The sequence below is a fragment of the Rhinopithecus roxellana genome, chromosome 7 (assembly GCF_007565055.1).
Source record: "Rhinopithecus roxellana isolate Shanxi Qingling chromosome 7, ASM756505v1, whole genome shotgun sequence".
NCBI classification, from domain to species: domain Eukaryota; kingdom Metazoa; phylum Chordata; class Mammalia; order Primates; family Cercopithecidae; genus Rhinopithecus; species Rhinopithecus roxellana.
Window position 1 is genome coordinate 90079341 of NC_044555.1, and position 69711 is coordinate 90149051.

The 69711-nt window shown below is 43.4% G+C and overlaps 1 protein-coding gene and 1 pseudogene across 2 annotated transcripts; one reads left to right on the plus strand and one right to left on the minus strand.

Moving 5' to 3' along the window:
• The first annotated feature begins 15986 nt into the window (after positions 1-15986).
• EIF2S3 (eukaryotic translation initiation factor 2 subunit gamma) lies at positions 15987-42925 on the plus strand. The gene is made up of 12 exons (XM_010383315.2): positions 15987-16375; positions 16948-17011; positions 18655-18782; positions 18867-18988; positions 21221-21315; positions 24346-24504; positions 27442-27576; positions 29246-29340; positions 32121-32265; positions 35644-35813; positions 37191-37363; positions 40827-42925. The coding sequence occupies exons 1-12, from the start codon at positions 16307-16309 to the stop codon at positions 40888-40890; spliced, it is 1419 nt and encodes a 472-aa protein (XP_010381617.1). The 5' UTR covers positions 15987-16306; the 3' UTR covers positions 40891-42925.
• Positions 42926-67274: 24349 nt separating this feature from the next.
• Positions 67275-68730, minus strand: LOC104678114 (annotated as a pseudogene). The gene has a single exon (XR_004058448.1). The product of XR_004058448.1 is annotated as a 3-hydroxyisobutyrate dehydrogenase, mitochondrial pseudogene (transcript).
• Positions 68731-69711: the final 981 nt, after the last annotated feature.

The following is a 69711-nucleotide window of genomic DNA, read 5'->3' on the forward strand; positions in this document are numbered from 1 at the left end:
GGACCAGCCCGGGCAATATAGTGAGACCCTGACTCTATTTCAAAAAAATTTTTAAATTTTTCAAAAAAAAAATGGGCACCCAGCTGGGTGCAGTAGCTCACACCTGTAATCCCAGCACTTTGGGAGCCTGAGGCAGGTGGATCACTTGAGCCCAGGAGTTTGAGACCAGCCTGGGCAACATACTGAGACCTTGTCTCTACAAAAAAACTTAAAAATTAGCCAGGCATTGCGGCACACACCTGTGATCCCAGTTATTTGAGAGGCTGAGGTAGGAGGATCACTTGAGCCTAGGTGGTTGAGGCTGCAGTGAGCCGTGATTATGCCACTGCACTCCAGCCTGGGTGACAGAGCGAGACTCTGTCTCCAGAAAACGAAAAAGAAAAGGGCACTAGCCTGGGCAATACAGCAAGATCCCATCTCTACAAAAAAATCAAAAAATTGCCTGGGCATAGTGGCATGCCTCTGTACTCTCAGCTACTTGTGAGGCTGAAGCGGGAGGATCATTTGAGCCCAGCAGTTCAAGCTGCAGTGAGCTATGATTGCACCACTGCACTCCAGCCTGGATGACAGAACTCCCAGCTACTTGTGAGGCTGAAGTAGGAGGATCATTTGAGCCCAAGAGTTCAAGGCTGCCATGAACTATGATTGCTGCATTCCAGCCTGGATGACAGAGCAAGGCCCTTTCTCTAAAAATAATAAACAAATAAAAATAAAAGTAGGCAAAATGTTTGAATAGCCATTTTACCAAAGAAGAGATATGAATGGCTTAATGAGTACATGAAAAGATGCTGAACATGCATTAGTCATTAAAGAAATGCAAATTGAAACCACACTGAACTGGCATGGTGGCTCATGCCTATAATCTCAGCACTGTGGGAGGCCAAGGCAGGAGGATTGCTTAAGGCCAGGATTTTGAGACCAGCCGAGGCAACACTGCAAGACCCCATCTTTCCTTTAAAAAAGAAAACAAGCCGGGCACGGTGGTGGCTCACGCCTGTAATCCCAACACTTTGGGAGGCTGAGGTGGGTGGATCATGAGGTCAGGAGATCGAGACCATCCTGGCTAACACAGTGAAACCCCGTCTCTACTAAAAAATAAAAAAATTTGCCAGGTGTGGTGGTGGGTGCCTGTAATCCAAGCTACTTGGGAGGCTGAGGCAAGAGAATGGCGTGAACCCAGGAGGTGGAGCTTGCAATGAGCCGAGATCGTGCCACTGCACTCCAGCCTGGGCGACAGACTGAAGATTCCGTCTCAAAAAATAATAATAATAATAAAGAAAAAAAATAGCCACTCGAACGACTATAGTAAACGAAGAGACAATTACAAATGTTGGTGAGGGGCTAGGCGCAGTGACTCATGCCTGTAATCCCAACACTTTGGGAGGCCAAAGCAGGCGGATCACCTGAAGTCAGGAGTTCAAGACCAACCCGGCCAACATAGTGAAACCCCGTCTGTACTAAAAATATATATTAAAAAAAAAAAAAAAAAAGCCAGGCATGTTGGTGCACACCTGTAATCTCAGCTACTGGGGAGGCAGGAGAATCACTTGAACCTGGGAGGCTGAGGTTGCAGTATGCCGAGATTGCACCACTGCACTGCAGCCTGGGCAACAGAGCAAGGCTGTGTCTCAAAAACAAAACAAAACAAAAAACAAGTGTGAATGAGGATGTGGAGAAACTGAGTCTTCTTCATATACTGCTGGTGGGGATGTAAAACGATACAGCCATTTTGGGAAACAATTGAAATGTTTCTCAAACTTTTTTTTTTTTTTTTGAGATGGAGTCTCACTCTGTCTCCTAGGCAGGAGTACAATGGCGCGATCTTGGCTCACTGCAACCTCCGCTTCCAGGGTTCAAGCAATTCTTCTGCCTCAGCCTCCGGAGTAGCTGGGACTACAGATGCCCACCGCCACACCTGGCTAATTTTTGCATTTTTAGTAGAGACAGGGTTTCACCATGTTGGCCAGGCTGGTCTTGAACTCCTGATCTCCGGTAATCCACCTGTCTCAGCCTCCCAAAGTGCTGGGATTACATGGGTGAACCATTGCTCCCGGCCTGTTTCTCTAACTATTAAACCTAGATTTAACACAGGACTCAGCAACTGTACAACTAGATATTTACCAAGAAAAATGACAATATGTTGTCATAAAAACTTGCACACAAATGTTCATTCGCAGAATTATTCACAGTAGCCAAAAACTGAAAACAATCCAAATATCTATTCAACTGTTGAATGCATCAATAAAATGTGATATGAAATTTTATTCAACATCATGTTCATACATGCTACAACATGGATGAACCTCAAAATCATTACGCTAAATGAAAGAAGTCAGACAGGCCGGGCGCGGTGGCTCAAGCCTGTAATCCCAGCACTTTGGGAGGCCGAGACGGGCGGATCACGAGGTCAGGAGATCGAGACCATCCTGGCTAACAAGGTGAAACCCCGTCTCTACTAAAAAATACAAAAAAACTAGCCGGGCGAGGTGGCGGGCGCCTGTAGTCCCAGCTACTGGGGAGGCTGAGGCAGGAGAATGGCGTGAACCCGGGAGGCGGAGCTTGCAGTGAGCCAAGATCCGACCACTGCACTCCAGCCTGGGCGACAGAGCGAGACTCCGTCTCAAAAAAAAAAAAAAAAAAAAAAAAGAAAGAAGTCAGACACAAAAGACCACATATTATATGATTCCATTTAAACCAAATGTCTAGAAAAGGCAAATCTTTAGAGAAAGAAAGTCCATTAGTAATTGCCTGGGACTGGAGGTGGAAACAGGAATTGAATGAACATAGATGCAAAGGATTTCTTTGGGGTGATGGAAATGTTCCAAATCTGGATTTTTGTGATGGTTGCACAACTCTGTAAACTCACTAAAAATCACAGAATTGTGTATTTAAAATTGGTGAATTTTATTTTATTTATTTTCTGAGACTCAGTCTCACTCTGTTGCCCAGGCTAGAGTGCAGTGGGGCGATCTCAGCTCACTACAACCTCCACCGCCCAGGTTCAAGCGATTCTCCTGCCTCAGCCTCCCAAGTAGCTGGGATTACACTCGCAGGACACCTTGCCTGGATAATTTTTGTATTTTTAGTAGAGACAGGGTTTCACCATGTTGGTCCAGGCTGGTCTCCAACTCCTGACCTTAAGTGATCAGCTCACCTCGGCATCCCAGAGTGCTGGGATTACAGGCGTGAGTCACTCCACCTGGCCTAAAATTGGTGAATTTTATAGTATGTAAATTTAATCTAAATAAAGCTGTTTTTAAAAAAAAAAACAAAAATGAAAAAGAGTATACTCATACTTGACTACGAATCCCACCTCTGCTACTTACTAGCTGTAGAATCTTGGGCATGTTATTCAAACTTTCTAGGACTGTTTTCTCACCTGTAAAATGGGAATAACAATATCTACCTCACTGGATTTTGTGAGAAATAAAATTAATACTTATTCGGGTGGTGCCAATAATTAACCATTTTTTAAATTAATAAACATTTTATTTCCTATGACTTTTCTACTTCCAATAAATGTTTCTGACGATGAAGCATATTATTATTCTGCCTATTGACAACGGATATTATCATTATTATTATTATTATCATCATCATCATCATCTTTGTAGAGACGGAGTCTTGCTCGCTCCCCCAGGCTGGAGTGCAGTGGCGCAATCTCGGCTAACTGCAACCTCTGCCTCCCAGGTTCAAGCAATTCTCCTGCCCTAGCCTCCCGAGTAGCTGGGACTACAAGTGCACGCCGCCACGCCTGGCTAATTTCTTTTGTATTTTAGTAGAGTCGGGGTTTCACCCTGTTGCCCAGGCTCGTCTGGAACTCCTGAGCTCAGACAGTCCGCCTGCCTCGGCCTCCCAAAGTGCTAGGATTACAGGCGTGAGCCACCGCACCCGGCTGGATTTTATTATTTATTATTCTTTTTTTTTTTTTTTGAGACGGAGTCTCGCTCTGTCGCCCAGGCTGGAGTGCAGTGGCCGGATCTCAGCTCACTGCAAGCTCCGCCTCCCGGGTTCACGCCATTCTCCTGCCTCAGCCTCCCCAGTAGCTGGGACTACAGGCGCCCGCCACCACGCCCGGCTAGTTTTTTGTGTATTTTTTAGTAGAGACGGGGTTTCACCGTGTTAGCCAGGATGGTCTCGATCTCCTGACCTCATGATCCGCCCGTCTCGGCCTCCCAAAGTGCTGGGATTACAGGCTTGAGCCACCGCGCCCGGCCTATTCATTTTTATTTTTGAGACAGGGTCTCCTCTGTTGCCCAGGATGGAGTGCAGTGGCTCGACCACGGCTCACTGCAGCCTCAACCACCTGGGCTCAAGCAATCCTTCCACCTCAGTCTTCCTAGTAGCTGGAACTACAGGGGTGAAACACTGCGCCCAGCTAATCTTTGTATTTTTTGTAGAGATGGGGGTCTCTCTATATTGCGCAGGCTGGTCTGGAACTCCTGGGCTCAAGCGATCCTCCGGTTTTGGCTTCCCAAATTGCTAGGATTACAGGCATGAGCCACCACGCCTGGCCCAGATTTTTTTTTTTTTTTCTCTCTGAGACAGGGTCTCACTCTGTCACCCAGCCTGGAGTGCACTGGCGTGGTCTCACCGGATTTTTTTTTTTTTAATATATATAGATAAAATTCACAGGTCATAAGATTCACCCTGTTAAACTGTACAATTTGCTGGTTTTTAGCATGTTTACAAAGATGTGCAATCATTGCCACTATATAAATCCCCAGCATTTTAATCACCTCAATGGGTTTTTGTAATTGGCTGGTATATTTAGAATGGGGCTGGGCACAGTAGCTCATGCCTGTAATCCCAGCACTTTGGGAGGACGAGGCAGGCGGATCACGAGGTCAGGAGATCGAGACCATCCTGGCTAATACAGTGAAACCCATCTCTACTAAAAATACAAAAATTTAGCCAGGCGTGGTGGCACACGCCTGAGTCCCAGCTACCCGGGAGGCTGAGGCAGGAGAATCGCTTGAACCCTGGAGGTGGAGGTTGCAGTGAGCCGAGATGGCACCATTGCACTCCAGCCTGGGTAACAAAGCAAGACTCCGTTTCAAGAAAAAAATATATATATATAGAATGTAAGATTAAGGCCTGGCACGGTGGCTCACGCCTATAATCCCAGCACTTTGTGAGGCTGAAGCAGGCGGATCACTAAAGGTCAGAAATTTGAGAACAGCCTGGCCAACAATGTGAAACCTTGTCTCTACTAAAAATAAAAATAAAAAAAAATTAGCTGGGCCTAGTGGCACACCCCTGTAATTCCAGCTACTTGGGAGGCTGAGGCACGAGAATTGCTTGAACCCAGGAGGCAGAGGTTGCAGTGAGCTGAGATTGTGCCACTGCACTCCAGCCTGGGCAACAGAGCATGACTCTGTCTCAAAAAAAAAAAAAAAAAAAAAAGAATGTAAGATTCAACGGAATACCTCCAGTTTGCACCATCACTTAACTAATGCATGCATTTACTGAAACATGACTTCCTATTTTAGGTAAATTGTTGTACCTAAAATTTACGTGATATAAAACACATATTCATTTAAATTTTACTTAAGTATTCAATGAACACACAGATAACCTAAATTCTTTTTCTTTTTCTTTTTTGAGACGGAGTCTCGCTCTGTCACCCAGGCTGGAGTGCAGTGGTGCAATCTCAGCTCACTGCAACCTCTGCCTCCCAGGTTCAAGTGATTCTCCTGCTTCAGCCTCCCGAGTAGCTGGGATTACAGGCACGTGCCACCACGCCCAGGTAATTTTTGTATTTTTTAGTAGAGACGGGATTTTGCCATGTTGGCCAGCCTGGTCTCAAACTCCTGACCTCGAGTGATTGGCCAGCCTCGGCCTCCCAAAGTGCTGGGATTACAGGATGAGCCACTGTACCCGGCCCAAAAAAACCTAAATTCTTATTTATTCACTTCTCCTTATATTTTTTTCCGGTGTGAAATAGCTGTTTATAAAAAACAAACAACCCCATTAAAAAGTGGGCAAAGAACATGAACAGACACTTCTCAAAAGAAGACATACATGTGGCCAACAAACATATAGAAAAAAGCTGAACATCAATGATCATTTGAGAAATGCAAATCAAAACCCCAGTGAGATACCACCTCACACAAGTCGGAATGGTGATTATTGAAAAGTCAAAAAACAGCTAGGAGTGGTGGCTTATGCCTATAATTGCAGCACTTTGGGAGGCCAAGGTGGGCGGATCATGAGGTCAAGAGATGGAGGCCATCCTGGCCAACATGGTGAAACCCCGTCTCTACCAAAAATACAAACATTAGCTGGGCGTGGTGGCACATGCCTGTAGTCCCACCTACTTGGGAGGCTGAGGCAGGAGAATCACTTGAACCCGGGAGGTGGAGGTTGCAGTGAGCTGAGATGGTGCCACTGCACTCCAGCCTGGTGACAGAGCAAGACTCAGTCACAAAAAAAAAGAAAAAGAAAAAGTAAAAAACCCACAGATGCTGGCAAAGTTGAGGAGAAAAAGGAATGCTCTTACACTATTTGTGGGGGTGTAAATTAGTTCAACCATTGTGGAAGACAGAGTGGCAATTCCTCAAAGCCCTAGAGCAGAAATACCATTAGACCAAGTAATCTCATTACTGGGTATATAGCCTCCAAAATATAAATCATTCTATTATAAAGATCCATGCATGCATATGTTCACTGCAGCACTATTCACAATAGCAAAGACATGGAATCAACCCAAATGCCCATCAATGATAGACTGGATAAACAAGATGTGGTACATATACACCATGAAATACCATGCAGCCATAAAAATGAACAAGATCATATGCTTTGCAGGGACATGGATGGAGCCGAAAGCCATTATTCTCAGCAAACTAAGGCAGGAACAGAAAACCAAATACTGCATGTTCTCATTTATAAGTGGGAGCTGAATGGTGAGAACACATGGACGCATGCGGGGGAACAACACACACTGAGGCCTGTCCGAGGGTTGGGGGTGGGAGGAGGGAGAGCATCAGGAAGAACAGCTAATGGATGCTGGGCTTCATAGCTAGATGATGGGATGATCTGCGCAGCAAACCACCATGGCACACAGTTTACCTATGTAACAACCCTCCACATCCTGCACATGTACCCCTGAACTTAAAAGTCGGGAAAAAAAAAGAGTTAGCAGAGAAATTATCACCTTAATGAATTCCTTTCTTCACTTCTCATGTTGCACCTCACTTTCCCTAATTTTCCTCGTTTTATCGTTTATAATATTTATTTCCTAAATAATCTACCTTGATGAGTATTTATAAGTGAGTGAGCTTGGCTTCTCAGTATTCGTCATTGTGGCTTTCATACTATCCTTTCACTTCTCCTTACTATACTTTTGCATAATAGTTGTCTAGTAAGTGTTTATGGAAATAAATTTATTGCAAACAAAATAAATAGCACTTTATGATAAAATCTACAGAAATGCATGGCGATAAACAAACAAAAAAAATCACTCAACTGGTTTTTTTTTTTTTTTTTTTCTGAGACGGAGTCTCGCTCTGTCGCCCAGGCTGGAGTGCAGTGGCGCGATCTTGACTCACTACAACCTCCGCCTCCCAGATTCAAGCCATTCTCTGCCTCAGCCTCCCAAGTAGCTGGGATTACAGGCACCCGCCACCATGCCTGGCTAATTCGTGTATTTTTAGTAGAGACGGGGTTTCAACATCTTGGCCATGCTGGTCTTTAACTCCTGACCTTATGATCTACCCGCCTCGGCCTCTCAAAGTGCTGCGATTACAGGCGTGAGTCACCGAGCCCGGCCTCAACTGCTTTTTAACATGACGAAAAGTGGTTTAAGAATGTCTCAAAAATCTTTAAATTTGAAAATACTGATTCATCAGTAATCGGGGTTTTCTTGGATCTGCTGCTTCTTTTTTTTTTTTTTTTAATTATACTTTAAGTTCTAGGGTACATGTACACAATGTGCAGGTTTGTTACATATGTATACTTGTGCCATGTTGGTGTGTTGCACCCATCAACTCGTCAGCACCCATCAACTCGTCATTTACATCAAGTATGACTCCCAATGCCATCTCCCCCCCCCCCCCCATAATAGGCTCCGGTGTGTGATGTTCCCCTTCCGCTGATCTCATTGTTCAATTCCCACCTATGAGTGAGAACATGCGGTGTTTGGTTTTCTGTTCTTGCGATAGTTTGCTGAGAATGATGGTTTCCAGCTTCATCCATGTCCCTGCAAAGGACATGAACTCATCCATTTTTATGGCTGCATAGTATTCCATGATGTATATGTGCCACATTTTCTTAATCCAGTCTGTCACAGATGGACATTTGGGTTGATTCCAAGTCTTTGCTATTGTGAATAGTGCCGCAATAAACATACGTGTGCATGTATCTTTATAGCAGCATGATTTATAATCCTTTGGGTATATACCGGATCTGCTTCTTTAAAAAAAAAAAATACAGGGAACTTCGGACGCTTTATTTATTTATTTTTTGAGATGGAGTTTTGCTCTTGTTGCCCAGGCTGGAGCGTAATGGCGGGATCTCGGCTCACAGCAACCTCCGCCTCCCGAGTTCAAGTGATTCTCCTGCCTCAGCCTCCCGAGTAGCTAGGATTGCAGGCATGTGCCACCACGCTCAGCTAATTTTGTATTTTTAGTAGAGACGGGGTTTCTCCATGTTGGTCAGGCTGGTCTCTTAACTCCCAACCTTAGCTGATCCGCCCGCCTGGGCCTCCCAAAGTGTTGGGATTACAGGTGTGAGTCACCGCGTCCGGACTAAAATTGGTGAATTTTATAGTATGTAAATTTAATCTAAATAAAGCTGTTTTTTTTTTTTTTTTTTTTTTTTGAGACGGAGTCTCGCTCTGTCGCCCGGGCTGGAGTGCAGTGGCCGGATCTCAGCTCACTGCAAGCTCCGCCTCCCGGGTTTACGCCATTCTCCTGCCTCAGCCTCCCGAGTAGCTGGGACTACAGGCGCCCGCCACCTCGCCCGGCTAGTTTTTTGTATTTTTTAGTAGAGACGGGGTTTCACCGTATTAGCCAGGATGGTCTCGATCTCCTGACCTCGTGATCCGCCCGTCTCGGCCTCCCAAAGTGCTGGGATTACAGGCTTGAGCCACCGCGCCCGGCCATAAAGCTGTTTTTATTTTAATTATATATATACATATATAGAGTCTCGCTCTGTCGCCCAGGCTGGAGTGCAGTGGCATGATCTTGACTCACTGCAACCTCCGCCTTCCGGGTTCAAGCCATTCTCTGCCTCAGCCTCCCAAGTAGCTGGGATTACAGGCGCCCACCACCACGCCTGGCTAATTTGTGTATTTTTAGTAGAGACGGGGTTTCAACATCTTGGCCATGCTGGTCTTTAACTCCTGACCTCGTGATCTACCCGCCTCGCCCTCTCAAAGTGCTGCGATTACAGGCGTGAGTCACGGAGCCCGGCCTCAACTGCTTTTTAACATGACGAAAAGTGGTTTAAGAATGTCTCAAAAATTTAAAAATACCGATTGATCAGTAATCGTTTTTTTTTTTTTGTTGTTGTTTTGGTTTGGCTTCTGTTTTTATTTTGAGACGGAGTCTCGCTCTCCCCCAGGCAGGAGTGCAGTGGTGCTATCTCTGCTCATTCGAAGCTCCGCCTCTCGGGTTCACGCCATTCTCCTGCCTCAGCCTCCTGAGTAGTTCGGACTTACAGGCGCCCGCCACCACGCCGGCTAATTTTTTTTTTTTTTGAGACGGAGTCTCGCTCTGTCGCCCAAGCTGGAGTGCAGTGGCCGGATCTCAGCTCACTGCAAGCTCCGCCTCCCAGGTTTACGCCATTCTCCTGCCTCAGCCTCCCCAGTAGCTGGGACTACAGACGCCCGCCACCTCACCCGGCTAGCTTTTTTTTGTATTTTTTAGTAGAGACGAGGTTTCACCGTGTTAGCCAGGATGGTCTCGATCTCCTGACCTCGTGATCCGTCCGTCTCGGCCTCCCAAAGTGCTGGGATTACAGGCTTGAGACACCGCGCCCGGCCAATTTTTTGTATTTTTTAGTAGAGATGGGGTTTCACCGTGTTAGCCAGGATGGTCTCGATCTTCTGACCTCGTGATCCGCCCGCCTCGGTCTCCCAAAGTGCTGGGATGACAGGCGTGAGCCACCGCGCCTGCCCATCGGGGTTTTCTTGGATCTGCTTCTTTAAAAAAAAATACAGCGAACTTTGGATGCTTTTTTTTTTTTTTTTTTTTGAGACGGAGTTTTGCTCTTGTTGCCCAGGCTGGAGTGCAACGGCGGGCTCTCGGCTCATGGCAACCTCCGCCTCCCGGGTTCAAGTGATTCTCCTGCCTCAGCCTCCCGATGAGGTGGGATTACAGGCATGTGCCACCACGCCCAGTTAATTTTGTATTTTTAGTAGACAGGGGTTTCTCCATGTTGGTCAGGCTGGTCTGGAACTCCCAACCTCAGGTGATCCGCTCGCCTTGGCCTCCCAAAGTGTTGGGATTACAGGCCTGAGCCACCACACCCAGTCTTTTTATTTTTTATTTTATTTTATTTTTGTTATTTTGAGGCAGAGTCTCGCTCTGTCACCCAGGCTGGAGTGCAATGGTTCGATCTCGGCTCACTGCAGCCTCTGCCTCCTGGGTTCAAGCAATTCTCCTGCCTCAACCTCCTGAGTAGTTGGGACTACAGGCGCGCCTCACACCCGGCTAATTTCTTTAGTGTTTTAGTAGAGACGGGGTTTCAACATGTTGGTCAGGCTGGTCTCAAACTCTTGACCTCAGGTGATCCACCCTCCTCAGCCTCCCAAAGTGCTGGGATTACATGTGTGAGCCACCGCACCCAGCCTAAAATTGGTGAATTTTATAATATGTAAATTTAATCTCAAAAAGCTTTTTTTTTTTTTTAAGAGTATACTCATACTTGACTATGAATCCCAGGTCTGCTGCTTACTAGCTGTAGAATCTTGGGCGTGTTATTCAATCTTTCTTTTATTTATTTATTTTTCCTTTGAGACAGAGTCTCGCTTTGTCACCCAGGCTGGAGCGCAGTGGTGGGATCCTGGCTCACTGCAACCTCTGCCTGCCTCCTGGGTTCAAGCGATTCTCCATCTCAGCCTCCCCAGTAGCTGGGATTACCGGCGCCCACCACCACACCTGGCTAGTATTTTTTTTTTTTTTTTTTTGATATTTTTTAGTAGAAACAGGGTTTCACCATCTTGGCCAGGCTGGTATTGAACTCCTGATCTCAGGTGATCTGCCCGCCTTGGCCTTCCAAAATGCTGGGAGTACAGGCGTGAGCCACCGTGCCTAGCCGTTATTCAATCTTTCTAGGACTGTTTTCTCACCTGTAAAATGGGAATAACAGTATCTATCCCATTGGATTTTGTGCGAATTAATGTTAATACTTGTTTGGCTGGTGCCAGTAATTGTTAACTATATTATGTTTATTAATAAACGTTTTAGGCCGGGCGCGGTGGCTCAAGCCTGTAATCCCAGCACTTTGGGAGGCCGAGGCGGGCAGATCACAAGGTCAGGAGATCGAGACCATCCTGGCTAACACGGTGAAACCCCGTCTCTACTAAAAAGTACAAAAAACTAGCCGGGCGAGGTGGCGGGCGCCAGTAGTCCCAGCTACTGGGGAGGCTGAGGCAGGGGAATGGCGTGAACCCGGGAGGCGGAGCTTGCAGTGAGCTGAGATCCGGCCACTGCACTCCAGCCTGGGCGACAGAGCAAGACTCCTTCTCAAAAAAAAATAAAAAATAAATAAAAAATAATAATAATAATAAACGTTTTATTTCCTGTGACGTTTCTACTTCCAATAAATGTTTCTGACGATGAAGCATATTATTATTCTGTCTATTAACAATGGATGTTATTATTTATTATTCATTTTTATTTTTGAGACAGGGTCTCCTCTGTTGCCCAGGCTGGAGTGCAGTGGCTCGATCGCAGCTCACTGCAGCCTCAACAACCTGGGCTCAAGCGATCCTTCCACCTCAGTCTCCTTAGTAGCTGGGACTACAGGCGTGATTCACTGCGCTTAGCTAATCTTTGTATTTTTTGTAGAGATGGGGGTCTCCCTATGTTGCGCAGACTTGTCTGGAACTCCTGGGCTCAAGAGATCCTCTGGCTTTGGCTTCCCAAATTGCTAGGATTACAGGCATGAGCCACCACGCCTGGCCTGAATTTTTTTTTTTTTTTTTCTCTGAGACAGGGTCTCTGTCAGCTAGGCTAGAGCGCAGTGACACGATCTCGCTGGAGTTTTTGGGTTTTGTTTTTGGTTTTTTTTTTTTTTTTTTTTGAGATGGAGTCTCGCACTGTATCCTAGGATGGAGTGCCATGGTGCAATCTGGGCTCACTGCATCCTCTGCCTTCCAGGTTCATGAGATTCTCCTGCCTCAGCCTCCCAAGAAGCTGGGATTACAGGCGCACACTACCACGCCCGGCAAATGTTTTTTGGTATTTTTAGTAGAGACGGGTTTCACTATGTTGGCCAGGCTAGTCTCAAACTCCTAACCTCGTGATCTGCCCGCCTTGGCTTCCCAAAGTGCTGGGATTACAGGCGTGAGCCACCAAGCCTGTCCGGATTTTTTTTATTTAGATAAAGTTCACATGTCCTAAGATTCACCCCATTAAACCGTACAATTCACTGTTTTTTAGCATATTTACAAAGATGTGCAATCATCACCACTATATAACACCCCAACATTTTAATCACCTCAGTGGGTTTTCGTAATTGGCTGGTATAAATATTTAGAATGTAAGATTAAGGTGGGGCGCGGTGGCTCAGGTCTGCAATCCCAGCACTTTGGAAGGCGGAGGAAGGCAGATCATTTGAGGTCAGGAGTTTGAGACCAATCTAGCCAACAACGTGAAACCTTGTCTCTAGTAAAAATACAAAAAAATTAGCTGCGCGTGGTGGCATACACCTGTAATCCCAGTTACTCAGCAGGCTGAGGCACGGGAATTACTTGAACCCATGAGGCAGAGGTTGCAGTGAGCCGAGATTGTGCCACTGCACTCCAGCCTGGGCGACAGAGCACGACTCTGTCTCAAAAAAAAGAAAAAAAAAAAAAAGAATGTAAGATTAAAGTGAATACCTCCAGTTTTCACCATCACTTAACTAATGCATGCATTTATTGAAACATAACTTCCTATTTTAGGTAAATTGTTGTATTAAAAATTTATGTGATATAAGGCCGGGCGCGGTGGCTCAAGACTGTAATCCCAGCACTTTGGGAGGCCGAGACGGGTGGATCACAAGGTCAGGAGATCGAGACCATCCTGGCTAACACAGTGAAACCCCGTCTCTACTAAAAACACAAAAACTAGCCGGGCGAGGTGGTGGGCGCCTGTAGTCCCAGCTACTCGGGAGGCTGAGGCGGGAGAATGGCGCAAACCCGGGAGGCGGAGCTTGCAGTGAGCTGAGATCTGGCCACTGCACTCCAGTCCGGGCGACAGAGTGAGACTCCGCCTCAAAAAAAAAAAAAAAAAAAAAAAAAAAAAAAAAAATTTATGTGATATAAAACAGGTATTCATATAAATTTTACTTAAGTATTCAATGAACACATAGATAACCTAAATTCTATTTTTTTTGTTTTTTGTTTTTTTGAGATGGAGTCTGGCTCCGTTGCCCAGGCTAGAGTGCAATGTCTCAATCTCAGCTCACTGCAACCTCCTCCTCCTGGGTTCAAGGGATTCTCCTGCCTCAGCCTTCCGAGTAGCTGGGATTACAGGTACGTGCCACCATGCCCAGGTAATTTTTCTATTTTTTAGGAAAGGGTTTTCGCCAGGTCAGGATTTTGGTCAGGCTGGTCTCGAACTCCTGACCTCAACTGATCAGCAAACCTCGGCCTCCCAAAGTGCTGGGATTACAGACGTGAAGCACTGCACCTGGCCCAGAAAACCTAAATCCTTATTTATTCACCTGTCCTTACATTTTTTTTCTGGTTTGAAATAGCTGTTTATAAAAAGCAACTCCATTAAAAATTGGGGAAAGGACACGAACAGACACTTCTCAAAAGAAGGCATACATGTGGCCAACAAACACGGAAAAAAAGCTCAATATCACTGATAATTCGAGAAATGCAAATCAAAACCACATGAGATACCACCTCAGACTAGTCAGAATGGTGATCATTAAAAAGTCAAAAAACAAAAGATACTGGTGAGGTTGTGGAGAAAACGGAACGCTCTTACACTATTTGTGGGGGTGTAAATTAGTTCAGCCATTGTGGAAGACAGAGTGGCAATTCCTCAAAGCCCTAGAGGAAGAAATACCATTTGACCAAGCAGTCTCATTACTAGGTATATAGCCTCCAAAATATAAATCATTCTATTATAAAGATCCATGCACGCATATGTTCACTGCAGCACTATTCACAATAGCAAAGACATGGAATCAATCCAAATGCTCATCAATGATAGACTGGATAAACAAAATGTGGTACATATACACCATGAAATACCATGCAGCCATAAAAACGAACAAGATCATATGCTTTGCAGGGACATGGATGGAGCCGAAAGCCATTATTCTCAGCAAACTAAGGCAGGAACAGAAAACCAAATACCGCATGTTCTCATTTATAAGTGGGAGCTGAATGGTGAGAACACATGGACGCATGCGGGGAAACAACACACACTGAGGCCTGTCTGAGGGTTGGGGGTGGGAGGAGGGAGAGCATCAGGAAGAACAGCTAATGGATGCTGGGCTTCATAGCTAGATGATGGGATGATCTGCGCAGCAAACCACCATGGCACACAGTTTACCTATGTAACAACCCTCCACATCCTGCACATGTACCCCTGAACTTAAAAGTCGGGGAAAAAAAAAAAGAGAGGTAGCAGAGAAATTATCACCTTAATGAATTCCTTTCTTCACTTCTCATATTGCCCCTCATTTTCCCTAATTTCCCTTTTATTTATAATATATATATATATATATATATATTTTTTTCTGAGACGGAATCTCGCTCTGTCACCCAGGCTGGAGTGCAGTGGCGCCATCTCAGCTCACTCACTGCAAGCTCCGTCTCCCAGGTTCACGCCATTCTCCTGCCTCAGCTGCCGAGTAGCTGCGACTAAGGGCGCGCACTACCACGCCTGGCTAATTTTTGTGGTCTTTTTATGTTTTTTTTGTATTTTTAGTAGAGACAGGGTTTCATATTGGCCAGGCTGGTCTCGAACTCCTGACCTCGTGATCCGCCCGCCTCGGCCTCCCAACGTAGTGGGATTACAGGCGTGAGCCACTGTGCCCGGCCTCATTAATAATATTTATTTCCTAAAAGCTAACTTTATGACTACTTACAAGTATTGTAAAGTGAGCTTGGCTTCTCAGTATTCGTCATTGTGGCTTTCATATTATCTTTTCACTTCTCTTTACTATAATTTTGCATAATAGTTGTCTCACATGTTTTTATGTAAATGAATTTATTGCAAACAAAAAAAGAAATAGCTGTTTATGACAAAATTTGTATAGAAATGCACAGAGAAAAAAAATCATTCAAATGCTTTTCAACACGACGAAAAGTGGGTTAAGGTGTCAAGAATTTTTAAATTTTAAAACACCGATTTATCGGTAATCGAGGTTTTTTTGGATCTACTTCTTTAAGAAAAAAAACAAAACAAAACAGCGCACTTGAGACGCTCTCACGACACCTAGCTAAATTTACTGGGAACGCAGCCTAACGTCACCAAGGCCCACCTCCCGGGCCCTAGAAATCACTCTGTGGGAACAAGCTAGGGACTTTGATTTTGCTAGCCCTGCCCCTCTGAGCCCTTCGCCAAACTTCCGCGAGGGGGCGCCCGCCCCGCCATCCGCCGGGGCTCAGCACGCGGCCTTTTCCCAGCCAAGAGCCCCGTCATTGGTGGGCGCGGACCCCGAGCCGATCTCGCCTTATTAAATTACAGAAATCGGTATTAAAAAAAAAAAGGGCGGGGTGGACACTCCCTCTTTTCTGTTCTCACACCCTAGCTGATTCCCAGGTTTCGGGAAACTCCACAGGAAACGGAAATGGTCTCTCCCTGGCCAGCGCGCGCGCCGGGTTGCATCACCCGCCTCGCACGGGCCGGGCGGGGCGGGGGTTTGGTGGCTGCCCTCAGTATTGCCTGCACAAATATCTACTAGGTCTACGACGAATTGCTCCAGCAACTTTGCACCGTGTTTTCCAGTAAGCCTACCGACAGGCACTGTGCAGATTCAAGCGGAGAGAAGTCCAAGTAGTGAGGCCGCTGCTGAACCGGCCATCCTGAGCCCCTACTCGGCCTTCCCGCCTCCGCTTCCCCGCCCCGCACTAGGACCCCTGCAGACGATCAGGCGGCAGCCGGGGTGACTTCCTTCCTCTTCTGGCAACATGGCGGGCGGAGAAGCCGGAGTGACTCTGGGGCAGCCGCATCTTTCGCGTCAGGATCTCACCACGTTGGTGAGGTTTTGCTTGGGGAGGATGCAGAGTGAGCTCGGGAGTGGAGATGACCGAGCCTCCCGGTGGCATTGGTACTAGTCAGTGTCGGCAGCATGGGTCAGGAGCCTGGATCAGGAGGGAGAACTGTAGCTGGGCGCCTTAAGCCATGCTCACGCCGCCTGTACCCAGGCCAGTCCACGATCTGGGCGCAGAGGTGTACGGTCGTGGGACTTCGAGCTTCTGGAGGATTCGGCTGGAAGTCTTGATGTTGATTGTCATGGTTTCAGTCTCTTAACGTCTGGGAAGGGAGTGTCTTGTCTGCATTACTTTTAGTGCTAATGTTCCCAAGATTGGGGGAGCCTCTGATCTCCAGATATCCCATAGTTGAGTGGAGGTGTAGTCTGTTGTGTAATGATGAAGGGCTCTTACAGCTTCCCAGCCATAGGAGTACAAAGTTACTGATAGAGGAAAGGCGCTTTAGAAGTAGTAGAAAGCTGTGCAGATGGTGGCGAGATGTAGATGGCAAACGTAAAGGCAAAGGAAAAGTTCTGATTTGTTTTATGTGCGGTGTTTTAAAATATATTTCATTGCAGGATGTTACCAAGTTGACGCCACTTTCACACGAAGTTATCAGCAGGCAAGCCACAATTAATATAGGTAAGAATAACTTAAGAAACCTGATCTTACTGATCTCCAACAATTAATTTTAACCTCACTTTTTGTGTGATTACCTGGATAATATGAGGATTCACATATTCAAGAAATAGATATTGAGTCCTTGTGAATAAAGCACCTGCTAGATTTGCGGGGGAAGGGAGCACAAAGAATGCTGCCCATGTCTAGCTTACAGACTTGGTAAGAAGAAAAAATGGAGACATAAGAAAAGTTTAATAGCATGAGGCAGTATGTAGTCATACGTATCAGAAGTTTAAGGAAGAGGTGAAAATGTGGCTGTACTTGCCACACAGGATTATTTCAAGGGCCGAATTTATGAAAGTTTTATTTGATGTACAAGCTGCGATTAAGTAGAGGGTTTTTTTTTTCTTAATTGGCACCTGGAACTTTAGAGGAGAAGTTACGTTGACCGAGTGTAAATTTTGGACATTTTGAGTTTGTACAAACAGCATAGTTAAAAAGTAAGACTAGTTTTTAACCTAGTTAAAAAGTAAGACCCCACCATGAGGCTATTAAAGTTACAGTATTACAGTCTGGAGCTTTAATTTATTAATGCAAACAAAGCCCAAATAAGCCTACAGGCCTTAAACTACTGCCCCTGCATTAAAAATTTTGGTTGGGGTGACCTCGGAGCATAACTTAATCTCCGAACAACCTATGCTAAGACTGTACCAGTTAAAGTGAATTACTATGCATATATTGACCCAATAATTTGATCAGCGGAACAAATTACAATTAAACTTAGGTTGTTTCCTTGTTTGTTCACAAATCCCTTTTTGTTGTGTCAGGGCCCATCATACCTGTTTACTTTAATCTGGAAATGCTGGAAGGTTCCTTAGTATATAAAGTTCTGGCCAGGTGCAGTGGCTTATGCCTGTAATCCCAGCCCTTTAGGAGGCAGGTGGATTGCTTGAGTCCTGGGCAACATGGCCAAACCCCATCTCTACAAAAAATACAAAAAATTAGCTGTGTGTGGTGGTGCATGCCTGCAGTCCCAGCTACTAAGGAGGCCGAGGTGGGAGGATTGCTCCAGCCCAGGTGGTTGACGTTGCAGTGCGCTGTGATCAGAGCATTGCACTCCAGTCTGTCCCAGAGTATGTTTTTTAAGTAAAGCTGTTACATGGAAGTTTCTCTTCAGTCCTATATGAGAACACGTTTCTAGTAGGAAGGGGTATGGAGGAGGAAAAATGGAAATCACTGTTGGTTTTATGTTGATATTTACAGTAAGTTATGGCTTTGGCTTTATTTTATTTATTTTATTTTATTTTGTTTTGTGACAGTCTCGCTCTGTTGCCAGGCTGGCGTGCAGTGGTGTGATCTCGGCTCACTGCAGCCTCCACCTCCTGGGTTCAAACGAGTCTTCTGCTTCAGCCTCCCCGGTAGCTGGGACTACAGGCACGTGCCACCACGCCCAGCTAATTTTTGTATTTTTAGTAGAGATGGGGTTTCACCATGTTGGCCGGGATGATCTCGATCTCTTGACCTTGTGATCCAAAGTGTTGGGATTACTGGCGTGAGCCACCGTGTCCAGCCGGCTTTGGGTTTTCTACACTTAAAACTATTTGAAAAAATACTTGGTATGTAATTAAATACACATGAATTAATTTTTTGAACTTTGACCATAGGTACAATTGGTCATGTAGCTCATGGGAAATCCACAGTTGTCAAAGCTATTTCTGGAGTTCACACCGTCAGGTTCAAAAATGAACTAGAAAGAAATATTACAATCAAGCTTGGATATGCTAATGCTAAGGTAAGCTGTGTACTGTGGAACGAGAAACTAACTTTAATTGTTGTGCAGATAATAGATCAAAATCTTTTTTTATTGAAATTTTAGATTTATAAACTTGATGACCCAAGTTGCCCTCGGCCAGAATGTTATAGATCTTGTGGAAGCAGTACACCTGATGAGTTTCCTACAGACATTGCAGGGACCAAAGGGAACTTCAAATTAGTCAGGTGACTTCTTTTTTGCTAAGCACACTACACTTTATATTTTATTGTCTTCTGTTTTGTACTTTTTGAAATATTGAGATGTTAAACAATGAACCTAATTGCTAAATGGTTTTGTTGTTTTTCCATTGTTTTATGTTTTTATGGCAAATCTGAAAAGTCAAGCATCTAAACCTAAGTTAAAATACTTACCTGCAATTTCTCCAAACTAAAAGTATCACTTAAACAAAATAGAAAAACAACTCATTGGATTGAAGGGATTCTTTCTGTAGGCTTCCTGAATTTCTTTTAAACAGTGCTGTTTTTGTATATTAAATAGAGATGAACGGAGCCATTTCTAATTACTGCTGTAAAACACTTGAACTTGTTCCCCATCTATTTTCTGAATATGATTGCATACCTGGTTTTTTTATCAGGATACTGACATCTGTCTAGTGATGTTTGTGGGGATTGGAGATGCCCTACAAGGAATGTTTAGATTGGGGCAGGGCTGGGACCAGGGAGAGACAAGTGAGGCCTTCACCTCAAGCCCAAAATTTAAGTGGGCCTGGGGGTGGAGGTATGCCAGAAAACTCAGTAATTAGGATAAATATTTTAATGCAGTTTTTTTGGAATTAGTGCAAAAAATGTGATAACAGAATATCAGAATTTTAAATAAAGGCAGACTCAATATTACTGAATTTGTTTCGTCTCTTGCTTCAGTATCACTTTCTGGCTCAGCATGGCATTGTTTTTTGTTTATGATTGATTTTTTGCATTAATTTTGACTTTTTAAAAATATTGAATGCATATATTTTTCTTTCTTTTTCTTTTCTTTCTTTTTTTTTTGAGACTGTGTCTCTCTGTTGCCCAGGTTGGAGTGCAGTGGTGCGATCTCGGCTCACTGCAGCCTCCACTTTCTGGGTTCAAGCAGTTCTCATGCCTCAGCCTCCCGAGTAGCTGGGATTACAGGCATGAGCCACCACGTCCAGCTAGTTTGTATTTTTATTTATTTATTTATTTTTGAGAGGGAGTCTTGCTATGTCGCCAGGCTGGAGTACAGTGGCGTGGTCTCGGCCCACTGCAACTTCTGACTCCCTGGTTCAAGTTATTTTTCTGCCTTAGCCTCCGAGTAGCTGGGATTACAGGCACGCGCCACCACGCCCAGCTAATTTTTATATTTTTAGTAGAGACGGGGTTTTACCATGTTGGCCAGGATGGTCTCGATCTCTTGACCTTGTGATCCGCCTGCCTCGGCCTCCCAAAGTGCTGGAATTACAGGTGTGAGACACTGTGCCCAGCCTAGTTTTTATATTTTTAGTAGAGGTGGGCTTTCACCATATTGTCCAGACTCATCTCTATCTCCTGGCCTCAAGTGATCTGCCTGCCTCAGCCTCCCAAAGTGCTGGGATTACAGGCATGAGCCTCCATGCCTGGCCATTTTCCTTGATTACTGAGTTTTTTGGCATTCTCTTAAAGTTTGCGCTTGTCTCACTGTAGTCCTGGCCCTTAGTAGGGGATTAGCAAGCTTTTTCCACAAAGGGCCAGATGGTAAATATTTTCAGCTTTGCAAACCATAGAGTTTGTGTTGCTTCTGTTCTTCTATTACAGAAGCAGATGTAGGCAATATATGTATAAATAGGTATGGTGGTGGGCTAGATTTGGCCTAAGAGCTGACCTCTGTTTTAGATCATGACAATGTGAGCATATGATTAAAAAAAAAATTGTGACTCTGAATGAATACCATAGTTTTGTTTTAAAAAGGGCGGCCGTCTCTGTTTCAAATGGGCAATTCTAGTTTTTCAAGGTGCTACAGGTATTTTTGGAAATTTTTTTTTTTTTCCTTAGTAGAGGCCAGGTTTCACCAGTTGGTCAGGCTGGTCTCAAACTCCTGACCTCAGGTGATCCACCTGCCTCAGTCTCCCAAAGTGCTGGGATAAGTCATTATAAGTTTTAGCTTTCAAATCAATGACATTCTCAGTATATACTCTACACCATTATTCTATACCATTTTCACTTTCATTGGATTTGGGAGTTTCTTTATCTTCTGTTCTGCACATAACATTTAATTTGCTTTGTAATCTGCAGTGGTTTTAATCAGCTGGTGAACTTATTTCCAAGTTCTAGAAACACCGAGCCCTGTAACCATTTTATACCAATAAGATTATTTCCTAAGTTGATTTAACTTTAAAAAATCTATAACTAGCATGTTTAAGTAGTGACTGATGTTAAGGCTGATTGTTATTTCTCAATTGTTAGACATGTTTCCTTTGTTGACTGTCCTGGCCATGATATTTTGATGGCTACTATGCTGAATGGTGCAGCAGTGATGGATGCAGCTCTTCTGTTGATAGGTAAATACCTCACAATTGGTTTGGACAAATCAGTGTGGAGCAAATCCAAGATGAAGTATTTAAAGCGGAACTAAGGCCTTTAAGGATCATATCTATTACCTAAGGGTGACACGAATGGGAACTAACGTGTCATCCAGGATGACTTGCCTACCTACCAGCTATCACAAAATACTGAAAAAGATAGATTTGGGGCTGATAGCTTGTGAGAATTCTTGTGGTAGCATTTGAGAAAATGAAAAAAAGTCAGTAGTTCATTTTTCTCATTTAAATCACATGAGGTGATTTATTTAGTTTTAAATGTATGTGTAAAACTATTTGTGTTATGGTTTGTGTGTGTGTGTATGTCTGAATTGTCTACTGTGGAAGTATTTAAGATACAAATACCATTCATAATAAGTGCTGAAGTCGCCGGGCGCGGTGGCTCACGCCTGTAATCCCAGCACTTTGGGAGGCGGAGACGGGCGGATCACGAGGTCAGGAGATTGAGACCATCCTGGCTAACATGGTGAAACTCCGTCTCTACTAAAAATACAAAAAATTAGCCGGGCGTGGTGGTGCGCGCCTGTAGTCCCAGCTACTCGGAGGCTGAGGCAGGAGAATGGCATGAACCCGGGAGGCGGAGCTGGCAGTGAGCCGAGATCGTGCCACTGCCCTCCAGCCTGGGCGACAAAGCGAGACTCCGTCTCAAAAAAAAAAAAAAAAAACAGTGCTGAAGTCTAGGAATAAGTGGAGTTTTGAAGGGTAGCGTATGTATTGTTTCTTAACGTTAGCTGTCGAGAGATTTCATTACTATGGGATAAATTTTTTTAATTTTTATTTATTTATTTATTTTTGAGACGGAGTCTGGCTCTCTCGCCCAGGCTGGAGTGCAGTGGTGCCATCTCTGCTCGCTGCAAGCACCGCCTCCCAGGTTCACGCCATTCTCCTGCCTCAGCCTCCCGAGTAGCTGGGACTACAGGCACCCGCCACCACGCCTGGCTAATTTTTTGTATTTTTAGTGGAGACGGGATTTCACCATGTTAGCCAAGATGGTCTCGATCTCCTGATCTTGTGATCCACCCGCCTTGGCCTCCCAAAGTGCTAGGATTACAGGCGTGAGCCACGCCAAGCCTGGGATAAAATTTTTTAAAAGCGCCGGATGTGGTGGCTCACGCCTGTAATCCCAGCACTTTGGGAGGCTGAGGCGGGCGGATCATGAGGTCAGGAGATTGAAACCATCCTGGCTAACATGGTGAAACACCGTCTCTACTAAAAATACAAAAAATTAGCCGGGTGTGGTGGCGGGTGCCTGTAATCCCAGCTACTCGGGAGGCTGAGGCAGGAGAATGGCGTGAACCTGGGAGGCGGAGCCTGCAGTGAGCTGAGATCGCGCCACTACACTCCAGCCTGGGTGACAGAGCAAGACTCCGTCTCAAAAAAAAAACAAAAAACAAAAACATCAGCCGGGTGTGGTGGCACATGTCTGTAATCCCAGCTACTCGGGAGAATCTCTTGAACCCGGGAGGCAGAGGTTGCGGTGAGCCAGGATCGCGCCATTGCACTCTAGTCTGGTCAACAAGAGCGAAAACTACATCTCAAAAAAAAAGCGACTGGGCATGGTAGCTCATGCCTGTAATCCCAGCACTTTGGGAGGCTGAGGCAGATGGATCACTTGAAGTCAGGAGTTCAAGACCAGCCTGGCCAATAGGGTGAAACCCTGTCTCTATTAAAAGTACAAAAAATTAGCCAGGCATGGTGGTGCATGCCTATAATCCCAGCTACTTGGGAGGCGGAGGCACGAGAGTCACTTGAACCCAGGAGGCAGAGGTTGCAGTGAGCCGAGATCGAGCCATTGCACTCCAGCCTGGGTGACAGAAGGAGACTTGGTCTTGAAAAAAAAAAAAAAAGCTGGGCGCGGTGGCTTACACCTATAATCCCTGCACTTTGGGAGGCCAAGGCAGGTGGATCACTTGAGGTGTCAGGAGTTTGAGACCAGTCTGGTCAACATGGTGAAACCCTGCCTCTATTAAAAGTACGAAAATTAGCCAGGCGTGGTGGGGCACACCTGTAATCACAGCTACTCAGGAGGCTGAGGCAGGAGAATCGCTTGAACCCGGGAGGCAGAGGATGCAGTGAGCTGAGGTGACGCCACTGCACTCCAGCCTGGGTGACAGAGACAGAGTGAGACTCAGTCTCAAAAAAAAGAAAAAAAGATTTTTTTTTAAAGCATGCCATGTCGGTATAGTCAGGACACTTGAACATCACGACTTGAGGAGGTTAATCATTGGAGTCCTCAACAAAACATGCCCATTTCTTTATAATACACTGTGGGTTATCTTTGCAGTTAGCATTCTTCCCTCCCTCGGTTGAAGAATAGCCTCTGATATTAGTTAAAATTCATGGACAGTATTAGGTGCCTTTCCCTTTTAATTACTGTCTACTTCTCAGGAGCTTGACTGGGCCAGAACATTTCTAAGACTGGAGAGAGTTAGAGGGCTATACCCCATACCTGAGCAGAAACTGAGTACAGACCCTGAGAAAAGTCAAACTTAATTGATTTTAAGCTTCTTGCTCAGGACCAGGATTGGGAGCCAGACAATTGGGAGGTTCCAGTGAACGCAGGCAACAGAGGGTGAAGCAGGGCCAAACGGTGGATACCTGGCAATAATATCTAGGAATGTTGCCTTCATTAGGGTTAGAACATTGAGAATTCTCCTTTATTAGATACCAACTTCTTTTGGCGGGGGGGAGTGGGTGGCAAAAGAGACTCAAAATGTACCATTTTATGTATTTAAAGTGTACAGTTTAGTGGCATTAAGTACATTGACAATTTTGTACAACATAGTGTTTGTAGTTTCACCACTATCTAGTTCCAGAACTTTTATATCACCACAAAAGGAAGCCCCATGCCCATGAAGCATCCATTCCCATGTTTTCCTCCCCCAGCCCCTAGCAACCAATAATCTGCTTTCTCTCTTTATGGATTTGCCTGCCTGTTCTGGATATTTCCAGCTATTCTTATAGGTATCTTTTTTATTCTTCATCAACTAGCTGGTAATGAATCTTGTCCTCAGCCTCAGACGTCTGAACACCTGGCTGCTATAGAGATCATGAAACTGAAGCATATTTTGATTCTACAAAATAAAATTGATTTGGTAAAAGAGAGTCAGGCTAAAGAACAATACGAGCAGATCCTTGCATTTGTCCAAGGTAAGAAGCCATAATATGTAATAAATCTGTGAATCACTTTGAGAGGCATTTACTCTGGATACCAGATGTTAAATTAACTTTTAATATATTATCTAAAACAAGGTAAACCTATGAGTCTTAAGCTTTATCGCCCTACCTACTGCTTGTTAGCAACCTGATACAACTAATGAAATCTATGATTCTGAATTTAATATACTAAACTGGATTTTGCTGGCAGCAAGTTAGAACTGGGGTTATTTTCTGGAAACTTTATCGATCAGATTAAAAAAAAATCTCAGTGATAGTAAAATGAATAAAATAATTTTTTTTTTTTTTTTTGAGGCAGAGTCTCGCTCTGTCGCCCAGGCTGGAGTGCAGTGGCCAGATCTCAGCTCACTGCAAGCTCCGCCTCCCGGGTTCCCGCCATTCTCCTGCCTCAGCCTCCCGAGTAGCTGGGACTACAGGCGCCCGCCACCTCGCCCGGCTAGTTTTTTGTATTTTTAGTAGAGACGGGGTTTCACTGTGTTCGCCAGGATGGTCTCGATCTCCTGACCTTGTGATCCGCCCGTCTCGGCCTCCCAAAGTGCTGGGATTACAGGCTTGAGCCACCGCGCCCGGCCGAATAAAATAATTTTTAAAAACCTCATCTTACAGTATTTGTTACTGAACAGCTACTTTAAGATTTGGAAGTGATAGTGATTATTTAATCTCTAGAGTGTTGGCCAGGCACTGTGGCTCATGCCTGTAATCCCAGCACTTTGGGAGGCCGAGGCAGGTGGATCATCTGAGGTCCGGGATTCAAGACCAGCCTGACCAACGTGGATAAACCCTTTCTCTACTAAAAATACAAAATTAGCAGGATGTGGCACATGCCTGTAATCCCAGCTACTTGGGAGGCTGAGGCAAGAGAATCGCTTGAACTCAGGGGGGCGGAGGTTGCGGTGAGCCGAGATCCCGCCATTGCACTCCAGCCTGGGCAACGAGAGCGAAACTCCGTCTAAAAAATAATAATAATAATAAATAAATAAGTAAATAAATCTCTCGAGTGTCCCTTCTCTAATAGCATAATGTTTTTCATTTCAGAGGAGACATGATATATCTTACTCTTTTTTTTTTTTTTTTTTTTGAGGCGGAGTCTCGCTCTGTCGCCCGGACTGGAGTGCAGTGGCCGGATCTCAGCTCACTGCAAGCTCCGCCTCCCGGGTTTACGCCATTCTCCTGCCTCAGCCTCCCGAGTAGCTGGGACTACAGGTGCCCGCCACCTCGCCCGGCTAGTTTTTGTATTTTTAGTAGAGACGGGGTTTCACCGTGTTAGCCAGGATGGTCTCGATCTCCTGACCTCGTGATCCACCCGTCTCGGCCTCCCAAAGTGCTGGGATTACAGGCTTGAGCCACCGCGCCCGGCCGATATATCTTATTCTTTTTTTTTTTTTTTTTTTTTTTTTTTTTTTTTTTTTTTTTTTTTTGAGGCGGAGTCTCGCTCTGTCGCCCGGACTGGAGTGCAATGGCCAGATCTCAGCTCACTGCAAACTCCGCCTCCCGGGTTTACGCCATTCTCCTGCCTCAGCCTCCCGAGTAGCTGGGACTACAGGCGCCCGCCACCTCGCCCGGCTAGTTTTTGTATTTTTAGTAGAGACGGGGTTTCACCGTGTTAGCCAGGATGGTCTCGATCTCCTGACCTCGTGATCCGCCCGTCTCGGCCTCCCAAAGTGCTGGGATTACAGGCTTGAGCCACCGCGCCCGGCCGATATATCTTATTCTTGACATTTTCTCTCTTAGTCTTGTTTTTCTTGTTAGGTCAATTTCTTATGAACTCAGTTCTGTCATCACGAAAAGTAATAAGTGATTTTGATTAAAGTCTAATTGTGTTTGGTCTATTTCTTTGACTAGCTTGTTTGACATATAATTAATACAGAGCAAATATATATGGTTGGGCTTGGTAGCTCACACTTGTAATACTAAGACTTTAGGAGGCTAAGGCGGGTGAAATGCTTGAGTCCAGGGGTTGAAGACCAACCTGGGCCACATGGTAAAACTCTGTCAATCCAACAATTTATCTGGGCTTGGTGGCACACACCTGTGGTCCCAGCTACTATGTAGGAGGCTGAGGTGGGAGGATCGCTTGAACCTGGGAAGTGGAGGTTGCAACAGGCCGTGATTATGCCACTGCAGTCTAGCCTGGGTGACAGAGCAAGACCCTGTCTCAAAAAAAAAAAAAAAAAAAAAAAAATTATATGTGCCAGCAGTCTTTGATTAGCAGAGTCTGTAATTTTATCTTGACATTTATTGGGAGATTAATTACATGTTGTTAGAAATATTTTCGCCAGGCGCGGTGGCTCAAGCCTGTAATCCCAGCACTTTGGGAGGCCGAGACGGGCGGATCACGAGGTCAGGAGATCAAGACCATCCTGGCTAACATGGTGAAACCCCGTCTCTACTAAAAATACAAAAAACTAGCTGGGCGACCTGGCGGGCGCCTGTAGTCCCAGCTACTCGGGAGGCTGAGGCAGGAGAATGGCGTGAACCCGGGAGGCGGAGCTTGCAGTGAGCTGAGATCTGGCCACTGCACTCCAGCCTGGGCGACAGAGCGAGACTCCATCTCAAAAAAAAAAAAAAAAAAAAAAGAAATATTTTCAACTAGTAGAGTGCTCTTTCACAGGAGTGTTAGTAATTTCTTTATTTAAACAAGTTTGTCATTGTACTAATATTAAGTATGTCGACTAATATAAAGTAACAAATTTTCCCTTAAAGGGATTAGTATTCATTTTCAGGAGTGAAAACAAACAGAATATTGCCATCTTTCTGAACAGAATTATCCACTTTCCACCTGTTGCTGACATTGTATGGGGTTTAGGCATCTATTTTATTATAGTAATCTTAATCGTTTTATGTAACAAATACATAGAATACATTTTAAAAAACTGAATAATTTTGATCTTTCTGAATTTTGTCATATAGGTACAGTAGCAGAGGGAGCTCCCATTATTCCAATTTCGGCTCAGCTGAAATACAATATTGAAGTTGTTTGTGAGTACATAGTAAAGAAAATTCCAGTACCCCCAAGAGACTTTACTTCAGAGCCCCGGCTTATTGGTAAGTGATAGGATTTGCCTTTAACTCTTAATCTGATCTTTTTCACATTGGTGATTCCTCTTCAAGGATGTTTATTAATATTTCCTCTTTCTGCAGAGGTGATAATTCATACAATTTTTTTGAAATCAATTCTGAGATTGTATTAGTAGTGCTAGATTGTATTACTGAATGAGGGACAGAGTCCTGAACACAATAAGAGCTGTTAACCTAGGCCGGGCACGGTGGCTCACGCCTATAATCCCAGTACTTTGGGAGGCCAAGGAAAGTGGATTACCTTAAGGTCAGGAGTTTGAGACCAGCCTGACCAGTATGGTGAAACCGTGTCTCTACTAACATACAAAAAATTAACTGGGCATGGTGGCGGGCGCCAGTGATCCCAGCTACTCAGGATGCTGAGGCAGGAGAATCGCTTGAACCCGAGAAGCAGAGGTTGCAGTGAGCTGAGATCGTGCCACTGCACTCCAGCCTGGGCAACAAGAGTGAAACTGCGTCTCAAAAAAAACTAAAAACAACTGTTAACCTTTCTGTGCTCAATATATGGTACATGATCAAGATGGAGTAATACAGTATTCTCTATGGAATCATAATGTTTTAGTCAGGGTGTTCGAACTTCCTGACTAAAACATCATACAGATGATTTTGTTGTTCAATTAACGAAGAACTGATACTGATAAAATTTGATCACCTAGGCGTGTGTTTCCTACACAAGGATGTAGAAACCTTCTCGAAACAGACATTTGAGCTCCTCTGGGCCTTCATCCAGGCTCCTGGTGTTTAGTAGGAAATACTTTCCGAAGTGCAGGTCATGTAGTCCTAGTATTTTGTAGTTATAAAACTGAATTGTTCTTACAGGAGTTATAGAGGTATGTAAAGAAAATGTCCATAATCTCTCTGTCTTCAAGTTCTAGTCCCTTAGCCCTAAAGTCAGCAAAGTTAACATTTGCTGTCCATTTTTCCCACACTTTTCTCATTGTTCATATCATCATGTATAAACATATACACAGGCTGAGCATGGTGGCTTTCACCTGTAATCCCAGCACTTTGGGAGGCTGAGGTGGGAGGATTGCTTGAGGCTAGGAGTTTGGGACCATCCTGGGCATCAAAGGAAGACCCCGTTTCTACAAAATAAAATACTATAGCTGGGTGCAGTGGTGTGTACCTGTAGTCCCAACTACTTGGTAGGCTGAGGCAGGAAGATCGCTTGAGCCCACAAATTTGAGGCTATAGTGAGCTATGATTGTGCCACTGCACTCCAGCCTCTATGATAGAGGGAAAAAGAAATCCATATACAGACATTGATTATTTTATTTTTCTTTATGGAAGTGGGATTATATTATGCATGTAATTTTTATAACTTTTCTTAATAGTATATGAGGGTCATCCTTCCAGATCATTGCATACAGCTCCAACATTATTAATAGTTGCGTGATGCTCTATAATACTGGTATACCATATATGCTGCTTGTTAACAAACTTAAGTTATTTTCATTTTTCCCATCATAAGTAAGGCTGCATAAGCATTGGGATAATAATAGATTTTGTTACAAAGGCACCCCTTTGGTATAAATCTCAAATGGCCACTATTTTCGAAACGTTAACATGGAAAATATTATTTCTTCTAAAGTTAAAATTAACAGAACTGACTTTAATTTGTTTTATTTTATTTTAGTTATTAGATCTTTTGATGTCAACAAACCTGGCTGTGAAGTTGATGACCTTAAGGGAGGTGTAGCTGGTGGTAGTATCCTAAAAGGAGTATTAAAGGTAAAACGGGTTTTGGTTGTTGTGATTTTGGTTTTGTTGTTGTTGTTGTTGTTTGTTTGTTTTACCTTTGTCTTAATCAGGAAAAAAGTATGGACAATTCAAATTGAAAAATAAAATTTTTTCCATGGTTTCTGGCATTTGATATTTTTTAATATTCTTTTTTTCCATCTTCAAACTTCACCTCTCCCCACCCTTCTAGACCTCTGAATCCACTCTACCTTCATGAGATCCACCTTTTTAGCTCCCACATATACAGATGAGTGAGAATGTGTGATGTTTGTCTTTTTGTGCCTGGCTTATTTTACTTAAAATGGTCTCCAATTCTAGATATGTTGCTGCAAATGGCAGAATTTCTTTATTTTTTATGGCTGCATAATACTCCGTTGTATATATATGCTGCCTTTTCTTTTTTTCTTTTTCTTTTTTTTGAGGTGGAGTCTTGCTCTGTCGCCCAAGCTGTAGCGATCTCGGCGCACTGCAACCTTCACCTCCCGGGTTCAAGCAATTCTCACTGCCCCAGCCTCCCAAGTAGCTGGGATTACAGGCACCTGCCACCAAGCCCAACTAATTTTTGTATTTGTAGTAAAGACGGGGTTTCACCATGTTGGCCAGACTGGTCTTGAACTCTTGACGTCAGGTAATCCACCCGCCTTGGCCTCCCAAAGTGCTGGGATTACAGGCGTGAGCCACTGCGCCTGGCCTATATGCTGCATTTTCTTTATCCATTCATCTGTTCATGGGCACTTAGGTTGATTCCATATTTGGCTATTGTGAACTGTGCTGCAATAAACATGGGAGTGCAGATACCCCTTTGATATATTACTTCCCTTTCTGTTGAATGTATACCCACTAGTGAAATTGATGGATCATATGGTAGCTCTATTTTCATATTTTCAGGTTTTCAAGGAACCTCCATATTGTTCTCCATGGTAGCTGTACTAATTTACATGCCCTGATAATAGTTTTTTTTTTTTTTTTTAAGTGCATTGGCATGATCTCAGCTCACTGCAGCCTCCACTTCCTGGGTGCAGGTGGTGATTCTCCTGCCACAACCTCCCGACTTGCTGGGACTACAGGCACTCGCAACCTCCCCCGGCTGATTTTTTTTTTTTTTTTTTTTTTTTTTTGAGACGAAGTCTCGCTCTGTCGCCCAGGCTGGACTGCAGTGGCCGGATCTCAGCTCACTGCAAGCTCCGCCTCCCGGGTTTACGCCATTCTCCTGCTTCAGCCTCCGGAGTAGCTGGGACTACAGGCGCCCGCCGCCTCGCCCGGCTAGTTTTTTTCTTTTTGGATTTTTAGTAGAGGGGTTTCACCGTGTTAGCCAGGATGGTCTCGATCTCCTGACCTCGTGATCCGCCCGTCTCGGCCTCCCAAAGTGCTGGGATTACAGGCTTGAGCCACTGCGCCCGGCCATTTTTTTTTTTTTTTTTGAGACGGATTCTCGCTCTGTCGCCCAGGCTGGAGTGCAGTGGCGCGATCTCGGCTCACTGCAAGCTCTGCTTCCCGGGTTCACACCATTCTCCTGCCTCAGCCTCCCGAGTAGCTGGGACTACAGGCGCCTGCTACCGTGCCTGGCTAATTTTTTTTTTTTTTAATAGAGACGGAGATTCACCGTGTTAGCCAGGATGGTCTCGATCTCCTGACCTCGTGATCCACCCGCCTCAGCCTCCTAAAGTGCTGGGATTACAGGCGTGAGCCACCGCGCCCAGCCTAATTTTTTTTGATAGAGACCGGGTTTCGCTATATTGGCCATGCTGGTCTCTTTTTTTTTTTTTTTTTTTTTTTTTTTTGAGGTGGAGTCTCGCTCTGTCGCCTGGACTGGAGTGCAGTGGCCGGATCTCAGCTCACTGCAAGCTCCGCCTCCCAGGTTTACGCCATTCTCCTGCCTCAGCCTCCTGAGTAGCTGGGACTACAGGCGCCCGCCACCTCGCCCGGCTAGTTTTTGTATTTTTTAGTAGAGACGGGGTTTCACCGTGTTAGCCAGGATGGTCTCGATCTCCTGACCTCGTGATCCGCCCGTCTCGGCCTCCCAAACTGCTGGGATTACAGGCTTGAGCCACCGCGCCCGGCCATGCTGGTCTCTTAACTCCTAACCTCAGGTGATCTGCCTGCCTCAGCCTCCCAAAGTGCTGGGATTACAGGCATGAGCTACCATGCCCAGCTATATTTCTTTGTTTTCCATTATGTCTTTTGTGTCTGACTTCAAAATTTATAGACTTGTAAGTATGGAGCACATTTGATGTGGTAATAGACTTGTGTGGTGGGTAGTTAGCAACAGTTGGATGGTTCTGGTTTTGACTATCTCGTTCACATCTTTTTTTTTTTTTTTTTTTAAAGAATAATTATCTTTGAAATATAGGAATGATTGCCTTTTCAGTTTTATGATCTTCCTGTTGGAACTTTATTATTATTTTATTTTATTTTTGAGACGGAGTTTCTCTCTGTCGCCTAGGCTAGAGTGCAGTGGTGCGATCTCGGTTCACTGCAACCTCTGCCTCCCAGGTTCTAGCAATTCTGCCACAGCCTCCTGAGTAGCAGGGATTACAGGCGCATGCCACTACACCTGGCTAATTTTTGTGTTTTTAGTAGAGATGGGGTTTCACTGTGTTGGCTGGGCTGGTCTCGAACTCCTGACCTCAGGTGATCCACCCGCCTTGGCCTCCCAAAATGCTGGCATAACACACATGAGCCACTGCACCCAGTCCCTGTTGGAACTTTTGATAGGTAAATGATCATTTTGTGTAACACAGTAATTCTAATTATTAATTATATGTTTACAGGTGGGCCAGGAGATAGAAGTAAGACCTGGTATTGTTTCCAAAGATAGTGAAGGAAAACTCATGTGTAAACCAATCTTTTCCAAAATTGTATCACTTTTTGCAGAGCATAATGATCTGCAATATGCTGCTCCAGGCGGTCTTATTGGTAAGGATTTTTTCTCATCTCTTTTAATTTGTGGCTATTTGTGGACTTTTCATGGGGGATGGATTACCAAAAGGGACATATTATAGATTTTTAATTGGGTATTTTAATAATAGAGTGGGGCGGGGGAACAATCATGGGGTTAAGCTCTTGTTTTAGGTTATAAGATGGTTTCATGCGTTTGTAAAAATGATTTTTAAATACAAAGGATACATTTTGGTCAAATATAGAGTAACTCCTTTTTAGCAATATAAAAAAAGTTTGATGACTTACCATGTAAGATACTTACCTACACTTATGTTTTTGTTAACACAATTTTTGTGGTAGATAATGGTTGCCTTTTTTTTTTTTTTTTTTTTTTTTTGGAGATGGAGTCTCGCTGTGTCCTCCAGGCTGGAGTGCAGTGGCGCAATCTTGGCTCACTGCAACCTTCACCTCCCAGGTTCAAGCAATTCTTCTGCTTCAGCCTCCCGAGTAGCTGGGACTACAGGCACATGCTGCCAGGCCCAGCTAAGATTTTTGTATTTTAGTAGAGACAGGGTTTCATTGTGTTGCCCAGGCTGGTCTCGAACTCCTGAGCTCAGGCAGCCCCCCACCTTGGCCTTTCAAAGTGCTAGGATTACAGGCGTGAACCACCGTGCCCGGCCATTGCTTTTGTGTATATTTTGCAAATGGGAAATTACCTACAAATGTCAGTTGAATGATGTCAGATCGTATTTCCAATGATGTAGAAATAAAAGAAAATAAATTTCTTTGTGTAGCAATCACTGAAATGATTTAAAAACTTTTTTAGTCCCTTGCAACTTACTGTGTTACTCAATACCCAGAAAAATGAAAGATTCAGTGAGAATTAGAGGGGGTGTATGTACCTTTAGATTAAAGAAGAAAATGTTTGGTAAGGAAACAGTTTATTCTTCACCAAACAAGCTGTGTCTCTGGTTGAAAATTTTAAAAAGGAAATAAAAGAAAACAAAAAAACGAAAAAGAGTTTACCAGATTGGCTGGGCGCAGTGGCTCACGCCTGTGATCCCAGCAATTTGGGAGGCTGAGGTGGATGGATCGCTTGAGCTCAGGAGTTTGAGACCAGCCTGGGCAACATGGTAAAACCCTGTCTCTACTAAAAATACAAAAGTTAGCTGGGTGTGGTGGCCCACGCCTGTAATCCCAGCTACTCGGGAGGCTGAGGCACGAGAATCGCTTGAACCCAGGAGGCGGAGGGTAAGCCAAGATCACACCAGTGCACTCCAGCCTGGGTGACAGAGTGACACTCTGTCTCAAAAAAAAAAAAAAAAAAAAAACAAGAAAAAAAGAGTTTACCAGGTTGGGCGTGGTGGCTCATGCTTATAATCCCAGTGCTTTGGGAAACCGAGGTGGGAAGATTGCTTGAGACCAGGAGTTTGAGACCAGCCTAGGAAACCGTGAGATGCCGTTTCTCCAATCAAATAGTAAAATAAACTTGATTTGGTGCCTGTAGTTCCATCTATCATTTTATCCTTTGTGTGCATGTGTGTGGTAAACAAGGGAGATCTGGTAACTTTTTAAAAATTTAACTTAAGGAACTTTTTATTTATTTATTTATTTTTTTGAGGCAGAGTCTTATTCTGCCACCCAGGCTAGAGTGCAGTGATATGATCTCGGCTCGCTGCAGCCTCTGCCTCCTGGGTTCAATTAATTCTCGTACCTCAGCCTCCTGAGTAACTGGAACTACAGGCACATACCACCACAGCCAGCTAATTTTTGTATTTTTAGTAGAGATGGGGTTTCGCCATGTTGGCCAGGCTGGTCTCGAACTTCTGTTCTCAAGTGATCCACCCTCCTTGGCCTTCCAAAATACTGGGATTACAGGCGTGAGCCACCGCACTTGGCCTATACTGTAATGATAACCCCCATAGAGCCATCACTCAGCTTCAGCAGTTATTAATGTTTTACCAATCTTGGCTGGGTGCGGTGGCTCATGCCTGTATTACCAGCACTTCTGGAGGCCGAGGTGGACGGGTCACCTGAGGTCAGGAGTTCGAGAAACCTGTCTCTACTAAAAATACAAAAAATAAAAAAATTAGCCATGGCAGCACATATCTGTAATCGCAGGTCGCAGTGAGCCGAGATCACACCACTGCACTCCATCCAGCCTGGGCGACAGAGAGACTGTGTCTCAACAACAGCAGCAAAAAAAACTTTTCCAAATCAATCTTGCTCCATCTATATATCTTCTTTCCCCTACTCCCCTCAAGACATAGCTAGAATATTTTGAAGTAGACCCCGGGAATCATATGTAGTCTTTTTTTTTTTGAGAGTCTCACTCTGTCACCCAGGCTGGAGTGCAGTGGCGCGATCTCGGCTCACTGCAACCTCTGCCTCTGGAGTTCAAGTGATTCTCCAGTAGCTGGGATTACAAGTGTCTGCCACCACGCCCGGCTAATTTTTGTATTTTTAGTAGAGATTGGGTTTTGCCATGTTGGCCAGGCTGGTCTTGAACTCCTGACCTTAGGTAATCCTCCAACTTGAACCTCCCCAAGTGCTGGGATTATAGGCGTGAGCCACCGCGCCCAGCCCATATGTAGTCTTTAATTATCTTTTCGATCAGTCTTTCAGGGGAGAAATGGCATGCAAATACTCTGCGAACTACTCATTTAAAATTTTGTATTCTTTCAGTCTTTGTTAAGGATATTCAGACTCATTTTGAGTTCACTTATTATCTCTATTTGCCCTTTGTTTAGAATTTATTTTTATTGTTTTCAAGACCAGGTCAGTAATACTTACATCTCCTGCATTAAGTTCTCAGCCAAGCCATCATTCCTGGAAAATCAGATTTCTAAACCCTTTGTTTAGAATTTAAATCAAGAGAATCTTTCTGTTCTCATTTGCCCAGTCATCTCATGAGTGTACATTTCTATTTGTCTAGATAAAACAGGCATTTTCTTGTGCCTATATAGCTATTGTATGAGTATGAAAATAAAAGTAAGAAAGTGTGTAGGTATGTGCTGTGCTTATATGGCTTTGGGGTATGTAATTCACTTTTTTTGTTTTTTGGGAGATAGAGTCTCACTTTGTCACCCAGGTTGGAGTGCAGTGGTGCGATCTCTGCTCACTGCAACCTCCGCCTCCTGGGTTCAAGTGATTCTCCTGCCTTAGCCTCCTGAGTAGCTGGGACTACAGGCACACGCCGCCACACCTGGCTAATTTTTTATATTTTAATAGAGACGTGGTTTCACTGTGTTGCCCAGGCTGGTCTTGAACTCCTGAGCTCAGGCATCCACCCGCCTCAGCCTACCAAAGTGCTGGGATTACAGGTGTGAGCCACCGTGCCTGGCCGACTAATTCACTTTATAGGTGTTTTAGGAAATAAAAAATTGAGCTGTATACATCTTATTTTTATATTAGGAGTTGGAACAAAAATTGACCCCACTTTGTGCCGGGCTGACAGAATGGTGGGACAAGTACTTGGTGCAGTCGGAGCTTTACCTGAGATATTCACAGAATTGGAAATTTCCTATTTCCTGCTTAGACGGCTTCTAGGTGTACGCACTGAAGGAGACAAGAAAGCAGCAAAGGTAAATGCTTTTTATAATTCCTGTTTGTAAAAAAGTGACAAATGGGAGTGTTAAACCAGTGTTGAGTTTTATTGTTTTATAGTTAACATGAAATTAAGAAAAAAAGAAAAGGTAAATAAATTTGACCTCCCCAAAATTGAGGGTTTTTTTTTCTTTTTTTTTAGGAGTTGGAGTCTCGCTCTGTTGCCCAGGCTGGAGTGCAGTGGTGCGATCTCAGCTCATGGCAACCTCCGCCTCCTGGGTTCAAGCGATTCTCCTGCCTCGGTTTCCCAAGTATATGAGACTACAGGCATGCACCAGCATGCCCAACTAATTTTTGTATTTTTTAGTAGTGATGGGGTTTCACTATATGTTAGCCAGGCTGGTCTTGACCTCCTGACCTCAAGTGATCCGCCCACCTCAGCCTTCCAAAATGCTGGGATTACAGGCATGCGCCACTGCATCCGGCCAAAATTGAGAACTATATGGCAGTCAGTTTAAGAAAGAAACTTAAAAAACAGGGAAAAGTATTTGCCATTTATGACAAAGACATGATATTCCTAAAATCCATATGTTTTTTTGTTTATTTTGAGAGAGTCTTGCTCTGTTGCCCAGGCTGGAGTGCAGTGGTGTGATCTTGACTCACAGCAGCCTCGATCTCCCAGCTCAAGCCATCCTCCCACCTTAACCTCCTGAGTAGGTGGGACTACAGGTGTGGGCCACCACGTCTGGCTAATTTTGTATTTTTTGTAGAGACGGAGTTTTGCCGTGTTACCCAGGCTGATCTCCCGACTCCTGGGCCTAAGCAATCTGCCCACCCTAGCCTTCCAAAGTGCTGGGATTACAGGTGTGATCCACTGTGCCCAGCTTCATGATTATTAAAAAATGTCCCAGATTTGGTTGGCAGAGATGGGAAATTGCTGACACCTAGTGTTGGCAAAGATTTAGGAAAATAACCAATCATACTTCTCCCCCCTGCCCAGGTGATCTGCCCTCCTCAGCCTCCCAACCAAAGTGCCGCGATTACAGGCGTGTGCCACTGCGCCTGGCCCATGTTAACTCTTATATAGCCATAGTCCTCCCCGTTCCCCACTTTGGGAAATTTTGTACCTCATTTGTACTAGGTAACTGCTTCAGAATTTTAAGAGGTTCTCTGGTATGGTTCCTACCTTGTTTTTTACAGGTGGATCTTGTGTAAGTTCAGTGGGTGCCAAATAAACCTTCCTTTTGCTGTCTTTAGACTATATATAGTTCAAATTCCTTTACAATGAAATTTGTATAGAATTTTTTTTCTTTTATGATTGACGTATTTCCCATAGTATTTGGTAAATTCTTACTTATATTTGGAAAGCATTTTCTTGATTTTGGGGTTTATTTTTCCCTAATTTATTTTTCTAGGTTCAAAAGCTGTCTAAGAATGAAGTCCTCATGGTGAACATAGGATCCCTGTCGACAGGAGGGAGAGTTAGTGCTGTCAAGGCCGATTTGGGTAAAATTGTTTTGACCAATCCAGTGTGCACAGAGGTAGGAGAAAAAATTGCCCTTAGCCGAAGAGTTGAAAAACACTGGCGGTAAGTTTGTTAGTCTTTGCCACTGTCTAATTAAAAAAAGACACAGTCTTGTTGTACAGAAAAAAAAGCACATTCTTCCTTGAGGACAACAGTTACTGTGGCTTTCAGTCTCAACTATTTATTTGGATGACTTTGGAAACTATACTTTGGCCGGGTGCGGTGGCTCACACCTGTAATCCCAGCACTTTGGGAGGCCAAGGCGGGCGGATCATGAGGTCAGGAGATCAAGACCATCCTGGCTGATATGGTGAAACCCTGTCTCTACTAAAAAATACAAAAAATTAGCCGGGCGTGGTGGCGGGCGCCTGTAGTCCCAGCTACTCGGGAGGCTGAGGCAGGAGAATGGCGTGAACCTGGGAGGCGGAGCTTGCAGTGAGGTGAGCCGAGATGGCGCCACTGCACTCCAGCCTGGGCGACAGAGCGAGACTCCGTCTCAGAAAAAACTACAACCTTGACTATAGTCCCATATTTTAGTCCAAATACTGTGATTGGCTTCTCTGCCTGTTAGACACAACCTATGCAGAACCGAATGAATTTGGGTTCAGTATTTCTATTGTCGTTGACTTTGGAAATCATTTCACACTTAATACAAAAATTGCAAGAATTTTACAGAAAACTCCTCTATAGCCTTTTCCTAGATTGACAAATACACATACAGATTTATTTACAAATATAAGTTTTTTCCTGAACCATTTGAGGGTAGGCTATATATGTTATGCTTCTTGATCTCTTAATACTTCAGTGTATATTTCCCATCAAAAAAGGATACTCTTATATAAGCACTTAGAAATTTAACATTGGCAAAATACTGAAATCTACAGTGCATGTTTCAGTTTTATTACTTACCCCAATAACATACTTTATGTTCCTCCTGTTTAGAATCATGCATTGCATTTAATTTCATGTCTCTTTGATATTTAATCTGGAGCTTTTTCAGCCTTTGTCTTAATTGACATTAACAGTTCTGAAGAATATAAGCTAGTTACTTTATAGAATATTCCTCAATTTGGGTTTTTCTTATGGTTCGGAAGCGTAACATTAGATTCAGGTTCTTAAGTTAAATACACTGTGAAGTCTCCTTCTCAGGAATCACAGCTAGAGGCACATGATATCTGACTGCTCCTCTTTGTTAAGGTTAGTTTTGACTATGTAGTCAGGATGTTGTCCAGCTTCTCTACTGTGTAGTTACTCTCTACCCTTGCAACTAATAAGCAGTCTGTAGGGAGATCTTTTCAGCCAATACGAATAGCTTGCTGCTTATCGAATCCCACACCCCTGGATGTAGCATCCACTGATGATTCTTGCCTGAATCGAACTTGACTATAATGATTACAAAATCATCGCACCTCTACAGGTCACAGTATCCTTCCTCAACTCTACCACCCCACATTTATCATTTGGCATTCTTTCTTTGCCGTTATTTATTTCCCTATCTAGTTATAATATGGACTCATGGAGTCCCATTTTATTCAACATGTTATGATCCATCACTGTCTTTATTTTCATGTGCATTTTTCAACGTTTGGCCAGTGCAGGTCCTTCAGGCTGGCTCTTGTGTCCTTTTGACATGTACTCATCATTTTTTTTTCTTTCTTTTTTTTTTTTTTTGAGACGGAGTCTCGCTCTGTCGCCAGGCTGGAGTGCAGTGGCGTGATCTCGGCTCACTGCATCCTCTGCCTTCCAGGTTCAAGCGATTCTCCTGCCTCAGCCTCCCGAGTAGCTGGGACTACAGGCACGTGCCACCGTGCCCAGTTAGTTTTTGTATTTTCAGTAGAGACGGGGTTTCACCACATTGGCCAGCCTGGTCTCGAACCCCTGACCTCAGGTCATCCACCTTCCTTGGCCTCCCAAAGTGCTGGGATTACAGGCGTGAGCCACCATGCCCAACCTCTTCTTTTTTGGAACATTTCCTTATTTTCTGGCGCAGTATCTTCCAGACTCACCTTGTACCTTCTCTGTTCCAGTTTTAGAACTGGCCATTTCTCTTATAAATGAAAAGCTGAGTGTTCAGGTGTGCTCATTGCTCCTAGGGTGCTATTGCTTCCAGGTCTTTTGCGAGCATAGACCCAGGAAGCATATACACATTTTTGGCTCATGACTTTCTGCTCTTTCCAGATTAGTTATTGAGTTTGCCCCTTGCTTTCCATTCCTTGTCACATCATCACAGTCCATACCACAATCACTTTACACTTCACAGTTAGTATGAAAGACCCCTAGTTTGCCTCTTTATTACTTAAGAGCTTGGTCAAAATTAGTCTTCTTAAAACATTTTCATCATGCTGTGTTTAATAATTTCTAGAGGCTTCTCACTACTTTTTGATATATGGGACTTTTCTAGAAACCTGCTTCAACCCATTTAACCTTTCCTTCTGCATTGTCTCATATAAACCCTCTAAATTAGACTATTTTGTGCCCTGACTGTCCCCATAATTATTCAGATCACCCCTGCCCACTATCTACTTCCTTAATTATTTATTTTATATTTTTTAGAGGCAGGGTCTCTCTGTTGACCAGGCTGAGTTTAGTGGCTTGATCATAGCTCACTGCAGCCTCAGTGTCTAAGTAGCTAGGACTATAGGCTCACACCACCATGACCAGCTAATTTTTTTGTTTTTTGTAGACACTTGGTCTCACTGTGTTGCCCAGCATGATCTCAAACTCCTGGCCTCAAGCCATCCTCCCACCTCAGCCTCTTAAAGTGTTGGGATTATAGACATGAGCCACCCCGCCCAGCCCTGTTTCCTTTGTTAAGGCTTCCATGCTACTGTGCCCACGATGGTCTCATCACTTGTCCAGGAGATTTATCTGAATTATTGCCCTGTAATTTAGAAAGTTAAATTTTTGTTGTCTCTTAAGTAAATAATTATTTGTGGTGGTTTATGCCCTTTTGATTTTACTCTCTTTTGTGATTATATATTTTTCTGCTATTGCAGACATACGACTTCCAGTGTGTTTTAAAATAGATTTAAACAATAAACTTTCAGGCCGGGCACGATGGCTCATGCCTGTAAGCCCAGCACTTTGTGAGGCTGAGGTGGGCGGATCACTTGAGGCCAGGAGTTTGAGACCAGCCTGGCCAACATAGTGAAACCCCATCTCTACTAAAAATACCAAAAAATTAGCCGGGCATGGTGGCGCATGCCTGTAGTCCCAGCTGCTCGGGAGGCTGAGGCACGAGAATTGTTTGAACCCGGGAGCCGGAGGTTGCAGTGAGCCGAAATCGCACCACGTACTCCAGACTGGGTGACAGAGTGAGACTGTCTCAAAAAAAAAACAACAAAAACAAAAAAACAAGAATAAAAAAGAATCTAAGAATATAATGTGGGCTTTCTTTATGGAGGAGCAGGCTTTGGGAACAAATTTGAATTCAGAAGATAAGCAGGTAAAATTTATCATACGATTGTGTGGTAATGAGAGTGAAATGGATGTAAGATTTATGATTTCTTTTATTTTCATTTTGCAGTTTAATTGGTTGGGGTCAGATAAGAAGAGGAGTGACAATCAAGCCAACAGTAGATGATGACTGAAGAATACCGGTTAAATAATACATTCGGATGGAGTTGGAAGTTGGAATTTCTCTTAACAACCAAGGGGTTTATTTTCAAAGCAATATTGGGGAATTGATTTCACAGTTCGTTACCTTAGTAGGTAACTGTAAGGTTATTCTCTTTTTTTTTTTTGGTTATGAAAATTTAGGGACTACAATTAATATAAAAATTGGCATAATGTTGGATTGAGTCTACATTTTGGCAGAAGTTAAGCGTTCCCACATAATATCAAAATTATACATCATGCAGTTTTGGTTTTTTTGTTTATTTTCTTTTGTTTTTGAGTCTGGCTCTGTCACCCAGGCTGGAATGCAGGGCGTGATCTGCAGCCTCCGCCTCCCGGGTTCAAGCGATTCTCCTGCCTCAGCCTCCTGAGGAGCTGAGATTACAGGTGCACGCCACCACACCTAGCTAATTTTTGTATTATTAGTAGAGATGGGGTTTCGGCATGTTGGCCAGGCTGGTCTCTCCTGACCTCAGGGTGATCAGCCCACCTCGGCCTCACAAAGTGCTGGGGTTATAGGCGTGAGCCACCTTGCCCAGCCCACATCATACAGTTTGAAATGAAACTTTGCCACAACCAGTCTTTGCTGTAGTACACACATATATCACTGAACCTGCTTGAAATAAAGTTTTTTTTCTTTTTCATGATTCGTATTTGAGTACCTCCAGGCTGAAGGACTGTTGTACCAGTAAAAACTTAAAAAGGCACAAATTCTCCTTGAAGACCTTCTCCCTTTTCTTTGGCCCCATATTTTATGTTGCTTTATCTTTGAAATTTTGCATGAAAAGGAAATGAATGGGTTTGAATGAAATTGTCCTTTAAAGCATGATTACTTGTTCCCATGGACAGATATTTTTCTCCCCTTGCTCTTCCTGGCCTGAACCACAGGAAACCAGAGTCAGAAGTTATCTCCCTCTCCCTGTGATGCCTTGAGATTTTTTTCTGCATTGTTTTATGCCTGAAATCCAATAGTCTTCCTCCATTGGAAAATACTGTTATACCAAATAATTCTAGATGAGTAACAAAGATCTTTCTAGGCCTTCATTTTATGTATGTTTTTTCTTAACTGTTAAGATTGTGACACAGATTATATTACTAATTTTTGGATGTTTCGAAAGGTCAAGAAGTAAAAGATGTTAGAAAGCAGTGAGTGAGTCCTTTTGATTTTTAACTTATTCCCCATGTCCCTATACTTCGTGTGCTTTTCCTTTTTTTTTTTTTTTTTTTTTTTTTTTTTGAGACGGAGGCTCACTCTGTCACCTAGGCTAGAGTACAGTGGCACGATCTACTGCAGCCTCTGCCTCCCTGGTTCAAGTGATTCTCGTGCTTCAGCCTCCCATGTAGCTGAGATTACAGGCACGTGTCACCACACCCGGCTAATTTTTGTATTTTTAGTAGAGATGGGGTTTCACCATGTTGCCAAGGCTGGTCTTGAACTCCTGACCTCAGGTGATCTGTCCGCCTCTGCCTTCCACAATGCTGGGATTATAGGTGTGAGCCACTGTGCCCGGCTTATTTTTCTTTATGTTTTTGCTTCATAAGAGGTTCTGTTGAGCAGTGATTTACAACTCACTGACAATAGAATTGCTGGGGAAGCTTTAAAAAAAAAAAAAAAAGATGCCCCACAGAGATTCTGATTTTAATTGTTCTGATTTAATTGGCTTGGAGTAGAATTCAGGTATTGATATCTTTAAAAACTCTTGCCAGTGTTGAGAAACAAATTTAGAGAGTTGAGAAGTAGGTATATTAAATTACAGAATCTTACTGAATTTTGGTAGTCTGATAATGCAGTTTGCTTTGCTTTTCTTAAATTTGCATTGAGATGGGATTTGAAGCATATTGTGCTCTTGGGAATGTTGAAGTTGCATTGTAGAAGTTTAGAAGCTCTGGCTATGGGTTATCTAAATTGATGTTTTGAGGAAGCATATTAATGTTATAAACTTCGCTGACTTTGAAGGTTGTGTTGTAGCATGAGGAACACAAATAAAACAATTCTAAATCAAACATTAATTTTATATCTAACACGTCCCCATGTGTTTTGTAGGTACCTTCTACCAGAAACTTTGGAATAAGACTTAAAATATAGACTAATTTATTGTAATTAATCTCATGTAAGATTTGAAACCAGAATTCTATTATAATTAATTTCAGACATCCACATGAATTATCAGCAAATTTGTAAACCACTGTACTGAGTGTAATGGGCATATACAGATAGGAAGAAAATGGACCTTATTTTCATAGAACTTGAAGCCAGCGCAGTGATTCTTATCAAGAGATGTACCTAGTTGAGAATGTGCCTGTAATGTTTCTGATGAAAGTACATTGCGGCCAGGTGCGGTAGCTCATGCCTGTAATCCCAGCACTTTGAGAGGCTGAGGTGGGCGGATCACTAGGTCAGGAGTTCGAGACCAGCCTGGCCAACGTAGCGAAACCCCGTCTCTACTAAAAATACAAAAATTAGCCGGGTGTGGTGGCAGGTGCCTGTAATCCCAGCTACTCTGGAGGCTGAGGCAGGAGAATCACTTGAACCCGGGAGGTGGAGGTTGCAGTGAGCCGAGATTGTGCCATTGTACTCTAGCCTAGGCGACAAGAGGAAGACTCCGTCTCAGGGGGAAAAAAAGTGTATTGCATATGTAAATTCTCTTGGCTCTACTGTCGAGATACTTTCAAAGTCTGTTTAGTTCTTATCACTTCCACTGCTACCACCTTAGTCAAAGCCATCACTGGCTCTCACCTGGACTAGCCTTCTAATTCCTGCTTCTACACTTGCCCTGCTGCAGTCTGTTCACAACACAATAGCCAGAGTGCCTGTTTTTTAGCGAATACTACATACAACTCTGTGATAGTAAGGTGTAAAAGTTAGCCTTTTTTAGCCTCTCAGAAATGGGGGGTATGAAGACAGACTAGCTGTGACATCTTCCAGGTGATTTTGAAGCTGACCTGGAAAGCCATCAGTACTTTAAAGAGGATGCCTGTGTGTGCTTGTTTTTGCAGAGGCAATGTGACTTTTATTCTAATAAGGATATGCAAATAACCACTCATAAAATCCCATTTCTAGAAAAACTTGATAGGGTGATGCTTCCAGTGAAATGGGTGATTTTCTGGAAATATATTTTAAAAATTTTAATTACCTAAAATGAAGCAGATAAAAGAGTGATAACCATGAAACAGGTGATTCAGAAAGTACCTCTGCTGGGCCAGGCACGGTGGCTCACATCTGTAATCCCAGCACTTTGGGAGGCCAAGGCGGGTGGATTACCTGAGATCAGGAGTTCGAGACCAGACTGGCTAACATGGCGAAACCCCATCTTTACTAAAAATACAAAAATTAGCTGGGCGTGGTGGCATGTGCCTGTAGTCCCAGCTACTCAGGAGGCTGAGGCAGGAGAATCACTTGAACCTGGGAAGTGGAGGTTGCAGTGAGCCGAGATCATGCCACTGCACTCCAGCCTGGGTGACAGAGTGAGACTCCATCTCAAAAAAATTATAATAAAAGAAATTACCTCTGCTGGCCGGGTTGGAGGCTCACGCCTGTAATCCCAGAACTTTGGGAGGCCAAGGTGGCTGGATCACTTGAGATCAGGAGTTTTTTTTTTTTTTTTTTTTTTTTTTTTTTGAGACAGAGTCTCGCTCTGCCGTCCAGGCTGGAGTGCAGTGGCCGGATCTCAGCTCACTGCAAGCTCCGCCTCCCGGGTTCGCGCCATTCTCCTGCCTCAGCCTCCCAAGTAGCTGGGACTACAGGCGCCCGCCACGTCGCCCGGCTAGTTTTTTGTATTTTTAGTAGAGACGGGGTTTCACCATGTTAGCCAGGATGGTCTCGATCTCCGAGATCAGGAGTTTTGAGACCAGCCTGGCCAATATGGTGAAACCTCGTCTCTACTAAAAATAGAAAAATCAGCTGGTCATGGTGGCGCACGCCTGTAGTCTCAGCTACTCGGGAAACTGAGGCAGGAGAATTGCTTGAACCTGGGAAGTGGAGGTTGCAGTGAGCCAAGATTGTGCCATTGCACTCCAGCCTGGGCGTTGCAGCAAGACTCTGAAAAAAAAAAAAAAAAATTACTCTGTCCCCACTACTCAAACTTGGGAGAGAATATTACACAAGAACAACAACAACAACCCAGAAAAACTAGAGACCATTCTCACATACAGATATAAAGTCCATACTAAAATTTAATAAACCCAGCAGTGTATTAAAAATAACACATTGTGTATACAGGGATGTATTATAGGTTGAAAGAAAGTACCTTGGAGATGTGTTTGATACAGTTCAAAGTGATTTTTAAAAGAGATACCATGTAAAGGAAACTGAACTTAATGTGTACTAAGCAAAGAACTTTCAGAATTATTTTCAGTGATGAGACATTGGAGCACAGTAACATCTTGCCATAATGTGATAGGTGAGGTAAATATTTCAGTTGAGTAAAATGGGTTATTGTAAGTTGATGAAATAACTAGGATGCAATTCAGAGCGTGAAAAGCAATCATTTGCATTATGTCAGAATTCCTCACCTCTGTTCTCATTAAGGCCTAAAACAACGTCAGCTACTACTACAATTCTATAACATTGTTCTCTGGGGCTTAGCAAATGATAAAAGTACTGGGAATGGAAGAGACTGAAAGTAAGATAGTTTACCTTATGGAGAGATTGAATGTTATTCACAAAGTGTAAGATAGTCTACGTAGAAAATACATCCCAGAAACTGAAAAACTGCTAGGACAGTTCAGTAAGGTGATAAAGTTCAAGATAAATATGTAAAATTATTTAATATTAGTTTCCTTATTCACCACACACGCGTGCACACACACACACAAATCAGAATGCGATAGATGTAAACTACCCACGTATACATTTAACAGGAATACTCAAGATATGTATGAATAAAACATTTTGCTAAAGAAGAGATGAATTACAAGGAAAATACTGGATGGGATCAACTGCCATTTTTTTTCTACAAATTCAACATAATCCAGAAAGGCTTAAAAATTTTTTTTTGTTTTTTTTTTTTGTTTTTTTTTTTTTTTTGAGACGGTCTCACTCTGTGGTACAAGACAAGGTAGAGCCCGGGAGTTTGAAACTAGCCTGGGCAACATAGGGAAACCCGGTCTCAAAAAATAATAATAATAATACAAAAATTGGCTGGGCGTTGTGGTGTGTGCCTGTAGTCCCAGCAACTCGGAAGACAGGTGGGAGGATCGCTTGAACCCAGGAGACAAGTTGCAGTGAGCCCAGATGGCGCCGCTGCACTTCAGCCTGGGTGACAGAGCAAGACTGTCTCAAAAAAAAAAAAAAAAAAAAAAAAAAGACAGGAGCGGTTCCTGGTGCCTGTAATCCCAGCACTTTGGGAGGCTGAGGAGGGCAGATGGCTTCAGGCCATGACTTCCAGACCAGCATGAGCAACATGGCAAAACTCCATTTCAAAAAAAAAAAAAAAAAAAGCCAGGCATGGTGACACTGCCTGCAGTCCCAGCTACTCGGGAGGCTGAGGTGGGAGGATGGCTTGAGCCCAGGAGTGGAGATTGCAGCGAGCCTAGATGGCGCCATTGCACTCCAGCCCAGCCTCAGTGACAGCAAGAACCTATCTCAAAAAGAAAAATATTAAAAATATTTATAATCAATGTAGGTGAGGATATATTACTATTATATCTATCAAGATTTAAAATGTCTCCTTTTGACCCATAATTCATATCTGAAAATAAATCATAAATATTTGCTCATGTTCATAAAGATATATGTAGAAGGATGTTCATTCCAGTGTTGTTTACTTATTTTATTTTATTCCTGTATTGCCCAGGCTGGTCTGGAACTCTTGGCTTCAAGTGATCGTCCCACCTCAGCTTCCCAAAGCATTGGGATTACAGGTGCGAGCCACACCAGGGATGGGCCCCAGCATTGTTTATTATAGCAGCTATTGCAAGGCACCTAAATGTTAGTCAAAGGGAATGATTTAAAATATTTTGTGGTAAATTCGTTCTATTATGAAATAAAGCTATGAGCTACCTTTGATTCAGCCTGGTTAAAATTAAAAGTGAAAATACTGGTCCCAAAAATATTTCTTGGGAATCTCTGAGAGGAAATAATTTTTGACTTCAGGTGATCTGAGAATTCAAAATACAGTATTGATTATTGCTGACTCAACAAGAAGGAAGAGGAATGTAAAAGGAACACGCCCCACATCAATATTAGCATTGAATCTGTTCGAATCACAACTTTATTTTCTCATACAGCGTCACAGGGAGAAATCTAACAAGTGAATTTGTACCACTTCTATAGTAGTGAAATTATACATTAAAGTTAATCACTATTGAGCTGGTGTGTCCATTAGTTTATTTTCTTAAAACACATGCTTTCTATCAAATATAAATTCCTCTTTTTTTTTTTCTTGAGACGGAGTCTCGCTTTGTCGCCCAGGTTGGAGTGCAGTAGCGCAATCTTGGCTCACTGCAACCTCCACCTCGTGGGTTCAAGTGATTCTTGTGCCTCAGCCTCCTGAACAGCTGGGATTACAGGCAGGCACCACCACGCCCAACTAATTTTTGTATTTTTAGTAGATTGGGATTTCACCATGTTGGCCAGGCTGGTCTCAAACACCTGACCTCAGGTGATCCACCCGCCTCTACCTCCCAAAGTGCTGGGATTACAGGCGCGAGCCACTGCTCCCAACCTAAATATAATTTCCTATTACAAGTGAACGTTGAGTAATATATTCTCCACAAGAAACATATACAAAGACTTAGCAGGAGGCCAGGCGCGGTGGCTCACGCCGGTAATCCCAACACTTTGGGAGGCTGAGGCAGGTGATCACCTAAGGTCAGGAGTTCGAGGCCAGCCTGGCCAACATGGTGAAACCCCGTCTCTACTACAAATACAAAAATTAGCCGGGTGTGGTGGCGGGCGCCTGTAATCCCAGCTACTTGGGAGGCTGAGGCAGGAGAATTGCTTGAACCCGGGAGGTGGAGGTTGCAGTGAGCCGAGATTGCGCCGTTGCACTCTAGTCTAGGTGACAAGAGGGAAACTCCATCTCAAAAAAAAAAAAAAAAAAAAAGACATAGCAGGAATAATAACTTTGAGTATTATACTCCAAAACAGATAACAATAAATCCTTTAAAAATAATATGAATACTGGGCTAGGGCCAGGCATGGTGGCTCACGCCTCTAATCCCAGCACTTTGGGAGACCGAGGCGGGTGGATCACGAGGTTGGGAGTTCGAGACAAGCCTTACCAACATGGTGAAACCCCGTCTCTACTAAAAATACGAAAATTAGCCAGGTGTGGTGGCGCACACCTGTAGTCACAGCTACTCAGGAGGCTGAGGCAGGAGAATCACTGGAATCTGGGAGGTGGAAGTTGCAGTGAGCAGAGATTGTGCCACTGCACTCTAGCTTGGGCAACAGAGAGAGACTCCATCTCAAGAAAAATAAATAAAATAATAATATATATACCGGGCTGGGCATAGTGGCTCATGCCTGTAATCCCAGCATTTTGGGAGGTCGAAGTGGGTGGATCATTTGAGGTCAGGAGTTTGAGACCAGCCTGGCCAACATGATGAAACCCCATCTCTACTAAATACAAAAATTAGCTGGGCATGGTGGCGCATGCCTGTAGTTCCAGCTCGGGAGGCTGAGGCAGGAGAATTGCTTGAACCTGGGAGGTGGAGGTTGCAGTGAGCCAAGATCGCGTCACTGCACTCCAGACTGGGTGACACAGCGAGACTCTATCCCAAAAAAAAAAAAAAAAAGTATGCCAAGAATGTCACAGTAGGAGTTTCAATGAGCCCAGAACACACTTTAGTGATAGTAAGATGCAGAATATGCATAGCTCAAACTTAAATAAGACCTTTGTCTACTGCAAAATCTCCTAAGTCTTAGAGACCTCATGATTTGTAATCATCTTCAAGTTTCTCCAAAGGGTTGCACAATTACAACAAAACCCATTAGTCCAGTGGTTGGCATTCTCAAAAGCATAACCCAACAGTCTTTTGCTTATCTCAAAGTTTCTCATCAAATATGACTCATGGCCTATTTTTCTTTTTTTTTTTGAGACAGAGTCTCACTCTGTCAATTCAGGCTGGAGTGCAGTGGCTCCATCTCGGCTCACTGCAAACTCCACCTCCCGGGTTCATGCCATTCTCCTGCCTCAGCCTCCCAAGTAGCTGGGACTACAGGCGCCCGCCACCACGCACGGCTAATTTTTTGTATTTTTAGTAGATACCGGGTTTCACCGTGTTAGCCAGGATGATCTCAATCTCCTGACCTCGTGATCCGCCCACCTCGGCCTCCCAAAGTGCTGGGATTACAGGAACTCATGGCCTATTTTTCAAAAATTTTATTAGTCTTTTCAAAAGATCAATGCTATGGCTTGAATGTTCCTTCCAAAACTCATGTTGAAATTTAATCATTGTAACAGTGTTTAGAGGTGGGACCTTTAAGACGGGATTAGGCCGAGAGGGTTCTGCCCTCATAAATGGATTAATGCCTTCATCTCAAGCGTGGGTTGGTTGTCACGAGAGTGGGCTCCTGTTACCATGTGGCAAGAAGACCCTCACTAGATGCCAACACCATGCTTTTGGACTTTCTAGCTTCCAGAACCATGAGCCAAACAATTCTCTTTTCTTTATAAATTACCCAGACTGTGGTATTCTGTTATAGCAGCAGAAAACAAAGACAAACAGTTTTTTATTTTGTTAAAGCCTCTCTATTGTACTTTTAACTTCACTGATTTCTTACCTTTCTCATTTCCTTTCTTCTACTTTATTTGGGTTTATCATGCTATTTTTTTTTGTAAGTATTTAACTCATTACTTTTCTTTTCTTTCTTTTTTTTTTCCCCCTCTGACACAGGTCTCCCTCTTTTGCCCAGGCTAGAGTGCAGTGGCACAACCAAGGCTCACTGCAGACCCAGGTGATCCTCCCACCTCAGCCTCCCAAGAGCTGGGACTACGGGTGCATGCCACTATGCCCAGCTAAGTTTTGTATTTTTTGTAGAGACGGGGTTTTGTCATGTTACCCAGGCTGGTCTCGAACTCTTGGGCTCCAGTGATCCACCCACCTTGGCCTCCCAGAGTGTTGGGATTACAGGTGGGAGCCACTGCACCCAGCCCATTAATTTTCTTTTAGCCCTCTTTCTGGTATAAACATTTAAGTCTAAAGTTTCCCACTTGGTACTTCCTTAGCTGAGCAAATAAGACTTCATTTATTTAGGTATAATTTATATTCAATAAAATGCACAAATCTTGAATATTCATTTTGATGAGTTTTGATAATTGCATACACCCTTGTATCCTGCAGCCTAAACAAGATACAGAACATTTCCATCACCACAGAGAATTCCCTTATCCTTCTACAATATGTTGTCTTTTGGCATCTGGCTTCTTCCACTTAAATTTTTTTTTTTTTTTTTTTGAGACAGAGTCTTGCTTTGTCACCCAGGCTGGAGTGCAGTGGCGTGATGTCCGCTCACTGCAAGCTCCACCTCCCAGGTTCATGCCATTCTCCCGCCTCAGTCTCCTGAGTAGCTGGGACTACAGGGGCCCGCCTCCACGCCCGGCTAATTTTTTTGTATTTTTAGTAGAGACGGGGTTTCACCATGTTTGCCAGGATGGTCTTGATCTCCTGACCTAGTGATCCGCCCACCTCGGCCTCTCAAAGTGCTGGGATTACAGACATGAGTCACCGTGTCCGGTCTTTTTTTTTTGAGACAGAGTCTCACTCTGTCACCCAGGCTGGAGTGCAGTGGAGCAATCTTGGCTCACGCAACCTCCGCCTCCTGGGTTCAAGTGATTCTCCTACCTCAGCCTCCTGAGTAGCTGGGATTACAGGCGCGTGCCACCACGCCTGGCTAATTTTTGTATTTTTAGTAGAAACAGGGTTTCACCGTGTTGACCAGGCTGATCTCGAACTCCTGACCTCGGGTGATTTGCCCACCAAGGCCTCTGAAAGTGCTGGGATTACACTCTGAAAGTGCAGCATGAGCCACTGCGCCCAGCCGCTTAAAACGTTTTTGAGATTCATCCATGTAGTAGCATGTCTCAATAGTTTGTTCCTTTTTATTGCTGAATAGTATTGTACTATAAAAAAAAATCACATTTTTTAAATCCATTCACCACTTGATGGACATTCGGATCTTGCCACTTTTTGGCTATTAAGAATAATGCAGGCGGGGCGCAGTGGCTCACTCCTGTAATCTCAGCATTTGGGAGGCCAAGGAGGGAGGATGACTTGAGCCTGGGAGTTAGAGACCAGCCTGGACAACATAGGGAGACCTCATCTCTATAAAAAAATAAAAAATAAGAAAAGAATAATGCACTATAAACATTCATATGCAAGTCTTTGTGTAGTCATATTTTTTTTTATTTAATTTTTTTTTTTTTTTTTTTTTTTTTTTTGAGACAGAGTCTTGCCCTGTTACCCAGGCTGGAGTGCGATGGCACGATCTCAGCTCACTGCAACCTCACCTTCCCAGGTTCAAGTGATTCTCCTGACTCAGCCTCCCCAGTAGCTGGGATTACAGTCATGCGCCACCATGCTCAACAAATTTCTGTATTTTTAGTAGAGACAGAGTTTCACCATGTTGGCCAGGCTGGTCTTGAACTCCCAACCTCAGGTGATCTGCCCGCCTCGGCCTCCCAAAGTTCTGGGATTACAGGCACGAGCCACTGTGGCAGGCCGTATGTTAATTGCTTTAAATAGATTCCTAGGAGTGGAATGTTGGGTTGTGTGATAAGTGTATGTTAAAATTAGAAACTGCTAAACGTTTGCAAAGTGGCTGTGCTATTTTATTTTGTTTTGTTTTGTTTTATTTTGTTTTATTTTATTTTATTTTATTTTATTTTATTTTATTTTATTTTATTTTATTTGAGATGGAGTCTTGTTCTGTCACCTGGGCTGGAGTGCAGTGGCATGATCTTGGCTCACTGCAAACTTCGCCTCCCGGGTTCAAGCGATTCTCCTGCCTCAGCCTCCTGAGTACCTGGGACTACAGGTGCCCACCACCACGCCCAGCGAATTTTTGTATTTTTAGTAGAGGTGGGGTTTCACCATGTTGACCAGGCTGGTCTTGACCTCCTGCCCTCAAATGATCCACCAACCTCAGCCTCCCAAAGTGCTGGGATTACAGGCATGAGCCACCACGCCTGGCCAGGCTGTGCCGTTTTATATTCCCATCAGCAATGGAGTAGGGTTCTACTTTCTCAATATCCTCTCTAATACTTGGTATTTTTTTTTTTGTTACAGTCGTCCCCCCTTACCTGCAGGGGATATATTCCAAGACCCTCAGGGAATGCCTGAAACAGTAGCTAGTACCAAATCCTATATATACTATATTTTTTGATCTGATAACCAAGATGGCTACTAGGGGACTAATGCGCAGATAGTATATACAGCATGGATATGCTGGACAAGGAGATGGTTCACACCCTAGGCAAGACAGAGTGAGATGACATCATACTTTATCATGCTATTAAGAACAGCACACGATTCAAAATTATGAATTGCTTATTCTGGAATTTTCAATTTAATATTTTCAGACTGGTTTACCACAGGTAACTGAAACCTTGGAGATAAGGGAGATTACTGTATAACCCCCCTTTTTTTTGAGACAGGGTCTCACTGTGTTGCCCACGCTGGAGTGCAGTGGCGTGATCTCGGCTCACTGCTACCTCCACCTCCCGGGTTCAAGCAATTCTCCTGCCTCAGCCTCCGGAGTAGCTGGAATTACAGTCGCCCGCCACCCCGCCCGGCTAATTTTTGTATTTTTAGTAGAGACAGGGTTTCACCATGTTGGCCAGGCTGGTCTCGAACTCCTGACCTCAAGTGATCCGCCTGCCTTGGGCTCCCAAAGTGCTGGGATTACAGGAGTGAGCCACATTGCCCGGCCTGTATAACCTTTTTATTTATTCATTTATTTTGAGACAGAGTCTTGCTCTGTCACCCATGCTGGAGTGCAGTGGCGCAATCTTGGCTCACTGCAACCTCCACCTCCCTGGTTCAAGTGATTCTCCTGCCTCGGCCTTCTGAGTAGCTGGGATTACAGGTGCCTGCCACCATGCTTGGCTAATTTTTTTGTATTTTTAGTAGAGACGGGTTTCACCATGTTAGCTAGGGTGGTCTCAATCTCCTGACCTCGTGATCTGACTGCCTCGGCCTCCTAAAGTGCTGGGATTATAGGTGTGAGCCACCGCGCCTGGCCCTGTATAACCCTTTGAGTGGGTATATAGTGGTATCTTGTGGTTTAAATTTGCATTTTCCTAATGACTAATGATGTTGAGCACTTTTCATGTGCTTCTTAATAATTTCTGGAAGTTTTATAGTTTTGGTTCTATTGTAAGCTAATTTTTCAATGGTGTGGGGTAAAGGTCTGTGTTCATTTTTTAATTTTTATTTATTTTATTTTATTTTGTAGAGATGTGGTCTCACTATGTTGCTCAGGCTAATCTCAAACTCCTGGCCTCAGGTGATCCTCTCGTCTCAGCCTCTCAAACTGCTGGGATTACAGGTATGAGCCATCACACTCGGCCTAATTTTATTTTTAAATGGATGTCTAATTCTCCCAAAGCATTTGTTGAAAAGACTATTCTTTCCCCACTGGATTGTTTTGGCATCTTTATTGAAAATCAGTTAACTTAAGTATAAAAGTTAATTTCTTTAGTTCTACTCTATCAATCTATGTGCCACACCATCTTGATTATTGTGGCTTTACAGGGAGTTTTGAAATTGGAATTGGGTAATGTAAATCCTTCAGCTTTATCTTCTTTTTTTGTTCAAAACTGTTTTGGCTATTTGAAGTCCTTCGAATTTCCATATAACTTTTAGGATCTGCTTGTCAATTCCCCCCCACCCCAAAACAAAAACAAAAACAAAAACAAAAAAGCCCAAACCTTCTGGAATTTTGTTAGGGATCACACACTAAATTTCTAGATCCAGTTTGGAGGGAAGTACCATCTTGACAATATTGATTCTTCTAATTCATGAACATGGAATGTCTTTTAGTAGAGACGGGTTTCACCATGTTGGCCAGGCTGATCTCAAACTCCTGACCTCCAGCGATCTGCCTGCCTCAGCCTCCAAAGTGCTGGGATTACAGGCATGAGTTACCGCTCCAGGCCATGGAATGTATTTTTTCTTTTTTTCCCAAGACAGAGTCTTGCTCTGTTGCCCAAGCTGGAGTACTGTGGCGCAATCTTGGCTCACTGCAACCTCTGCCTCCCGGGTTTAAACAATTCTCCTGCCTCAGTCTCCCAGGTAGCTGGGATTACAGGTGCCCACCACCACGCCCGGCTAATTTTTTTTTTTTTTTTTTTTTTTTTTAAGACGGAGTCTCGCTCTGTCACCCAAACTGGAGTGCAGTGGCCAGATCTCAGCTCACTGCAAGCTCCGCCTCCCGGGTTCACGCCATTCTCCTGCCTCAGCCTCCCGAGTAGCTGGGACTACAGGCGCCGCCACGTCGCCCGGCTAGTTTTTTGTATTTTTTAGTAGAGACGGGGTTTCACCGTGTTAGCCAGGATGGTCTCGATCTCCTGACCTCGTGATCCGCCCGTCTCGGCCTCCCAAAGTGCTGGGATTACAGGCTTGAGCCATCGCGCCCGGCCTAATTTTTGTATTTTTAGTAGAGATGGGGTTTCACCATGTTGGCCAGGTTGGTCTCGAACTCCTGACCTCAGGTGATCCACCTGCCTCAGCCTCCCAAAGTGTTGGGATTACAGGCGTGAGCCACCATGCCTGGCCGAAATGTATTTCTTAAATAATAAGACTTGAAAGTTGAAATTACTCTCTGAACCATGGGCTGCAGAATGGATGCTGTGTTAGCAGGCATGAAAACAGTATTAGGGCTGGGTGTGATGGCTCACACCTGTGATCTCAGCATTTTGGGAGGCTGAGGTGGGAGGATCTCTTGAGCCCAGGAGTTCGAGACCAGCCTGGGCAACACAGGGAGGCTCCATCTCCACAAAAAATTTAAAAGTTAGCCAGGCGTGGTGACATGGGCCTATAGTCCTAGCTACTCAGGAGCCTGAGGGGAGAGGATGGCTTGAGCACAGGAGATTGGGGCTGCAGTGAGCTGTGATTGTGCCACTGCACTCCAGCCTGGGTGACAGAGAGAGATGCTGTCTCAAATAAAAAAATTAATCTCCTTGTACATCTTCATAAGGGCTCTTGGGTGACTAGGTGCATTGTCAGTGAGCAGTAATATTTTGAAAGAGATTTTTTTTTTTTTTTTTTGAGACAGAGTTTTGCTCTGTCACCCAGGTTGGAGTGCAGAGGCATGATCTTGGCTCACTGCAACTTCCGCCTCCTGAGTTCAAACGATCCTCCTGCCTCAGCCTTCTGAGTAGTTGGGACTACAGGTGCATGCCATCATGCCGGGCTAATTTTTGTATTTTTAATAGAGACAGGGTTTCACCATGTTGGCCAGGCTGGTCTTGAACTCCTGACCTCAGGTGATCCACCCTCCTGGGCCTCCCAAAGTGCTGGGATTACAGGCGTGAGCCACTGCGCCTGGCTGAAAGGGATTTTAAAAAAATGAGCAACAGGTCTTGACATTGGGCTTAAAATATTCAGTAAACCATGCTGCTAATAGATGTGCTGTCATCCAGGTTTTGTGATTCCATTTATAAAGCACAGGCAGAGTAGATTTAGCACAATTCTTTAGGGCGCTAGGATTTTATTTTATTTTTTAGAGATGGGGTCTCACTCTGTTGCCCAGGCTGGAGTGCAGTGGCATAATCATACCTCACTGCAGCCTGAAACTCCTGGGCTCAGGGAATCCTCCTGCCTCAGCCTCCTGAGTAGCTAAAGCTACAGGCATGCTCCATCATGCCTAATTTTTTAATTTTTTTTGTAGAATTGGGGTTTTGCTATGTTGCCTGGATTGGTCTCCAAACTCCTGGCCTCAAGGGATCCTTCTATCTTGGCCTCCCAAAGTGCTGAGATTATAAGCATGAGCCACCACACCAGGCCCAGGCCCTAGGATTTTTGAAATGGCCAGAGCGTTGGCTTCAAGTTAATGTCATCAACTATTAATACATTAGCCCCTAGGACAAGAGAGTCAGCCTGTCCTTTGAAGCTTTTGAAGCCAGGCATTGACGTCTCTCTAGCTATAAATGTCCTAGATGGTATCTTCTTCAAATAGAAGACTGTTTTGTCTACATTGAAAATAAATCTGTTTAGTGTAGCCACCTTAATCAATTAGCTAGATCTTCTGGATAACTTGCTACAGCTTCTAAATCAGCACTTGCTGGTTCACTTTGTACTTTTTTGTTATGGAGATGGCCTCTTTCCTTAATCCTCATAAACCAATTCCTGCTGGCTTCCAACATTCCTTCTGCAGTTTCCTCACTTCTCTCAACCTTCATAGAATTGAATGGAGTTTGATTTAAGGAAATGCTGTAACTGGTTTGATCTTTATCCAGACCACTCAAGCTTTCTCCATATTAGCAGTAAGGCTGTTTTGCTTCTTATCATTCATGTGTTTGCTGGAGTAACACTTTTAATTTCCTTCAAGAAGGTTTCCTTTGCACAACTTGGCTGACTGTTTGGCACAGGAAGCTTGGCTTTTGGCCTGTCTTGGCTCTCCACGTGCCTTCCTCCCTAAGTTTAATCATTTCTACCTTTTGATTTAAAGTGAGAGATACGTAACTCTATCTTTCACTTGGACATTTAGAGGCCATCGTTGGGTGATTAATCGGCCTATTTTCAATATTGTTGTGTTTCAGGGAATAAGGAGGCCCTAGGAGAGGGCGAGGGGTGGCCAGTGGGTGGAACGGTCAGAACACACATAACGTTTATGGGTACATAGACATGTTTCCTGGTGTTCCAAAACAATTACAGTAGTGACATCAAAGATCACTGATCACAGATCACCATAACAGATATAATAATAATGAAAAGACTTGGAATATTTTAAGAATTACCAAAATGTGACCCAGAGACATAAAGTGAGCACACGCTGGTAAAAACATTGGAACTGATAGACTTGCTTGACGGAGGGTGGCCACAAACCTTTCATTTGCAAAAAATGCAATATCTGCAAAGTGCAATCAAGCGAAGTGTAATAAAATGAGGCATTCTGCATAATTTAGATTTTCTATTGCTTGTTGAGTTAATTTTGGTAATTTGTATATTTTCAGGAATTTATTCATGTCATCTAAGTTTTCTAATGTGGGCGTAATATTATTCATAGAATGCCTTTTAATCCTTTTATATGAAGTGGAGGTAGTTCTGTAAGCTTTTGTTCCTGATTTTGGTAATTTATGTCTTTTCTCTTTTCTGTTTGTTTTTTTTTGAGTCAGGGTCTCGCCCTGTCAGGCTGGAGTGCAATGGCACGATCATAGCTCGCTGTAGCCTCAAACTCCTAGGTTCAAGCAATTTTCCTGCCTCAGCCTCCCAAGTAGCTTGGACTATAGGTGTGTGCTGCCAAGCCAGGCCCTCTTTTCGATTTTTTTTTTTTTTTAGATGGCAGAGTCTCGCTCTGTCACCAGGCTGGAGTGCAGTGGCGCGATCTGGCTCACTGCAATCTCCACCTCCCGGGTTCAAGCAATTCCCCTGCCTTGGCCTCCCAAGTAGCTAGGACTACAGGTGCCCACCACCATGCCTGGCTAATTTTTTTTGTATTTTAGTAGAGATGGGGTTTCACCATTTTGGCCAGGATGGTCTCAATCTCCTGACCTTGCGATCTGTCCGCCTAAGCCTCCAAACATGCTGGGATTACAGGCATGAGCCACCGTGCCCGGCCCAGCAGAGGTAATTTCTGAATCACCCTGCCCAGCGCAGTGGCTCATGCCTGTAATCCCAGCACTTTGGGACGCCGAGGCAGGTGGATCACGAGGTCAAGAGATCGAGACCATCCTGGCTTACACGGTGAAACCCCGTCTCTACTAAAAATACAAAAAATTAGCCCGGCGTGGGGACGGGCACCTGTAGTCCCCAGAGCTACTCGGGAGGCTGAGGCAGGAGAATCGCTTTAACCCGGGGGTGCGGAGGTTGCAGTGAGCCGAGATCTTGCCTCTGCACTCCAGCCTGTGCAACAGAGCGAGACTCCATCTCAAATAAACAAACAAACAAATAAATAAACAAACGTTTTAAAGGAGATAATTGTGGACTCACATGCTGTCCTAAGAAATCATATACAGCAGGGATCCCCAGCCCTGGAGTGCCGGACCCTTACTGGTCCTTGGCCTGTTAGGAACCTGGCCGCACAGCAGGAGGCGAGCGAGCATTAGATTCTCACAGAAGGGAGAACTCCCCGCATGCGAGCAATCAAAGTTGCACGCTCCTTATGAGACTCTAACTAATGCCTGATGATCTGAGGTGGAATAGTTTCATCCTGAAACCACCCACCCCCTATCTGTGAAAAAACTTTCTTCCACAAGACAGGTTCCTGGGGCCAAAAAGGTTGGGTATCGCTGATAAGGAGTGATCCATGTACCTTCTTTTTTTTTTTTTTTTTTTTTTTTTTTATTATACTTTAAGTTCTAGGGTACATGTGCATAACGTGCAGGTTTGTTACATATGTATACTTATGCCATGTTGGTGTGCTGCACCCAGATCCATGTACCTACTACACAGTGTCCCCCAGTGGTAACATCTTACAAAACTGTAGTACCGCAGCACAACCAGGATGCTAACATTGATACAGTCAGGATACAGGACTGTTGCATCACCAAGGATCCCTCATGTTGTCCTCATGTAGCCACGTCTGTTTTCTTCCTACCTCATTCCTAGCAACCACTATTCAGTTCTCCATTTCTGTAATTTTGTCATTTCAAGAATGTTGTATAAATTGAACTATAACTTTGGGATTGGCTTTTTTTTTTTTTCCACTCAGCATAGTTCTCTGAAGAATCATTCAAATAGTTGTGTGTATCAATAGTTTAATAGTTGGTTCTTTTTTTTTTTTTTTTTTGGAAATAGGGTCTTGCTCTGACCCCCAGGCTGGAGTGCAGTGGCGCAATCTCGGCTTACTGCAACCTCTACCTCTGGGACTCAAGCGATCCTTCCACCTCAGCCCCCCAGAATAGCTGGAAGTATAGGCACATGCCACCGCGCCCGGTTAATTTTTTTTTTTTTTTTTTTTTTTTTTTTTTTTTTTTTTTTTGAGACGGAGTCTCACTCTGTCGCCCAGGCTGGAGTGCAGTGGCCGGATCTCAGCTCACTGCAAGCTCCGCCTCCCGGGTTCACGCCATTCTCCTGCCTCAGCCTCCCAAGTAGCTGGGACTACAGGCGCCCGCCACCTCGCCCGGCTAGTTTTTTTTTTTGTATTTTTTAGTAGAGACGGGGTTTCACAGTGTTAGCCAGGATGGTCTCGATCTCCTGACCTCGTGATCCGCCCGTCTCGGCCTCCCAAAGTGCTGGGATTACAGGCTTGAGCCACCGCGCCCGGCCCCGGTTAATTTTTTGTAAGTTTTGTAGAGGTGGGGTCTTGCCATGTTGCCCAGGCTTGTTTCTTTTTTTTTTTTTTCTGAATAGTATTCTGGATGTACTGTAGTTTAATGATTCACCTATTGGAGGACCTCTGGGTTGTTTACATTTGTTGCCTGTTACAATAAAGCCGTGGTATTCAGCTTAATTAAGCAAGATTAAATACATATATAAAAAAGTAAAGCTGCTATAAATATTCATATGCAGGTCTTTGAACTTAAATTTTCAGTTCTCCTGAATAAATGTCAAGCAGTACAATTGCTGGGTTGTGTGGTAGTTTTAGTGTTTATTTATTTCTTCCTGGTAACTCACAGAAAAGGTAATTTTAGTTTTTAAACATGTTTAGTTTTTAAAGAAACTGCCAAACTGTTTTCCAGAGTGGCTGTACTTTTTAACATTCCCATCAGCCATCACCACCTTTTATTTTGGCCATTCTGATAGGTGTGCAGGTGTGCAGTGATACCTCATTGTGGTTTTAACTTGCATCTCTGTAATGGCTATGATATTGAATGTCTTTTCATGGGCTTATTTGCCATCTGTATATCCTTTTTGATGAAATGACTGTTCATGTCCTTTTCTCATTTTGTAATTGGATTATTTACTTTTTTACTGTTGAGTTTTGAGATTCTAATTCTTTGTCAAATATGTGGTTTGCAAATATTTCCTTCCAGTCTGTAGACTGACTTCTTATACTCTAAACAGATTCTATTACAGTAAAATTTTACATTTTGATGAAGTTCAACTTACCCACTTTTCCTTGTATGATACTGTGGGTGTTAAATCTAAGAACACTTGGCCTGGCCCTAGATCCTGAAGATTTTTTACTTTTCTTTTCCCTGAAGTTTTATAATTTTATGTTTTACATTTAAGACCATGACCCATTTTGAGTTAGTTTTTGTATAAGGTGTGCAGTTAGGTGGAGTCTCATTTTTGCCTATGAATGTATAATTTCTGTAGCACCAGTTATTGAAAAGGCTTTTTGTTAAATATCAGTTGGGTATATTTGTGTGGGTCTATTTCTGGGTTCTCTAATCTGTTCCATTGATCTGTGTCTGTTCCTTTGCCAATATCACACAGTCTGGATTACTGTATAATAAATCATGAAATCAAGTTGACTTATTCTTTCCCCTTTATTCATTTTTTTCAAAATTAATTTAGCTAATCTAGTTCCTTTTTTTTTCCATGTAAATTTTAGAATATGCTTGTCTGTATCAACAGAAAAATCTTGCTGGGATTTTGATAGGAATTGTATCACACCTGTATATCAATTTGAAGAAAATTGACATATTTTCTATGTTGAGTTTTCCCATCCATGGAAATGTTTCTCCATTTGTTTAGATCTTCTTTTATTTATTTCTTTTATATATTTTTTTGAGACAGAGTCTTGCTCTGTTGCCAGGCTGGAGTGCAGTGGTGCAACTTTGGCTCACTGCAACCTCTGCCTCCTGGGTTCAAGCGATTCTCCTGCCTCAGCCTCCCGAGTAGCTGGAACTACAGGCGCACACCACCACGCCCAGCTAATTTTTGTATTTTTAGTAGAGACGAGGTTTCACCATGTTGGCCAGGATGGTCTCGATCTCTTGACCTCATGATCCGTCTGCCTCAGCCTCCCAGAGTGCTGGGATTACAGGCATGAGCCACTGAGCCCAGCTTCTTTTATTTTTTTAATTAGTGTTTTGTAGTTTTCAGCATATAAGTCCTATACGTGATTTGTCACATTTATACCTGTTTTATTTTTTTTTGAGCAATTATAAATGATAATCTTCTCTTCTTTCCTCTCCTCTCCTCTCCTCTTCTTCTTTTTTTGTTTTTTGTTTGAGAGATAGGCCCTCATTCTGGTGCCCAAGCCAGAAGAGCAATGCTGTGATCTCGGCTCACTGCAACCTCCACATCCCAGGTTCAGGCGATTCTCCTGCCTCAGCCTCCCAAGTAGCTGGGATTACTGGTGCCCACCACCACGCCTAGCTAATTTTTATATTTTTAGGAGAGGCAGGGTTTCACCATCTTGGCCAGGCTGGTCTCGAACTCCTGACCTCAAGTGATCCACCTGCCTCGGCCTTCCAAAGTGCTGGAATTACAGATATGAGCCACTGTGCCTGGCCAAGGTATTGTACTTTAAATCTCGTTGTCCATGTGTTCATTGCTAATATATAGTAATGCAGTTGATTTTGTATGTTTATATTATATCCTGTGACCTTGCTGGACTCACTTATTAGTTCTAGGAGTTCTTTTGTGGATTTTCTTTTTTCTTTTTTTTTTTTGAGACGGAGTCTCTCTCTGTCGCCCAAGCTGGAGTGCAGTGGCCGGATCTCAGCTCACTGCAAGCTCCGCCTCCCGAGTTTACGCCATTCTCCTGCCTCAGCCTCCCGAGTAGCTGGGACTACAGGCGCCCGCCACCTCGCCCGGCTAGTTTTTTGTATTTTTTAGTAGAGAGGGGGTTTCACCGGGTTAGCCAGGATGGTCTCGATCTCCTGACCTTGTGATCTGCCCGTCTCGGCCTCCCAAAGTGCTGGGATTACACTTTTGTGGATTTTCTACATAGATAATTATGTCATCTGTAAATAAGGACAGTTTCTTTCCAATTAAGATGGCTTTTATTTCCCCCCCCCTTTTTTTTCTTTTTAATCTTGCTGCATTGGCTAGAATGTCCAGTATTATGTTGAAGAAGGTAATGAGAGGGGACATCCTTGCTTTGCTCCTGTTCTTAGGGGTAAAGCATTCTGCCTTTCACCTGTAAATATAATGTTAGCTACAAGTTTTCTTGTAGATATCCTTTATCAAGTTGAAGAAGTTACCCTCTGTTCCTAGTTTTCAGAGAATTTGTATCAGGAATGGGTGTTGAATTTTGTCAAATGCCTTTTCTGCATCAATCAATATGATTATGTGATCTTTCTTCTTTAGCTTGTTAATGTGGTGGCTTACTTTGACTGATTTTTGAATATTGAGCCGAATTTTCATCCATGGAAAAAACCTTACTTAGTCATGGTATATGAGCCTTTCTTTCTTTCCTTCTCTCTGTCTCTCTTCTTTCTTTCCTTCTTTCTCTCTCTTTCTTTCTTTCTTTCTTTCTTTCTTTCTTTCTTTCTTTCTTTCTCTTTCTTTCTTTCTTTCTTTCTTTCTTTCTTTCTTTCTTTCTTTCTTTCTTTCTTTCTTTTCTTTCTTTCCTTCCTTCCTTCCTTCCTTCCTTCCTTCCTTCCTTCCTTCCTCCCTCCCTCCCTCCCTCCCTCCCTCCCTCCCTCCCCCCTCCCCTCCCCTCCCCTCCCCTTCCCTTCCCTTTCTTTTTGATGGAGTCTCGCTCTTGTTGCCCAGGCTGGAGTGCAATGGCACAATCTCGGCTCACTGCAACCTCTGTCTCCGGGGGGGTTCAAGCTCCTGCCTCAGCCTCCCAAGTAGCTGGGATTACAGGCATGCACCACCATGCCTGGTTAATTTTTTGTATTTAGTAGAGATGGGGTTTCACCATGTTGGTCAGGCTGGTCTCGAACTCTTGACCTCAGGTGATCCACCCGCCTTGGTCTCCTAAAGTGCTGGGATTACAGGCGTGAGCCACCATGCCCGGCTGGTGTGTGATTCTTTAAAAAAAAAAAATTATTGTGGTAAAATACACATAGCATAAAATGTCCAATTTTAGCCATGCAAAGTGTACAATATGACATTAAGTACTTTCACAATGTTGCACAACCATTACCACCATCTAATTCCAGCACATTTTCATCACCCCAACAAGAAACCCTAGACTCATTGAGTAGCCACTCCTCATTCTCATTCCCCTCAGCCCCTGAACCACTAATCTGTTTTCTGTTTATATGGATTTGCCAACTCTGGATAATTCATATAAATGGAATCATACAATATGTGGTCTTTTGTGTCTGGTTTCTTTCACTTAGCATAATGTTTTCAAGGTTCATCTATGTTGTAGCATGTGTGAGTACATCATTCCTTTTTGCAATTGAATAATATGCCATATTTTGTTTATTTATTCATCTGTTGTTGAACATTTGGGTTTTTTCCATGTTTTGACTATTGTGAATAGTGGTGCAATGAACATTCCTGTACAAGTTTTTGTTTGAACACCTGTTTTCAATTCTTTGGGGTATACACCTAGAAGCAAAATTGCTGGGTCGTGGTAATTATATGTTTTAACTTTTTAAGAAACTTCCAAAGTATTTTGCAAAGCTGCTACACAGCATTTTACGTGGAAATTTTTTTTTTTTTTTTTTTTGAGATGGAGTCTCACTCTGTTGCCCAGACTGGAGTGCAGTGGCATGATCTTGGCTTATTGCAACCTCCGCCTCATGGGTTCAAGTGATTCTCCTGCCTCAGCCTCCCAAGTAGCTGGGATTACAGGTGCCTGCCACCACGCCCGGCCAATTTTTGTATTTTTTGTAGAGACAGGGTTTTGCCTTGTTGACCAGGCTGGTCTCAAACTCCTGACCTTAGGTGATCTGCCTGCCTCAGCCTCCCAAAGTGCTGGGATTACAGGCGTGAGCCCCCGCGCCCAGCCTCTTACCTGGGATTTTTAAGAGTAAGAATTCAATTTTCTTGAGATACATAGGACTATTGAAATTATGTATTTCATATTGGGTGCATTATTAGTTTGTGTCTTTAGGTGAATTGGTACACTTCATCTTAGTTGTCAAATTTTTGGCCAAGTGCAGTGGCTCACACCTGTAAATCCCAGAACTTAGGGAGGCAGAGGCAGGAGGATAGCTTAGCCCAGGAGTTCGAGACCTGCCTGGGCAATATAGCGAGACCTCGTTCTCCACAAAAAGCGGGGGAAAAAAAGACAAACTTTTCTGTGTAGAATTGTTTGTGTTATTCCCTTATCCTTCGATGTCTACGGGGTCTCTGGTGATATCCCCTGTTCCATTCCTGATATTGGTAGTTTATGTCCTTCCTCTCTGTCTCAACTATCTTACTAGAGGTTTGTAGATTTTATGGGTCTTTTCCCAAGAACCCAGCTGTTTGTTCTGTTGACTTTTCTCTTTTTTTTTTTTTTTTCTGTTTTCACATTGGTTTCTGATCTTATCTTTATTATTTCCTCCTTTCTGCTTTATTTGGGTTTATTTTACTCTTATTTTCCTAGGCTCTCCTATCGGGAGCTTAGATTATTGCTTTGAGATATTTTTCCCCTCTTAACACTGCTTCAGCTAATGTTCTACCAATAATTGATATTGTATTTTCACTTTCATGAAGTTCACTGTATTCGTTTTTATTTTGATAAAGGTGATTAATTTTTCTTTCCAGTTTTCCCAAAATATGTAATGTGTTTACCTTTTAATCTGGGATAAAAAACATGTAACATAAACATTGGCTATTTTAATCATTTTTGAGTATACAGTTCAGTAGTTCTAAATATATCCGCCTTGTTGCTGTGAAACAGATCTCCAGAACTTTTTCATCTTGCAGATCTGAAACTCTATACCTACTAAACAACTCCCCCTTCTCTCTTCCTCTTAGCCCCTGGTAACCACCATTCTGCTTTTTATTTCTATGAATTTGACTAATTTAGATACCTTATTTAAGTAGAACCATACAGTATTTATCTTTTTGAATTTACTGTATTTTAAAAGTTTCTCTTGAAATTTCGTCTTTGGCCGGGCGCGGTGGCTCAAGCCTGTAATCCCAGCACTTTGGGAGGCCGAGATGGGCGGATCACGAGGTCAGGAGATCGAGACCATCCTGGCTAACACGGTGAAACCCCGTCTCTACTAAAAAATACAAAAAAACTAGCCGGGCGAGGTGGCGGGCGCCTGTGGTCCCAGCTACTCCGGAGACTGAGGCAGGAGAATAGCGTGAACCCGGGAGGCGGAGCTTGCAGTGAGCTGAGATCCGGCCACTGCACTCCAGCCTGGGCGACAGAGCAAGACTCCGTCTCAAAAAAAAAAAAAAAAAGAAAGAAAGAAATTTCGTCTTTGATTCATGGATTATTTAGAAGTGTGTTTAGTTCCCATATGTTTAGAGATTTTGATTTCTAGTTTGATTCCATTGTGGTCAGAATATCACACACTCTGTATGATTTCAGTTCTTTTAAATTTATTGAGACTTGTTTTTATCACCTATGATATGCTCTATCTTGGAGAATGTTTCATGTCTACTTGAAAAGAATGTGTATTCTGAACTGGATGAGTGGAATGTTCTAAAATTGTTAGTTAGATTGAGTTAGTTGATAGTAGTATTCATTTTCTATTCCTGTTCTAACAAGTTGCCACAAACTTAGTGGCTTAAAACAACACATATTTGTTATCGTATAGTTCTGGAGGTCAGAGGTTTGCAATCGGTCTCACTGGGTGAGGGGAAGATGTTGACAAGGCTGCATTCTTTTCTGGGTGCTGTAGGGGATTTTCTTGCCATTTCAGCTGCTACAAGCTGCCCCGCATTCCTTGGCTTATGGTCCCCTTCCATCTTCAAAGTCAGCAATAGGTTGCTCATGTCGTTCTCACATTACATCACTCTGACATTCACTCTTCTGCCTCCCTCTTTCACTTCTAAGGACCCTCGTGATGACATTGGGCCCACCCAGATAATCCAGGATAATCCTTCCACCTTGAGATCTTTAACTTAATCACATCTGCAAAGTCTCTTGTCATGTAAGATAACGTATTCACAGGTTCTGGAGATTAGGATGTGGATATTTTGGAGGGACTATGTCTATTACAATAGTGTTGTTCAAATTTTCTCTCTATGCCAGGCACAGTGTTACATGCCTGTAGTCCCAGCTACTCCGGAGGCTGAAGCGGGAGGATCATTTGAGTCCAGGAGTTTGAGACCAGCCTGGGCAACATATTGAAACTCTGTCTTTTAAAAAAAACTTTTAAAAAAAGTTTTCTTTTCACTCTGTTATCAAGAATGAGGTATTGTAATCTTTGCCTATTGTTGCTGATTGTCTATTTCCCCTTTGAATTCTTTCACTTTTTGGTTCATGTATTCTGAGACTCTCATTAGGTATGTATCAGTGTATAATTGTTATATCTTCCTGATGTATTGAACCTTTTATCATCATGAAATGTACCTCTTTGTCCCTAGTAGTATTTCTTATCTTAAAGGCCATTTTGTCTGATTTTGCTGTATATACAGTCTCAGCCAGGAATGCGCTTGCTGCAACCACAATGGCAACCCCAGGCTAAGGGAGATGTATATCATCCCTTCCCACCCTTTGCTGAGATCGTCACTTCCTCTGACTGTGCTACTGTGCATGGGCATTACCCACTGTTCCCAACTGAGTGAGACCACTTTGACCATGGCAGCAAAGCTGCCAACCTCACAGCCAACCCAGCCTTAGCAGAACCTTCACGCTAATGGAGCTGGAATCTGGGAGAGGCCCCAGAGAAGAACACTGCAGACTCCCACTGTTCTTGCACAAAGTTCAGCAATTTTTCAGGCATGACCACTTCTCAAATCATTGTACAATTGTTTTTTGTCGATTTTGTCCATCTTTGTACTTACTAGTCCTGCCTCTACTACAGTGTTATTTTTATTTTTATTTTTATTTTTTTTACCAGTATAGAAATTTATTTGAATTCAAAATAATATGGCTATATTTATAATAATATAATAATTATCTAAAGCAAATATCATCATTGGCTCTGAAATGGGTCTAAAGATGTCATTCTTTTCAAGTCAAAAAAATACGCAGTAAGAATGTACAAGAAAGAAAAAAATATAAAAACAAGTCTGCTGAGTGTTGGGAGTTGGTGAGGGATATCCTACCATACTGTGACTGAGTCCAAATAGAAAACATGCTGCAACAGTTCTCCTGCCTTATCAGCTCCCTGGAAAATAAACCAGTAACCCTGGTAGTGCGGTAACCATTTGGTTAACAGGACAAACTTCCTGATGGACACAGATAGTAATTCACTGCATATCCCTTCTCTAACTTCTCTCTTCACACCAATTCCTTTTCTTTAAGATGGGTTTCATCCTGTTGACAAAAGATTTGCTTTTATTTGTAAAGTAAAGCAGATAATATCCTGATTGGAGGATTCAACGATTTAGTTGAGGATGCTCAGGGATCAAACTTTGTAAAAGGTCAATTCAGCTAGTTAGCAGAGACTATCAGTGGCTTGCAGAAAAAAAATTCAGATAATATGTTTGTTAAAAAGACAAAAAGAATAAGTGGTTAAAAATGGGTGGAAAAATCCTAGGGATTACTGTGACCTAGACAATCAAAAGCAGATAGGCGACCTTTGATTAAATCCATTTACTTGTGGAGTGAGCCAGAAAGAGGCTCCAAGACAGAGTTTGCTTCCCAACAGTGTCCATGGCCAAAGGGCACACTCAGAAGGTCTCCTCCTCTCGTAGGAACTGGAACACGGATGAGAAGCCTTTCTTCGAGTAGCCCTTTGCACACATCATCCTGTAGATCTGATGGGCCAGACTGCCAAGAAGGATTAGGCTCTTTGTGCTGGTAGCAGAGTCTTGTGCCAATCCCAGATCCTTAGCCATGAGTGTTGTTCCAAATCCACCCTGATAGTTATTAGCCGAGGGAACACCGTCCATCACTCGAGGCACAGGATTGTAAGTGTCACTTGACCAACACCGTCCTGAGCTCATGTTTAGGATTTTAGCCAATAGTTTTGGGTCAAGCCCTAACCTGATTCCAAAATTCATAGTTTCAGCAGTTCCGATCATACTAATAGCTAACAGCATGTTGTTGCAGATCTTTGCCGCCTGCCCAGTCCCAACAGCTCCACAGTATACCTTTGGAGCCCATGCACCCCAGCAACTCTTGGGCAGCAGCAAATTCATCTTCAACTCCTCCCACCATAAACGTGAGGTTCCCAGATCGTGCAGCTCCTACACCACCAGAAACAGGGGCATCCATGAAAACTGCTCCCATTTTCTCAACTTCTTTGGCCAATTCTTTTGAAACTGCAGGATCAATAGTGCTGGAATCTATTAATAATGAGCCCTTCTTCACTTTTTTTAGAATCCCATTTGCTCCGGAATAAGCTTCTATTGCATTGATACTTGTGGGCAGCACTGTAATAATTCTGTCAGCTTTTTCAGCAACATCTGCTGGGGAAGATACTACCTGTTCACCTGCATCTTGAAACTCTTTGCAGGCATCAGGGAACACATCATAAATAATAAGTGGATAGCCATGTTTCATGAGATTTTTTGCCATTGGATTCCCCATGTTGCCCAGTCCAATGAATCCAACTGGAGTCTTTGAAGCCACTGACCTAGAACACACCGCTGCACAGCTGCCGGCTGCCGGCCGCAGCCGCCGGCTCCAGTACCGGAGACCGGAGGCAGCTCAGAGGAGCCGTAAGGAGGCTGCCATGCTGCCCCCGCCCCTCCTCCCCGCGGTGACCGTCGCCGCCTCCCGGAGGGCCCACAGACGGCAAGCGTGTGCAGCAGGACTGGCTTGCTCGGCCACGGAGAAAGGCGCGCGCGCACGCGCTCTCTACAGTGTTATTTTTAAAATAGATTTCTTTTTCCAGATTAAGGACATTTCCTTTTAATTCTAATTCCCTTAGAAGTTTTTTCTTTAGCCGGGCGCGGTGGCTCAAGCCTGTAATCCCAGCACTTTGGGAGGCCGAGTCGGGCGGATCACGAGGTCAGGAGATCGAGACCATCCTGGCTAACACGGTGAAACCCCGTCTCTACTAAAAACTACAAAAAACTAGCCGGGCGACGTGGCGGCGCCTGTAGTCCCAGCTACTCGGGAGGCTGAGACAGGAGAATGGCGTGAACCCGGGAGGCGGAGCTTGCAGTGAGCTGAGATCCGGCCACAGCACTCCAGCCCGGGTGACAGAGCGAGACTCCGTCTCAAAAAAAAAAAAAAAAAAAAAAAAAAAAAAAAAAAAAAAAAAAAAGAAGTTTTTTCTTTAAAAAAATTATTATAGAATTATTATATATTACCTATTATTTATTATAAATTATATAATATACAATTATTATATTAATTATATATTATTTATTAATTATTAATGTTAATTATTATATATAATTATATACATAATTATATATTATTATATGTTGTATAAATTATATATAAAATTATATATAATATATATTACCTAATAATTATTTTAAAAAATAAGATAATATATAATATATATAATTGATATAATATATAATATAAAATTATATATAATATAAATATATGTAATACATGTTATATAACATAACATATAACATATAATGATATAATATACATATGATATATAATATAAATATATAATACATGTTATATAACATAACATATATAATGATATAATATACATATTATATATAACATAACATAATATATAGCATATATGATATATATTATATACTATATAGCATAAACCCTGTCATTAGTAGAGATGGGGTTTTCACTCTGTTAGCCAGGATGGTCTCGATCTCCTGACCTCATGATCTACCCACCTTGGCCTCCC

Coding starts and splice junctions, on each gene's coding strand:
- EIF2S3 (XM_010383315.2), top strand. CDS start 16,307: ATGGCGGGCGGAGAAGCCGGAGTGACTCTGGGGCAGCCGCATCTTTCG. Junction 21,316..24,345: donor TGCAGCTCTTCTGTTGATAG/GTAAATACCTCA, acceptor TTCATCAACTAG/CTGGTAATGAATCTTGTCCT. Junction 32,266..35,643: donor TGCTCCAGGCGGTCTTATTG/GTAAGGATTTTT, acceptor TTTTTATATTAG/GAGTTGGAACAAAAATTGAC.